Source organism: Ictidomys tridecemlineatus, chromosome 7 (genome assembly GCF_052094955.1).
Source record: "Ictidomys tridecemlineatus isolate mIctTri1 chromosome 7, mIctTri1.hap1, whole genome shotgun sequence".
In the NCBI taxonomy this organism is placed as follows: Eukaryota; Metazoa; Chordata; class Mammalia; order Rodentia; family Sciuridae; genus Ictidomys; species Ictidomys tridecemlineatus.
The window spans coordinates 14,510,942-14,583,030 of NC_135483.1; the positions used below are offsets into that span (position 1 = coordinate 14,510,942).

Below are 72,089 nucleotides of genomic sequence, written 5' to 3' on the forward strand. Positions count from 1 at the left end.
ATCATGCTGAGCTTACTGTTTATCTTTCTCTATACATAAAAATGTTACTATATATTTGTGCAAATGTGTCTATATACTTACACTATATATTATACTATTTCCATATTATAATCTATATAAAAATTACTTTACCCAACATCATGTTTCTAAGATTATTATGTTGATATGCTTATCTTCATTAAATAATTTAAATGTGGCATTGAATACATGGAAACTAATCTGACCATTCTCCTAAAAATAGACAATTGAATCCTTTCTAATTCTTGCTACTTCAAACATTACTTCTATGAAGATTCTTGTAAAAACTACTCTAGGGTCAAAATAATAGAATTACTGAGCTATAGATTTGACTTTACACAGAGGTTAACTTAACGAGATTTTACCAAATTCTTCCCAAATTGACAGGAGCAATTACACTCCCACAGCAGCTGGAGCTTCCAAGCCATTCACATCCCAGCTAACATGTGGTTCTGCCAGAGGTTTTTATTTTGCCTGTCTGTTGAATATAAAGTGCATCTCATTATGGGCTTTATTTTTACTTCTCTGGTAAGTAATGAGGTTGGGCATCTTTTTTTTCTAGCAAAGGAGAAACACAGAGGACTCTTGTCCCAAAGGATATGATTCTTCCTATCAATTGGTGGGGAGGGGCTTTGAAACAGGTGACTCAAATGCTAGATTCTATGTGCTCTCTGCCTGGTATTGTAATTCACTTGTTAATTTGGGAGGTAGTCATTTCCGAGATCTTCTGGAACCATCCTCAAAGTCTAGATTACTACCTTCCTATGGTGGGCTTCTACTCAGGGACAGATTACTCTGCATGGGATGAGGAAGAAAGGCATTCTTGTTTCCCTTGAGATTAAACAGGGGGAGCATTTAGGGAGGATTAGAGAGAGAAGAAGAGAAAGAAACATGTCCATTTAAAAAATAAGTTTCAGTGACAGGGCAGCAAGGGTTATATTCAAAGCATAAAATGGACCATTGTTACATTTCCACAATGTCAATTTCTACATTCCATTTCTATTGGAAAATGTGCAACAACATCTCTAAACTGCTTGCTGCTGAAAGGGGGAAAAGTTGGAGGAAGTAACCCAAAGTTCTGTTCTCTATCAGGTGGGGTGTGGACAGTTAAGGGCATTCAGCATCAGAACAGCCTGGAGGTCCACAGTGGCAGATGGAAGGTGATTGGACAAGGTATACATAGGGCAGGGATCATTCTGGGACAAGAATAAAGACAGAAAAACATTACTTTTTTGTAAATAATTTGCACAAAAACTATTAGTATTTCAACCAATCTCTGAATACTATGAGGACAGTAACTTATAATCTTATCAGGGAAAAATAGATTAAGTTCATTAATGTAGGAGATTAGGAAGTTTTGTAGGCCTATGAAATGAGACTCAAATTAACTCAGAACAAATTTGCAATTCTTATGATCATTATTATTGGGCACTCTTACACAAGAACCCTTCCTTTATAGCATCCATCTTTACTTACTTTTGGTAGGGCTGACATAAGTGTACATCTTAAGTTGCATTTTTAGAAAACATTGTTTTTACTTTTAAATGTCCATGGAGGACTGTGCTTTTAGGCTATACTCTCCTGCCAAGCATTTAAGACCAAGTTCGTCAAAACTGACTTTGTTCCTGTCTACTCTTATGAGTCAACTGAGATTCCTCAGAGATCTCTCTTGGGGACATGTGTGAAGCCTCCTGGCTCCTTTAGCTCTCCTCTACCAGTGGTGCCACTTGCCAGGATGGGTTGGGGTCTGGTTGAACATATGTGGCTTCTCTTGGAAGCAATTGTGACATTTCCATTTCCAATGACGCTCCTCTTTGCAGAATGTGCACTGATTGACCTCCTGTTCTCTAGGGTCCTCTCGATCTCCCTGCTCAGCAGATCGAATGACTCTGAGGTTGGATGTCTTTTCATTTGTTTATTGGCTACAGGAATTTGTTTTTCCTATGTATTACCTATTCATATTTTTTTTTCAGTTTTGGTTGACTTTTTCTTATAGCTAGGAGCTATAATTTTTATGAGCTATCAGTTTTATGAATTACTGAAGTCCTCTCCAGGTCTACTGCTTGTCATTTTTTATGTCTTTTTCTGAAAATATGTGTAAAATTTGAAGAGAGTAATACATCCAATTTTTCTTTCATAATTTGAGTTAAGGGGAGACCTTGCTTAAAATATTCTTTGAATCCCAAGGTCATAATATGTCATGTTCCTTGTGACTAAAACACTCAGGGTCACTCCAGGGGAACTGGGCTACACAAAATAACCACACAAAAGACAGAGATACCTTTTTCTTTGGGGGTCCTGTGACAGCTCCTCTAACCTTAAGGGTCCACAGAAAAAGAAAGTGAGAGAACACGTGCTGAACCCTTTTATTGAAAAGAAGCCATTCAAATGAAGCAAGGGGGTTGAGTCTAGGTCCATGATGTCTTCTGTCAGCAGGTTGACTGACATCTGGGAAGGCCACACTCAAAGACAGAGCAAGAGAAGGGGACACACAAAGGGCATTTCCATGGAACACTCTATCCTAAACAGGGCAAAGGTGTAATATCAAAAAGGAATAGGTGAGCATAGCTCAATCCATGGGGCGACATGCCTACATCTGAAGACACATCCTCAAACTTCTGGGACCAAGGCAATGTCCAGGTCATTATGAGATGTTGTGATGGTCAGAGCCTCTCCGCTCAGGAAGGAGAGTGCAAAATCATTCAGACTGGCTGCCCACAATAATATTTTCTTAAAATTTTTTCAATTTTGCTTTATTTATTAAAAGATTCAATAAACCTAGAATTTATTTTTGTGTACTATATGAGGCAAATATATTATTTTTATATGTAAATAACAAGGTATTGAATCAACATTTTTGAATTCTCTTTCCCCATGATCTCTAACGCTTTATCTTTTATATTTCTATAAATTTGTGGGATTTTTTTCCTGCATTTTTATTATATTTTATCGATGAAGTCTATTAATTTAATTTTTCAAAAAATATTTCACTTGCTTAATAATTATTTGTTTTAACACAACTTGATATCTCATAAAGAAGCTTATACTGTAGAACTTTGTAATTCAGTAAAGTAGAGATTGCCCTTTGCCCAAATTTTGAACAGAAACTTTCAATATGAATGCCATGGGGAAAAATTTACCAAAAGTATTTTCTTAAGTTTTTGATTATTAATGTTTCTGAACAGCTATCTAGCTGGATCTCCAATCTTAGTCCCCAGTGTCTAGTGTCCTTTGTTTTTATTCATTTATCTTTTTCTCTAACACTTCTGGAAAGCTTTATCATTTTGTCCTCTACATTTCCGACCTAATTTTTGTACTTTAAAATTGACTGTCTCTGACTCTGTGATTGATCTTAGCTTCATCTCATTTGAGTGTCCTGTGTCCCTTCTTCACATCCTCTGTCTATCCCCCTAGATTTCCCAACCAGCCTCTTCTCGCATAAGGGCATTCTGCACCCATCTCCTGGATCTTTCTCTCTGCATTCTATATAAAGGATTTCTAATGGATCCTAAAATTTAATTCTGAGCCCAGCAGTAGATAATTTTCAGGTGTATCCTCTGTCCTCATCTTCAGGGTTTTGTTCTCATCTTCTTTTCTGGTATTTTCTGCAGGCTTTTCATGGACTGTGCTCCATACTCATTCAAAAATATTGAGGGTTCGGAGCTATTGCATGCCACTGCCACCAGGTGAGGCATATGCACTGCCAAGCTCTGGCTGGATGCTTTCTCATATCCTCACCACTGCATGGGTCCTCCTTCCCTGCTTCTGTGCAAGCTATGGCAGATAGTCATCTAACGGAGCATATGTGCATTCCTCCTGCTTCTGTCACTTGTTTCTTCTTTGGATTGTTTTCACCTTAAGTACATGGGACTTATTAAAATCTGTCCTCTGCAGCATACTGTACTCACTAGACTTATGTTCAGTGAGGCCGGTAACCATGTCTTGTAGACCTGGATATCTGCATATGACATATCAAAAGAGTAGTCTATGCTCTCCATCTTCCATTCCCTTTAACATAAAATTACTGTAGTCCAATTTCAATGACACACAAAATACCAAAGATTGATTCCTAATAATTTTCCTTGGAAGCTCTATTTGTGGTAAAGTATTCAATGAATCATTGAGATTAATTATAATTTAGCATCCTTTGTATTTTTCCCTAAGAAATGTATAGTGGGAGATTAAAGCAGGGGATGAAGCTCAGTGGCAGAGCATATGCCTAGCGTGTGCAAGGCCCAGAGTTCAATTCCCAGTACTTCAAAAACATAGGAGTACAGTTATAAAAGAAAGCAAGCAAAGTAGATGTCTGTCATCACTCTACCACAAAAAATGACAGACATGAAAAACGTAAGGGTAACATGGAAGGGACATGTTTTTATGTAAAGAATAAATTATAGCCTTCTCTATATTTAAAAATGTGTAGCTGGCCTGACCAGTTTGTGTCTTCTAGCTGCATGAGCATATCTCCAACTATTATAGCAAAGTAAAGTTGAACAGTTTGAGCATGTTTCTAAGTTGTAGACATGTCCCTCTTGTAGGATTTGCAATCTATCTCCATTTGCCCTGCATTCAAAAAAAATGTTCTCCAGCTGTGTGCGGTGGTGCATTCCTATAATCCCAGCAGTTCAGGAGGCTGAGACAGGAGGATCCAGAGTTCAAACTCAGCCTCAACAAAAGTGAGGGGCTAAGCAACTCAGTGATACCCTGTCTCTAAATAAAGTACAAAATAAGGTTGGGGATGTTGCTTAGTGGTCCGGTGCCTCTGAGTTCCATCCTTGGTACTCCTCACATATCAAAAAAACAATTGTTTTTTTCTACATGACCCCATAAGCTCCTGAAAGTACACACTGTATCTTATTCCTCCTAATAAATTATATCACTGTAAGACTGTTATATAAATTATATCACTATAAGACTGTACTCTAGAGAATAAGAATTTATTGGATATAGAAATTAATAAATATTGACTTTAAAAATGGGGGTGTTCAAATATTTGTTGAATGAATATAAGAATAAAAGGTCATTATTCCAGATAAAGTATTTGCATCACTACTTATCACCATCTTTAGGCCATGGTCTCCCTCTACTTCCAGATTCAATCAGTAATCACATGCAATATATTTTACTTGTCTATCTGTCCCCTATTGCAACTAAATATTTAAAAAATAACTTTGAAAGATCAAATTGTTCTAATTGTAGTAAACTATTAGAACAAACTTGAAAATATAAAACAAAATTGTGGCCTTTCCCAAAATGAATGATTATGTAACCATAATATATCAGAATCTGTGAATAAGACAAAAAGATCTATAAAGTGAGAGTATATATTATTAAATTCCTTTAACAAAAAATAAAATGATAAAATAAATTAAATGTATAACTCAAAAAGTTAAGGACATAAGATGACATCTGTGAAGATAGTATCAAAAGATAATAAGCTAGAAAACAAAGACAAGAAGAATTAATTTTAAAAATAAAAAAATGGTGTTGAGAAAAATTAACAAAATAAAAAAATACTACTATCTGACCTATTTCAAGTAAAAAGGGAAAACCTATTTCAAATGCATAATATTGAAAATGGCAAAAAAGCCCTCAAAGAGAAAAATATAATATTTCAAGAAAGCACTTTGTCCAATATAACATAAATATATTTGAAAGCTTCAATTAAATGGTCAATATTTTTGGAAAAAAATGTAGCTTGGGAGGAGGGATGGGGAAATGTAGTTAAAAATACCGAGTAGTCGATGTGTAGATTGAGCACGTCCACAGATCTGGTGCACCACAGGCAGCCTAGAGTTAGTATTGTGTTGTATGCAGAACTGTAACAGTGAGCAGAATATAACTGCTCTTGTCACAGAGGGAAAAGAGAAACTGGGTGAGAAGTTTGTATTAGGTAGTGTCCTCCAGAGAAACAGAACCAGAAGATGAACCAATTTATAATTGCAACAAGGTCACAGAGGCTGCAAAGTTTCTCTTTGATACCTGCAGGAGAGGATCCAGGAGTGTGGCTTAGTCCAAGAAACCAGAAGCTTGAGAATAAGGGAGGCTGATTGTGCAGCCCCGAGTAGGATCCCAGAGGCCCAACAGGCCTTGTAGTGCCTCTAGAGCAAGCCCAACTGATTAACAGCCAAAGAACCTGGAGCCCGATGTCCAAGGGCCTCACAGGGAGAGAAGGAGCCTCACTCCTGAAGGAAGAAGCAGAGAGAGAGAGAGAGAGAGAGAGAGAGAGAGAGAGAGAGAGAGGATCCCCTTTCTTCCACTTTTCTGTTCCATTCGGGGCCCCAGCTGATTGGGTGGTGGGTACCCATGTTCCCCTCCTTAGTTTGCTGATCCACACACCAAACACTCTCATAGATACACCTAGAAGTAAGAATTTACTAATTTTCTAGGCATTGCTCAGTCCAGGCAAGTTGACACCCAAAATTAACCATCTTGATGATGGATATGTAACATTTTACTATATGTATATAACCCAAGATATCATGCTGTATACATTAAATATACAAAAACACTTATTTAAAAGACCATAAATTACCAAAATTGTCTTTACCCAGTAAAGACAGAAAGAATAAATAGACAAATTACTACACACACACACACACACAATGAAAAGTACATAGAAACTCCTGTACAAAAAAAGAAAAAAAGTAAATAAGCACTATTTCAAGGCCCCTTACATTATTCAAAAGCATAAAAATAACACTTGTATAGAAGAAAACAAGTATAACTTTCATGCCAAGATCTAAAAAAGATAATGTTGAACAAAGAAACTAAAGACCAATCTGACTTACAAATGCAAGTATAAAATTTTCAAAAAAAAATTGTAAAAACCAGAATTGAACAGAATTTAAACAAAAAAAAAACATTTTGGTCATGTGAGGTTTATTCCAAGAATACTACAGTGGTTCCACATTTAGAAATTGATTGATGTCATCCATCATATTTGTAGAGCCATGAGGAAAACAGTGTAACATCTTCATTGATCAGAAAATCTTCTGTGAACCGGGTGTGGTGATGCACAACTATAATCCCAGGGACACAGAAGGCTGAGGTGGGAGTATCACAAGTTCAAAGCCAGCCTCAGCAACTTAGTGAGGCCCTAAGAAATTTAGTGAGAACTTGTCTCAAAATTGAAACGTCTGGGAATGTGGCTCAGGGCTTAACTGCTCCTGGATTCAGTTCCCCACTACCAAAATGATAAAAGGAATTGCCACAAACTCAATGGCTTCAAAACCCATAAATTTATCATCCAACAGTTCTGGGTAACAGAAGCAGCTTGAAATGAGAAGCCTAGGCTAAAATGAAGGTGTGGGCAAAGCTTTGCTCTTTCTGGAGACCCTGGGGAAGGTCAGTTCTCTTGCTTTGTTTCCAACTTGTATGGTCTACACACATTCTTCAACTTGTAGTGCTTCCTCCATCTGCAAACCCAGCAAAGTCGGGCAGTCCTTGCCACAGTGCCGTCTCTGGTTCCTTCTCCTTCTGCCTCCCTCTTCTGCTTACACAAACCTTTAAGCCCATTAGACAATCCAGAAGAGTTTCTGCAATTTAAGGTCAGCTGGTGGGCAACTGTAATTCCATCTATAACCGTAATTCCATTTTCCATGTAAACCCCAAATTCACAGATTTCAGGGCTTAGGATTCTGCCTATTGCAAACTCTTAAAGGAGAGAGATCGAAATTTACATGTCAGGAATATGAGACCAAAGGAGTTAAAATGGGCTGCCTAACAATCACGCAGCTCATGTGGACATGGATTAGAATCATCCCTGTCTACCAGATCAGGGTTCTCCTCACAAACCAGATTCAGCAGCACATGCTATAAACTCTAGCCCTCTTCCCAATAAAATAATACATCAGCCAGGCATGGTAGCACACTCCTGTGATCCCAGTGGCTCAGATGACTGAGGCAGGAGAATCGCAAGTTCAAAGCCAGCCTCAGCAACAGCGAGGCACTCACCAACTCAGCAAGACCCTGTCTCTAAATAAAATAAAAAATAGGGCTGGGGATGTGGCTCAGTGGTCATGTGCCTCTGAGTTCAATTTACAGTATCCCTCTCCCCCGGAAAAAAAAATACATCACTCCATGTGTAGAATGTAGACTATTTAAAATGCTTAATACACATTATAGAAATCCAATGTGCATTTTCCTTTGAAATTAAAAACACAGCACCTGATTAGTATTTTTAGCATAACTTGGTGGTAATGGAGATGCCAGCAAACACCAGGGACAAGAATGAGATTTGAATAATATTTCTGCCAGTGGAACTTAAAAATCTTAGCACTGATATAAGAAGCAAGTTCTTCTTTTATTAAACATACATTGAACTTGCACTCGTCTAACGGGACTTCCTGTCACAGCGCTGAAACCCAGTGTTTGATCTTTAGACTGAAATTTAAGCTGACACACAGCAGTCACGTGTACCCACACCCCCGTTTCTTTCAGTTAATAAATGTCTGGGCTCCTCTCTCTCGGAAAGGTTGGCGTTCTTCACTTTGGTAATGTCACGAGAGACACCTGTCCCCATTCAGGGAGGCAGCAGGGAAGGGGAGCTCTTAGAACCACAGAAATGAGAGAGCAGAGGAACCAAAGAGGTCAGCACATCCATCAGCGTGACACTCGGGCTGCCTTCTGCAGGGACCTTGTCAGGGATTTGCTCTCCTCTGTTTTGACTCCAGAAAAAAAGGTACTGTCAACCTCATGTAGAGGGTTACTCCACAGTTCTACCTGTTAGGTGCTCTTTCACTCAATTAATTTCTTTCTTTTTTTTCTTTCTTTCTTTCTCATAACCCGATGCTCAAGGGCATGATATTTTAGTTTCATTTCATACATTGACTTGGGAGCTTGCCCAGATCATTTCAATCTGCGGAGAGAACCAAATAACTTCTGTATTCTCTAAAGAGGTCTTTGACTTCTTTGGAGAAAAGACAAATCCCGCAGAGGACGGAAACTGAAAGATTGTCTCCATGGCTGAGTTTGGGGACTGAGATTAAGAAGGAACCAATTGATCCCTGGAGAGCATCACTCTTGCTCTGGCAGTGACTGAGGTTCCATATCCACAGATCCCTAAAAACTTGCTCAGGCTCTCTGGACCCTGGACATATCCAGGGAAGAAAACCATTTGAGACGGGAGCGATGAAAAAGGTCTCTATTGGATTTGGGGGAAGAATCAATTCAACACAATTCTGCTGCAAAGTACAAAGTGCTTAATCAAGAAGTTTGAATGGTTTATTTACTTTTTCTCTCTGGAGTAGACGTGTGCTTTCATAGCAGAAAAGAGACTTGGTAGTCCAAAAAACTTTGGTTTGAAAATCACTCTAGTACAAGCTGGGGAGGTTTATGAAGCTATAGTAAGCACCATTAGTCTCAATTCCTTCCTTTAAAAGGGTGGCAGGCAATGGTGGCCTATTTGTGGGTTGATTTTGAGGAAGAGAAAATACACAGACATTGGGATCACACAGCATGAAATCATCCAAAGAATAGGATTTCAATATGTAATTGAAACCATTCAATTCCTGGCTCACCTTCTGCTTCACGTCTTTTCTTTTTCTCTTCATCAGAGGGAACAGGACAGACAGAGCTGCTGCGGTTAAGAAGGCAATACCCTTTGGACAACTGTGGAGCCCATCTAACTCTCTGAACCTCAGAACCTGTGGACTCTCCAAACCTCGGCTTGTCCCTTCTCCAGCAGCAAGTCCCTTCACCACTTCCCACGCTCACCTCCACACCTCTCATTACCACCTCAAGCGTGAAGACTCAAGATTACAGCTTTTCTGCATGGAGTTCAAATCCCTCCACAAGCTGGTCTGTGTTGATGTCTCTCACTCAGAGGTACTGGACTATTTACTTTTTCATTTATTCAACAAGTATCTATAGGTTGCCTAGTAAGTGCAAATCGCTGCATTAGTGCTAAGTAATTAAACTTGAACATTTTGACAGGAAAAGATGGTAAAGTTGCAATTTTATAGTTTTAAATTTTCTTTGTACTTAGCTTGTTTTGTAAAATACATATGGACTAATTATGTAATTCTTTTCAAAAACCCTACTGGGGCTATATTATCTTTATTGTATTAATTAAGACATAAAGACTCTGAAAAATTAAGCAAATCCCCCCAAAATAAAACAGTGTAGAAAAACGCCAAGTAGAATCTGAATTACAAAATTTAAAAATCTGCAGTTTTTCATTTTATTTCTCTTTGGCCTTAAGATATAGAAAATTTTTTTTTATCTATATCATCTATCATGAATTTTGACGAATACTTTTGTATTGTCAGAAATACTTTCATGTAAATGACAATTAATAAAACATTTAAGGATGCCTGTTTATGCCCTCTATGCCCCAATAAAAGAATTTCCTGCCTTGGCCAGAAACCACTGAATGGCTTGGTTGAACAATGTCGTTCCTGTGTCTATAATTACTTTCTGGCCTGGAGTTCTTATCCTTGGGAGGTTCGGAAGCATTATTTATACATGACATTTTGAGGTTGGTAACTCTCTTCAAAACTTTGCCTTCCTTCCAATGTAAAGGAACAGAAAATCTCTTTCCATCCATTTTTTATCTCAAAAACTCACAGACATGTAATCAATTTTGACCCATTTGGGAACCTTGGCATACGCTGGGAAAACATGGTCTCTGTGACCTTGGTAAAAATTGCCCCAGTTTTCCAACCAGAATCAAGGGAAATCTTAATGACATGTGTCTCTTGTCAAAATCTTCTCATTCATAAGATTGGCCAGGCTGGACAAAGACATAATTGTTACATGGAGATTGTTTGGTTTTGGTCGTCTTTTTCTAGTTGGGTTCCAGGGTACAGTGAAAATGTTATTCTCTTACCAAGCAAGGACATAAATGATAAGAATGTGATAAGGATAAGAATGTGACCTAAGGTATTTTAAGGTGATTGTCCTTTCTCCTCCAGAATTCTCTTCTGTTTTGTGATCTCATTGCTAGCAGTGGGTAAAAAAAAAAAAAGCTAACCATCATCACCCAAACTATGGAACTTCCCAAGTTCAGGTTCCTCTGTCTCCCTAACACTCTGGGTTAGCTTTTCTCCAACACTTGGTCGTTCAGGTTGTGTTCTTTGGGAGTTATGAAGTTTTCTGTCACACTCTCTGATAGATCTCTTTAGTGTCAGCTTGGATATAGACACTTAGTGGGCTGCCATGGTTTTCTTCACAGAAGCTAGATGTTGGAAATGGCTGCTCACATTTTCCTCTAGAAGTACCGTCTATGAGGATACCATGCTTTAGATGGAACTCAGGCTCCCACACCCTCTGCATCCACCTGGAACCACATGAGGAGGCAAGGCCATATGCATAGATGGTGGAGCACTGAGCAATTCCTGTTGGCAAAGCAGTGTGTCACTTTGCTGGTTGTCACAGAGCTACCTATCCTCTGGATCTAGGTCACACCTAGGGTGCAGACTTTTGCTGACAACTTTGATTTTGTTGTCAGGACTCCTGTGATGGTTTGGCTGTGATTTCAGTCTTTAATCCTATGTCTTCCACGGATCTCACACAGTTTCCAGTAGAGGATATAGCCTTTTATATGCATCATGATTATTTTTACTTATTTATATGTCATTTTTGGCATTTTGAGTCTGGAGCAAAAATGGGAAGCATGGCCTATTTCAGACTACCATCTTAAACAAGTGAATGAAACTATCAAAATTTTAGTTATCCCACCATTTGCATTCCCCGCTTAACAAATTGCACCACTGAAACAACATGTGCCTTTGGGTCAACTCCAGACTGATCCTGTATCTTCTACCAAAGGAAGACAAAATGAAAGCACAGTCTCTCATTTTCACAGGGATTCTCCCCCTTGGAATAGTAGAGCAAGCTCACCATGCACTCGTAAACAACTCACATGACTTTGGTACAACAGAACACAAGGCACACACAAGTAACATGAGGCGTGAAGGGACAGCAGAAGCCTAGAATTTAGAGTCATCGATGCACCCTGTCCCCATGCCCTAAGGCTCAGGAAAGCTGCCAGGTGGATGGAGCCTCATCTGCCTGTCTCACACTACAGCTGAGGGACCCTGGAGACAGCCCGCCTGGGTTACATACCTTGTGGTCACATGGCCCACTGGGCTAACATTGAAGCTCACCCTGTACTGGGGGGAAATGGAACAAAACTTAGGCTGGTTCAGCCGGTTCCTCTCTTATCTCAGGGTGTCACATTCCCAGTAACTTCTAGTTATTCTTGAGAACTACAAGCAATAAAAGGGGGCAAAAATAGGTTAATCTAAGGCCAGCCAGAGAACTGTCCTGCACCATGTAAATCAAAAAATAAGTTTAAAGGAGAATATGTACTCACCACAGTAGGGAGTTAAAATAAAGCAGGAGATCACTGTCTAATGAGACTCATAGGAATCAGCCATCTTATTCAGAGTAGAATTTATTAGAATTTTCAAGGACACAGGTAATCACAAAGATGTAGAGAGAGGCCCAAGACCCCAAGGTAACAGGGGAGACATATGGTCACATTATTAACTCCTGGGCTTCTCCACTTACACTCTTGAGAGTTTCCCAGCTTAGCAGGCCTCTTTCAGGAAAGCTCCTTACAAATCCATGTATTTCAGATTATTTTTTTTGCTCAAAAAACAGCCCTAGACAACCAGGAATATTCTGCTAAAAGCACTCCTTGCATAAGGGTTCTGATGCCAGCTGAAATTATTTAGCTTGTCTGACAGGTCTAGCATTAGTATGTTAAAGGTGACACTGGTCACCTGCCTTCTTTCGTTCTTGGGAGCATTTCCTTTCCTACCCATCACTCTACCACTGTCCCCTGAAAAGGGATAGATGAATTGAGGACTTGTTGCCTAACTCTTTCCCCCAAAAAAAATAGTTAACATGAAATTAATTTTATCTTAAAGGGCCACTATAGCATTCAGTTTTAGTTTAATCGGGGAATTGAGTTGTCCTTGTCATTGTTGGCTTAATTCTTCCTTGGGATCCTCTGGGAAGTGGAAATTTTGATAAATAGCACAGAAATATAAACATTGTGAGAATTATTCTTTATCTAGGTAAATTATTTTTCTTATTCCTAAAATATGCTTTGTACATCTTCTACTTGTCTGGCCACTAAATGTGTGGCATACCTTGCCATTAAAAGTGTGACATCCCAATTGTGAGAATTTCACTCTGAGAAATTGAGATTTCAATGTTTACTAAATAGCACATCTGGTATTTAATAAATTCTGGCAATTTAATGAATAGAAATGGATAAGTCTCTAAGTTAGATGTTGTGAGTGGTTTCTGGTTTGTCTGTCAACTCCTATCCTTTGATAATGACTATCTGGACACTGTGTTGAAGATTCTGAAACTAGTTACAGATTTGACAATGACCAAAACAGTAGTGTGATTAATTAGTACACAACATCCCTTCTCATTCACATTGGCTTCATCATAAAGATAAATTATAACATTTAAATGGCAAGGATAAAATTATGTATATATATATATATATATATATATATATATATATATATCTTTTCTATTATGGGGACATGAGTTTCATTATTCTTTTGATGATATGGCTAATCACCCACAAAAATCCCAGAATCTGAAGTATGAATCCCTCTTTCTTCACTCTTTCTCCAGTGTCCAACCCCACTCCGTCTTAGAAGAGGACAATAATGTTTTCTTCCCTCTGGTTCCAAACTAAAGCTAGTGCCTCATGTAGTTTATGCCACTCAAAAAATGTCTATTGAAATAATAAAGGCAGGTGCAATAGTACACCTAAAATACTTCACGACTGTGAATGAAGCCCGGCTCTTTCTCACTTTTGCTCAGACAAAAGGAAAACCTCAACCTGCTCTTACTTTTCTGTTTATTCATTGAAATGCATATAAACTGCCTGTTAAGTGGTAGTTTTCCAATAGGCACTGAAGATCTAACGATTAATGTAAAATACTCCATTCTGGTCAGAATTCAGTAAGCATCTACACAGAAAAATAAGAAAGGGGTATGGATCTAATGCTAAGTGTCATTTCAGAGCTATGTTGAGGCTCCTGTGGAGGCCCAGGGGAGACCGAGCTAACTCTGAATGTCACGGCTAGGAGATCAGAAAGGGGGATGGAGGGATGGCTCAGGAACGAGGAGTATGAAGAAGTGCAATCAGGAGAATAAAGGGCAGGGAGTAGAGTCTGGACACAGATAAGAGAGTTTCTATAAAATCCAGAAAGATGAAAGGGGATTGAGTAGAGAGAGGATTCAGATAGAAGTGGCTTCAACTCCCTGGAGTGCTGAGTGTGGGTGAGTGGAGGAAACAGGAGAAGTTGGACAGGTAATCCCAGATCATTCTCTGGTGGGTTGGGAGGGGGAATGAACTGTGCATTTAAAGGTGCAAAATCATGATATTCATGATGACAATTACACCTTCAGGCAAAGGCTGAATAAAACTGAGGCCAACATACTCTGATGAAAGAGATATAAAGACTAGAGTGCCCCTCAGAAAGCTAACTTTTATTTTATTGTAGATAAGTTCATATGTCTTATGAATAAAATGTATAATAGAACTAATATGGATTAACTACTTAGCAAAATAGTATCTCTCATAATCCTTGCAGTATGTTCCAAGGTGAATGCTATTACCATCCCATTGGACACATGGGAAAACTGAGGTATGGAGAGACCATGTATCTTGCCCAAGGTGATAGGCCAGGCAAGCCAGGTGTTGATTAAGAGCATGTTCTCTTACATCAGCATGCCCTTGATGAATGACCTCCAAGGCTCACGTGGAGTGCATGCCCAGTGATCTTGCTCTCCGTCACTCCTGAAATCACCGGTCCTCAGCTACATTCAGAGAAGCCCCAAGTAAAATCCCACATGAACTAAGCACCATTTCTATGTCATCCTCTTGTTTATTTTTCTACCTAGCCCAACTCAAACATTCTGCCCTTGTCATATTTTACTTCCTGTAGGCATTTATGTGACAGGCATAGCCTTATTTTAGTGTCACTAACCAATTTGTACTTGGCTTTTTCAACCAGTTTAGGTCGCCAACAAAATGCTGTGTCAACATCCCCTGGAGTTATGTCCTGGGTTTTCACAGGTCTCATAAGCAAACTGTCCTGAGTACCTGTCTCACACAGGAACGGCCTCTGGCAGAATCCCACCTGGAGAAGTCACTGGTGGTGTGTTGATTTGCTAGAGCTGCCATAACAAAACTCTGCACTTTGGGTGGTTTAAACAATGGAAATTTATTCTCCCACAGTTCTGGAGTCTGGAGGTCCAAGATCAAGGTGTTGGTAGGTTTGATCTCCTCTGAGCTCTCTTCAGCTTGCAGATGGCTACATCTTCACATGGTCTCCACCCCCAACCCCATGCACATCTACCCTTAGTATCTCTGTGTGTCCAAGTTTCCTCTTCTTGCAGAGACAGTTGTCATTGTCCCTAAAGAACTACTTACTGTATGGCCTTCATTATAAAAGAAAAACCTCCTCAAAGCCTTATCTCCAAATAGGATAACATTCTAAGCTACTAGAGGGTTAGGGCTTCCACAAATGTATTTGAGGGGCAGGGACACAATTCAATCCCATAAAAATATGGACATCATCTTTTTAGGGCTCATAACACCTTTTCTGTGTTCTACATGAGTATCTGGAATTGTGTCTTTACACAGATTTGGCACATGAAATGCCCTTGCATGTAGAATCTTTCCTTATCAATGCTGAAAGCAGTAACAGAGAAATTGAGGTCAATGTTATTGTGAAAGTGTTTGTAGATTCAAATTTTAGCTCTACTGCTTTCTGGTCACTATCCTTAGACAAGTCACTAATGTTTCTATGCCTCCATGGCCTCATCGGATGATCTCTACCTCATACATTTTTTTTTCTTTTAGGATCAAATCTTACATTGCCTATAAAATATTTAACACAGTCCCTGGTTTATCATAAGAATTTCATAGACATTAGACATTATCATTATTAGAACTGATAGCTGAAATTCACATACCTATGTATTATGTTGATGACTAAATTGTACCAACTAAATAGCACACAAGATTTTGCAAAGATAGAGTGTACCAAATGTGGTAATTGTGGTTTCTGATATTGTTTGCAAACCTGCACATGAACTGGCTGCCACCCTCATGGTGGCAGATTCTGAGGGTTGCTTCTCTTAATATCTATTCTGCTTTAGACCCTCCTCTATCACTGGTGGTGAAGGAGCTAAATATTTAATCTTTTTGGTCAGTTGAGAAAGAAATAGAAGTCTTTGGGGAAGAGCTCTTTCTAAATAAAAGACAAAATTACTTGGTGGCAAGATTTGGTTTCTACTGCCATGCTCCAGCAGAAAGTACGGGGGCTGCTTAGGGAGGTGACTTATCCTCAGATGGAGGCAGGAGATGTACAAGATTAGCACTGGGCTTCTCACCACAAAGTAAGAGTTCTCAAAACAACAACAGCATGAGCAACAATGAAAATGTGTCATAAGGGACACAGGAGCCAACAGAAAGAGTCCCAGTAACCAAAGCTGAAACTAGTTCAGCGATCAAAGAAGTAATGTAGAAATGAATTATATTCCAAGTAAATGTTTGTAAATCTATTCAGGTATAAACAAAGGACTACCTGTATGTCTTATGGAGGAGGAGACATAAACACCTTGGGCAGAATTCCATGCAGTACTGTGTGTGCCTTCGTAGGTAGCCTTTCACTTCCTTACTGCTTACAGATTATTATTCATGATGATGATGATGGTGCAGGGCTGAATGGTCACTGTCTGAACTTGAGAGTTCTCAAACTGAGTCTGCTCCGCCCCCACCAGAGCAGGATTGCAGAGATACTACCTTCTATTGATCTCTATCCATTGATGATCAGGGACCATCCTACTTCACTCTCCAGAACAGTGAGAGCAGTTGTTCTACAAGGAAATTAAGGCAAAGACCAAGAAAAAGTGGAAGCAGGCTTGGGTCTCACCCCTGCTGAATACTACAGCCTGCCAGCCCTCAACATGGCTGAGAATAGGGTCACACAAGATAAGCCAGCTGTCCTAGGATGCTGGTTCTATTCTTCCACTGAGGTCTCTCCAGCCCTGGTCCCCTCATTGGAGGTCACACAGTCCCCTCCCTTGTGCATTGTCTAAGCTTTCTTTCTCCTCTATGAAGCCTGGGGAAATGAATCCCTTCCCCTCTATTCTGTAAGCAAAGCCTTGCCTCATAATGGAAGATTTCTCCTCTCTTCACACATTCCAGTTTTATTGTAAATGCCCCCAAATATTTGTATTGAACACTAAGTTTTAATATCTTGGATCTCAAAACCATCTTAATGCTGCCACATCATTTTTTGGAGACTCTTAATGAAAAGCCTTCTTAAAGAGAACCAAAAAATGACAGACTAGAAGCAAAACATAGTTAAGGTTCCAAAAATATCCCATTTCAAGGGCTGGGCTTAGCAGTAAAGTGCTCACCTAGCATGTGCAAGGCCCTGGGTTTGATCCTCAGCACCACATATAAATAAATAAAATAAAAGTATTGTGTCCAACTACAACTAAAAAAATAAATATATTTTTTAAAAAATCCCACTTCAATCTCTTCCCTTGAAACATCCCTGTATGCTGGTGATCAGAATGCTGCTCAAAGTCCCTTATGGCTTGCATGGGTGACAGGGAAGTCAGGCAAAGAGAGCCTACTGCCAAGTTTACATGAAGCTGGCAGGATAGGGAGCTCTGCACAGCATGAAGGATTTTGGAAAGAGCACCCAGGGGCAAGGCAGAGGGCAGAGAAATGCACCTTTATGGCAACCGAAGCTTGATCATTTTTGTTCATTGCTCAGGCATCAAATGACAGAGAAAATGGTCTGGACTCTCTTCTGCAGTTTTGGAAAATGCCAGAGGCATACAGCAGAGCAAGGGTGTGGTAGAAACAGTGCTGCAGAAGGACATAGAAAACAGATGAAGCAAACCTGGTCCAAACACTCTGATAACTGCAGGGGAGAGAGAGCCAGATCGAAACCATGGGAGGGGCAATGGAGATGGAGTATAGTATCATTAACCTGAAACTGCAAATGTGCAGGACTCAGCAAGGGCCTATCTGTGCCAGACATGGGGCTTCAAGCTCCATCTGGGTCATTTCATTTAATCCTTAGCACTTCAGCCAGTGAGGTTGATATTATTTCCTGTATTTTATAGATAAGGACACTAGGTCTGAGGTTGACCACAGTCCTTGGGGTAGTCCTGGGCTACATCTGTTTTCCTCATATAGTTCTTGCAATATCTTCTCTCTGAAAGGACCACTGTCTTCCTTTTATCCTCCCTGTAAGCATCATTTTCTCACCAAGATATGTCTATTCCTTCACCCAGGATATCCTAAGACTCCCTTGGTTAACAAAATGCTGCCCATGTGGACCCTCAATTCTAAGCATCACCTTTAGGAGGGCATGGAATTTCCACCTGGGTCTCTTTGAAGACTTTTTTATGTAGATGCCTTCTCTCAGATCCCAGCACCATGCTTATGATAAACACGAGCCACAGGAAGAGGTCATGCATCCATGTTCAGCTTGACAACCCAGTTGAGCTCCCAGCTGACAGCTAGCACCAACCTCCAGCCACATCAAGAGAGTCATGGCATGACACTCCCCCAGCCAGAGTCACATGAAAGACCACAAGTGAGAATCTTCAGCCAACCCCAATCAACACAGAGGCTTATAAAGGATCCTAACAACACTGCTCTAAGCCACCAAGGTTTGAAGTAGTTTATCCACAGTAATGGATATTAACAGCAACTATTAATGAGTATCCTGCTGTGGGCAATGCATGGCATTGTCAACCTAGGTAAGAGGTGGCATAGTTAACCTAGGTAAGAGGGGTTGAAAATTTTAAGTATTTAATAAAAAATGTTTGTTAAAAGAATAACAAACATCAGATAAATGAATAGATTTAATGGATGTGAGAGTCAACGGCCCTTAGTTGGTTATATGGTTGGGGAGATCATCTTGCTCTTTGTCCAGTAGTATTCTTTTGCAGAAGACGAGCTTGCTAGTGGACACATTGACCAGGTCAAGACATGGCACCATTGCCTATTCTTAACCTAATCTTTGGCCACCATGGTGGAAAAAAACAAAAAGGTGAAAGAAAAAAAACCTGACTATAGGATAAAACCTATTATGAGTTTTTAATGAACTGTAGGGTGGACACTTTTTAAAAGAATGATCTGATTTTTTTTTCTAAAATAGAAATTATGTTTAGCTTTTATGATGGCTCAGGTCTTCTTCAAGCACTTTTCTCATAAATTTTAACATTAGCGTCCTTGGTGCTGCTTAACTGCAGATAATGTGTTTTTTTAAACCGTCTTCTTCTCCTAGAGCTCATTAAGACCACTCTCTGCCCTAATGATGTCTAGGCCTCAAGTTAGACTTATTAGTGCACAGGGAGCAATAGCTGCCTGAATTCCAGTCTGCTTGCTGGCTGAGGCCGGCTGCTGGGGGGCATTTGATTTCTGTGGCATGGCTGCAGCCCATTCATCCACATTTCCCAAAGCCTCTGAGTCCAACCACAAATCATCATGGGGGACAGCACTGGTCTGTGATGCTCCCCAGTTTGGTTTTAACTGAAGGAGTTATTGTTGATGCTTTTTGAGTCTTTATAGTAGGCCAGAAATCCCCTCTGTTCAGGCACCAGATCTGTAGATTTATTTACCTTTGTATTTGTGGTGCTTGTTACAGCGGCTGGAACACAGTCCATTGTTCAATGAAGATTCATCTGCCTTGGTCTCACCTCTCTTCCCTTCTTTCTGTATCATCTATTTCTGTTTGATCAGTATTTGACAATTTTTAGATTTAGCCTCCTTAATCATTCTCAGAGAGAAGAGCTTTACTCTCTTATTACCCAAGTCTAGTCCTCAACCCCCTCCTGAATGGATTCTTGGGAAGTTTTCTGATAGCTTCCTCCTCCACCCATTCCCACATTGATTTCAAAATGGTAGTGAACTTTGCTCCATTCAAGCTTAAGACACTTCAGTGACTTCTATTTGCCCATCTCTTACCATAGGAAAAATAAATAAATAAATAAATAAACTCTGCAGTATGTGCTCAGGCATTTTTGATCTGGTCCCCCAATATTTTCTAGCTTTGTTACTCACTCAACATTATTACATAAACATGACCCCATCAAGCCAGACTCCTCAAGCCCAAAATATTTCATGCACTTTCCCTAACCATATATTATTGTTTGATTTTTTTTCTGAGTCTAGAATATTCATTCTGCTATCTTTGCTTGTCAAAATTGGCTCTTTTTTTATGACTCAGTAAAAATGCCTCAAACATTCCCAAACTATTTTGTACATTTTTCTTGTTATTCCCTCCTGAGTTTCCCTGATGATGACATCCTGTTTGTTCCATGGATTGGGGGCAGAAAGGCAGCAGAGGGTGTGAAAAGCCAAGATCTGGAGGCTGCCTGCTGGGTTTGAACCCAAGCTCAGCTACTCTTTGCTTTATGAAATTGAATGAGTTACTTTATGGCTTTCTTCATTTCCTCAACTGTAAACTGGAATAGGGATGATGTCAAATTTTACATTATAATGATCATTAAGTGACTTTCTTCTCTGACACATTGAAACTGCTCTCAAAGTATTTCTTCAATTTAAAAAAATACTAGCAGGTGTGACAATAGAAGAGCCATGTCCTCCTGAGTCACTGATCTGAAGTTCTCAAGGCACAGGCCAGTAGTATCAGTCTCATCCTGAAAGGTCTTAGAAATACACATTCTTGAATTTCAGCTCCACCCTACTGAGTCAGAGACTGTGAGCCTGGGCCCCACTTTGCAGAAACTCTCAGGGAGATATCAACATGTGATGGAGCTAGGGTCCTCCCTACAGATGATCGTTAGGATGCCCTTTCAGTTTCCAGCCCTTGTGGGTGGATTACTGTCCTGTTCAGTCCTCGAGATCTGGAGCATCCCACTTGAAAACAGTGTAAAACATGGGGAGGGTAGGAAAAAATTAAGTCAGGAAGAAGCAAAGGAGACAACAGCATTACAGGTGGGGGAAATACCCAAGAGTGTTCTCTTCTAGATCTTCCTTTTCTCATAAAAGCAGGATCCTCACATAGGTTATTGCTCTAAAATTATTAATGGGAATTTTTGATATATATTTCTATGTTAATATGAAATATCAAGTTAACAGAAAAAAAATTAACATAACTTTTCTTCTATTTTTAAAAATACATTTTGTAACTTAGAAATTGTCTCTCTAGAGTGAAACAAAAGGAAGAATTTATGGAAAAAAAATGCAACCAATTTAATGTTTATCTCCCAACATAACTACATATGTAAAACTAAAATCAGGCACAAGGATTTTGTTTAAGACCAAGCAGAAAAGTCCTTCTTTTTAAGTCTGAGGTCATGTAGCAATACCATCCCATTGCCAAAAAGGGACTCGTGAAATAGTTCAGACATAGGAGCAGCTACAGAGTGACAAAATAGATATCTGTACACCCAGCATCCAGACTAAGATCCTACACACACCTATACATACCTCCAGTGGTTTCAAAAATTATGTGCATTTAAAATGCAGCCTGGCTTTTAAAAAAATGTAAGAATAATAAAAAGAACACAGCACAGGGCTTAACGCAATAAAAGTCCACTCCCTTCTGTTCCCCTTTTCTATAATACATAAACAAGCTCTCCTGCAGTAGAACTTCCAGACAGAAAGATGTGTCTGTGGGTTAAGATCTGGAATAGTTAAAGTGGTTACAAGTGAATAAAACAATTACTGCTAATGTGCTCTTCAAATGAAGCAAAGTATTCTTACAGGAGGCTTATTTCACCCCTTTATAAATACAGATCGTACTAAAAATGCTGAAGAAAGCTCTCAGGGATAATTCCGCTATTCAAGTTGAGTGCAGCAGATTCTGAGAGTGGAAAAATGAATGATATTTAGCTCTGTTGAATGTGAAGGTGTTTGTAAGCATGAGAGGAAAATTTGTCCACATGAGCCTATAGAGAAATTAGCCAACATAAAATCAACCAAATCTGCTTTCTTTGTGCTTTTCTCTTGATTTCCCTAGAACTCTTGGTTGACAAGATAAATAAAAAGGACATAAAAGAAAATAACAATAACATTTACTCTTGTTGGTTACAGCTTATAGGTGAGTCATGCTAACCACTTACTGCAGTCTGGTGTGTGTGCCTCCCAAAACCAGTGTGCTAAAGCCTAGGTCTTGAGGGCAATACTGTTGGGGCAGGTGGTGCAATCTTCAGTGGGAAATCCTTAGGTCATTGGGGTATGACCTTCAAGTGGATTGTGGGACCCCCATTCTCTCTCGTTCTGCTCCATTTTGAGATGTGACTGTTTGTTCCTACATGTGCATTCATCATAACATGCCACCACCTACCAACCTCACCAGAGGCCAAACTAACACCAGGTCTTGTCCATTGAAACTACAAAATTGTGAACTAAATAATTTTTTTATCTTTATAAGCTATCTGTCTCATGGATTTCATTGTAGTGATGAAAAGTTGACTAATCCATTACTTCGTGAATGTCACCTTAATCTTTCTGATGATCTTAGGTGACAGGTATTGTGATTGCAATTTTCCAGCTATGGAAGTTTATAATAAGAGAAGTTGAATGACTTGTCCAGGATCATTGTTAGAGAATGGTTTGTGCTGGTGTTTAACCCCATGTTTTAATCACTGCTTTATTCTTTGTGTCACTCAGGGATCATGGTCAAGGACTGGGGACCCCTTGGCATCTAGAGAGCACTTCATCAGTAGGTTGCACATTTAGTCCAATCTCATCATTTATAAATGTTAAGGAAACTAAGGCTAAAGTGGGAAAGACACTGCTTCAAGGTCACAGAACTGAGGCTATCGAGTAGGATTTCTGAATCTCAGTTCCCTCAGTGTCATTTCTTCTTTCTCACTTCCAAAATGGAATGGGCCTTCACTTGTTCCCAACCCTCTTTGACCACCCTTTTCCAGATCCCATCCACGCACCACAGACTATACCAGTTGAAATCAACCCTGGATATCCCATAGAGTCATGGGGGGAGATTATTTTAAATACCCAACTTACTGTGCGTTCAAGAGATATTTATATATTTTGGTGTGGAGTAGGACCAAGACTCCATACTGCCTCCATGTGAATATAAGAGTCTCAAAATTAACATTTCTATCCCCTCCACCCAAAGAAACCTAAGCAACCTGCACACAGAACTTTAGCATCTCAGTCAATGGCACCACCAAGCTGATCAGAAACCTAGCATTCATTATTGATTCCTCCCTTTCCCTTTCATCTACATTTAATCAGTTTGGCTCAGAGGTTAGGCAAATGTTTGTTCGAGGAAGAAACACTCCTGTTGCTGTGGACCTCTCAAAGTGGGATCTCTTTAGGAAGGGTAAATATTTTTAAATTATATATGCTCTCGGGATACACACACATCTTACTAGACGAGTTCGTCTGTCATTCCTACATGTCTTCAGAAGTCCAGCATGTGCTCTGAGAGGAGTGAGCTCTAGGGTCTCTGCTCTGTGTGACTCCATCATGAAGGAAGGTGTGGCCAATTTCATCCTACACTTCCATCCTTCCTGCCCTTCTAGTCATTGGCTTCTACACAGGTAATCTGTGTATACGTATATTATGTATACCAAAATTAAAAGGTTTATTTTTATATGTAGTAAATATAAAAATCATTAATGAAATATTTTATACTTTTTGCATACCAAGTCTTCAAAACTCAGTGTGTATTTTGAACATGTAGCACATTTCAGTTTGGGTGCTAAATTTTCAATAGTTTAAGTAAAATGTAGTCCAACCAAAGTACTAGAATTACATTGAGTGGAAAATGTTTTATTCAAATTAAATTAAATTTAAAATTTATTTCCTCAGTTCCACTACCCACAATTCAAGTGCTTCATAGCCATGAGTGGCTAGCAGCCTCTGTCTGAGACAGCTTGTCTCTAGAGGCAAAGGGTATGGCTTTTACATTTTCAGTGGTATTTACGGGACCTTGTAAAGAATCCAGCCCTTATTAACTGTTATTGAATGCTTTTTAGCTAATAATTTTAGTGGCTTAAGGCCACTAAAAAAAAGAAAAATATAAAGTATGGAGTAAGAACAAAAAAAATGTTTAACATAGCTCAACGACCTCATCTTTGAATGGTCATAACAAGTTCTTAGGCATTTCCCAAAGTAGACAAATAATTCAAAATCAAGCAAACTTGAAAAATGCTGTGTGCAAGCCCATCTCACTGGAGATTCATTAGACAGATCAGTGTTCTTTTTTTCACACATGAATCAAATGTAGAAAGTAACGCTTGTTTGATACTATGCTCTCATTTTTGGTCTATAACTAATGATGTCTCTCTCTCTCTCTCTCTCTCTCTCTCTCTCTCTCTCTCTCTCTCTCTCTCTCTCTCTCTCTCTTCTCTCTCTCTCTGCAATTAAAGTAATTTGCATTACCCAATAGAACAACCAGAGTTTTTATAGTAACTTACACATTTTGCCTAAATTGATCTTCATGTAAATTCCATGCTCATAGGTTTCTTGCTTTCTCTTGATTCTTTTTTTGGATTGGTACAACATAACAGATAATTTATTGTACACACACACATCATGGGGCAGTGAGTTATCATGCTCTATGTAATTTTGAAACATGCTGGATGCTGAGTTAGATTAAAAAATTGATAATATTTCTCCTTATTCGATCTTTATTCAAACCACTATCACTTATTAACAGATTAGTTTATTATTTTTTAAAATACATTTTGCCTGACTTCAAATTTTTCTCCTTTTTATTTCGACTTCCACAGTCTCCGTGTTCATTTTCAAAATTATAAGCTTCATCATGTAATTACCTTGCTTAATACCTCTTAGAGATTCCCTGATGACTAATGGATAAGTCCTTAAATCTTTACAAAGATTATGGTAGATTGTTTTTTTAATGCCTCTAATTTCTTATCCCAGCAAGACAGGGGTATATTGCAAGGTGACTTTGTCATCCCCTTTCTACTTGATGAGTCTCTTTCTCCATCCTCCTGAGTCTGGGCTGGCCTTATAACTTACTTTAATCAATAGAATGTGGCAGAAATAAAAATGCAGTGTCTAAGGTTAGGCTTAAGAGGTTCTTCTGATTTTGTTTTCTTGGAATATTTCTCTAAGATCGTCATAAGAAGCCGCTGATTTCAGGTACGAGGCCATCAGGAGAAAAACCAAGTTCTTCGAGTCAAAAGGCAGCACCGATAGCTAGACAGATAGGAAAAGTCATCTCACATCCTCCAGCCTGGAAAAATCAGCACAGAGTTCTTTCAGATGACCAACCGAACTGTCAGAAATAAGTAAAATAAGAACAAAGTTCAAAATGGACACCCAGCTGCTATCAGAGTTAAACATTTGCCAACGTAGATAATTTGTTTTCTTTTGTTTTTAACACTTTCATTGAAATATAATTTACATGCCTTATAATATGCTCATTTAAGGTACATACTACAAAGATTTTTATAGACTATTCACATATTCTAAAGCTATCATCATAGCTGATTGTAGAAAATCTTCGTATCAAAACTAATTGCCCTTTAACTATCGTATCACATCCCCCATCCTGGTCTTTGTTCAACGTCAGCCTACTTCTTATCACTACAGGTTTGCTTATTCAGAACATTGCACATAAATGAGTTGTATGTGGTCTTTTGTAAGTGGCATCTGTTTAAGTGAGCTTTGTGTTGCTGTGACCAAAAAACCCGACTTGAACAATTAAAGGAGGAAAAGTTCATCTGGAGCTTCTGGTTTCAGAGGTCTCAGTCCATAGAGGGTCAACTCCATTGCTCTGGGCCTTTGATGAGGCAGCACACCATGGCTGACAGTAGAGCAGAGGACCATGGCTCATCTCAAAGCAGTGGGGAAATAGAGGGAGTAGAGAACAAGTCACAGGGAAAATGAACCTTTCCAAAGCACAAGCCCAGTGACCCTCTGCCTTTAGTCACACCCCCTCTGACTATAGTTATCATACAATCCACTCAAATTGGGTTGGCCTGATTTGGCTATAGTTCTCAAGATTCAATCACTTCACCTCTGAACATCCCTGCATTAACACAGGAGCCTTTGGGGACAACTCATATCCAAACCAAAGCAGCATCTTTTATTTAGCATAATGCATTCAAGGTTCATCCATCCGCAACACGCGGCGTCAGTACTTCATTACTCTTTATGGCCAAACAATATTCCATTGCATGGACACGCCACATTTTGCTTATCCATTCAATTGATAGACACTTGGGTTGATTTCACCTTTTGGTTATTATAAATATTGCTGTCATCAACATTTGTGTTCAAATTTATATGCAGATAAATGTTTTCATTTCTCCTGACTACATAGCTAGAAGTGGGAGTTAAATAAAAAGATCTAAGCTTAATCATTTCAGGAAACGGGTAGATTGTTGTCTAAACTTCCTGCACCATTTTACATTCCCACCAGATGTCTGTGAAGATTCCAAATTCTCCACATTTTGTCAACACTGTTCTTTACTGATCTTTTGATTGTAGCCATTCTTGTGGGTATGAAGTAGCATCTGATTTTGGTTCTGATTTGCATTTACTTGATGACAAACCATGCCAAACATCTATTCATATTCTTATTGACCACTTCATCTCCCTTCTACAAATGTCTATTTAGATGATTTTCGATTTTTATTTGGGTTATTTATCTTTTTATTATTGCACTGGAAGATGTTTTAATATATTCTAAATATAAATTATTTACCAGATATATAATTTACAAGCACCCCTCTCATCTATTAATTAGGTTTTCACTTTTCCTTCTTCCTTTTTCTTCTGTTTCTTTCTTTCTCCTTTTTTTTCTGGGGTTCAGATCCCCACATGCTAGGCAAGTCCTCTATCACTGGGTTTCAAGAAAGCTCTCATTTTGATAGTATGCTTTGAAGCACACATTTTTTTTTAATCTGATGAAGCTCAATTTAGCTATTTTTTTTTCCTTTTGCACCTTGCATTTTTGTGTCATCTCTCAAAATTGATTGCAACATCTGAAGTTGTAAAAAATTACAACATTTGTGGTTTTTACATCTTATATTTAGGTATCTGATTCATTTTGAGTTAATTTTCTGTATATTGTAAAGTAAAATTTCAACTTCATATTTTGCCCGGGGCTATGCAGTTGTCCTGAAGCCTTTTAATTGGGAATATCATTCTTTCCCATTGAGTGATCTTGCCGTCTTTGTCAAATATAAATTGACCACAGACACATATACACATGAGTCTTATTGGAGTTATAAGAAAAAGTGTACAGGGAGTCATCTCAGTTTTATGGAGAAGGATATTTAATTGAAGTCTTTTCTTAGAGTACAATGATGGGCATATTTCTTAAACCTCACTGTTTCCCAGAAACAGATCTCAGGTAAAGTTCAACATTGTCGGTCCTCCTTTTGTTCAAGATGAATGGATATAATAGTTGTTGAACAACTTAGAGACAATCATAAATCTCCTGAGTGAGATGAAGAAGGTTTTAATAACTAGTCATGCTAGGGCTCTTGGTGGTGGTGTTTCTGTAAAATAAATTGAGCCACTTCATGAGAGGTGACAGCAAAGGTCAGTTGTTTTAGAATCCTGGAGTGCAGATGTCTTAAACAAGTATGCTGAAATAAAAAGAGAGAGACAGAGAGAGAGAGAGAAAAAAAATATTAAGTTAAAAAGTCAAATTAAAGCAAATACCCCAAAGTCTCATCTTGAGGGTCAGCAATCTAGTGAATTTCAAGAGGTTGGCGAATAAAAGCCTTTTATTGTAAGCAGCACTGCTGTAGAGTTGTCTGCTAGCCCTCTGGGTTACAGATTTGGATCTCTATTAATCTATTCCAGTGGAAAATATTCAGCCTTTTTGCCTAAGAAGTTTATTGAATTTGAATTTAGAAGTACATGCTGTCTGGTCAATAGATTTGAATAATTAGTTCTTTTTTCTAGGTGAGATAGATACTGGTAAAGTGATAGGCTGATCTACTTAGGGTCAATTTTCAACATAGGTACAGTAGAAACACCACCAGTATCCTTCCTATGGTCTCACTGGAGAGACTGGGATTGCCCAGAGGATTTTAATAAGGGGGATCAGGTGATGGGTGGAATGTCCAGCAGACAATAAGACTGGATACTGTTTGGGATAATCTAAAAATGGCAATGAAATGAGTATGCTCTGACCTAACCATTATAATAAGGAAGAGAGAAAAGAGGGGAAAAAAGGCTATTATGTGTGAATGACAGCCAAGGGTCTGTAGAAAGTGAAAAGAAGAATAATCATGAGCAAGTAGAGAAAATAACAAAGCAGGAATTAGATGGGAGTCTTGGTCCAGCATCTTCACAGTAGCTGCCTATTGTCTGCAGTCAGCTGCTTGTTACCAAGGTCTGGGGTCAGCATTTCTTTTCAAAGATCAGCTGTGTCACAGCCTCTAAGAATCTTAAGTTTTCCATGCTGTAGTCCTCCAATGGAGTAGACCTCCAATTGTATGGAATTCTGAATTTCCCCAAGCATTGACTCTCTGGAATTTTACTACAGCATTTATTGTAAGAATACCTGATAAGGTGTCTTCCAATGAAACCAAGGGCAGATTTTCTCTTAAATATCTTCCAATGATGAAATATTCTGGTAGAAAATCATAAAGAAGAGATTTAGGACAATGTTGTGGGGAAATTTTTAGCCTTAACTCATTGGTGACAGAGCTGGTATACAGCAGGTCATCCTGAGGGTGACAGAGACTGTCTCAGTGAGGAGTAAAACCAGATGTGTTCCAATCTTCCTTTGCAAAATCCCACCAGGGATTTATGCTCCCAGTGTTTAAACAGCATCATGACCTTGGTCAAGGGAGCTTGTTCAGCACAAATATCTCCTAGAACAATTTGTTTAGGAATCTCTCCTTACGGGGCCTCAGCCTTTTTAACAGCCTTCACTTTAGGTAGGGGGAATGCACCTCAAACTTCTGTAGCTTGTTCATTTTTATAAGGGTCCTGGCAGGGGAAAGAAATACCCTGCATCCTGAGAGCACACTAAAGTCAAGTACTACTCCCTAAACATGTCTGCTGTCTACATCTGATAAACTCTAGTAAAGGCAACAAGTCTTGCCCTTTGGGATGATTTTACTTTGGGTAGAGGATTATACTCTAAAGATCCATCTTCTTAAACTACTCATTGCAGATCCTGCTTAATAACCTTCAGTGTCACGTTTAAGGTATGGTCCCTAACACAGTGTCAGGCCAGGTTTCTCAATGAGGTCACTAATACATGAGAGTAAACTTACATAAAGTTCCCTAACTAAACTAAGACAGTTGAATTGTTGCCTTATGTTATTTTTTTTTTAGGAAAGTGCCAGGATTCGGTGTGTAGTAGGGAAATGCAGTGCTGTGAGAGGGAGAGGTGTGAGGAGCTCATTGGCTGGCTGAGTACTCGGGCAGTAGTAGTGTCCAAGAGGCTTCAGGAACCCTGAGAAAAGGCACGGAGCTCAGAACCAGATCAGCAGAAGCATCACCAGGTGTTGCAGCCCCACCTACTGCCCTAAGTCGAGGGGAGTGACCTGAACAAGCTGGTCAAGGTGGAGGGTCTGGTAAGCAAGAGGATTTTATTTATTTTTATGGTTCCCAAGAAAGCACAAGGTTTTTGATAGTTCTCAAGAAACTGAGTTAAAACCCTAAGACTATGTCCAGATCACTCCTAAAATCCAGGAAACACCCTTTAGGGATTCCTAAGGAAGGAACATAACAGAGAACTTTCTTTGGGTTATGGAAGACCTATTTCTGTTGGTGCTCCCAGATCAGAGGATGTTGCAGAGGACTTAAGTCCACACATAAAGAGTCACAGAAAACTGGGCACTGTTACCTGAAACACCTCGTTAAACCCAGAAGACCTCTCAGCTGCCATCTTGAAAGGAGTCTAGGATAAGTTTTGCAGCCTTTGACTTATCAGTAGAGAGCACTTTCCCTCCTCAAGGAAGTTATGCCTCAAGTAATGGACACTGTTCTGGAAATTTTATAATTTGCCTTTTGAAGCATATCTTTTTGCAACAGGACTGAAAGCAAATAAATGGAATATTTATAGGATTTTTCTTCTTTCAATGAACAAAAAATAGGAGGCTATCTACATATGGTATCAAAACTGAATCACAAGAGGCATTTATAAAGCTAGAAAATCTTGATAGAGGGCTTGGGAAAAAAATAGAAGGGGCTTCTGTGAACCTCTGAGACATGACTGCACAAATATATTGTTGTTCTCCTCCAGGCAAAGGCAAAACGTTTCTCCTGGTCTAGAGGCACACTCAGAAAAGACAAGGCAGAGATCACTTGTTCACAGTGAAGCAAAGTGGCTTTAGGCAGAATTGATGACAGGGTGACATGTGAGTCGGGAAATAAAATCCCCGTGTCTGCGAGGCTGGCAGTAACAATAGGTTTGCAGTGCCTGTGCCTGTGTCCTACTTGTGATTCTTCTCATGACAAATTACACTTTCAGACAGCACAACTCTAGTTAGTAACACAAATGACAGCAAGAGGGAAGAAAAGAGTGGCTTGGTTCTATCAAGGGTGTCACTCATTTAGGAATTGATAACGAAACCAGAGGACAAAAATCAAAATAAACACCCACGATGCTTAACAAGAAGAGAGCAGAGTTCAGACCTGGTACTGCTTGATCACATCACTGTGCAGGAAGCAGCAAAGCATGAGGCATCCCACAGTTGATTGATGGCTGGGCTCTGAGATGATGGGCAGTGCCAACCATATCTTGAAGGAACCTCCAAGAAAACTGGAAATAAATGAAGGTCACTCAAATGAGCACAAACAAATGCTACTTATTCAGAGTTTGCTAAACAAACAAACCACCCACCATTTCTTGTATTTGTCAGGGGTTTGAATACAGAGTGGAAGCTCAATAGTGGAAACTAGGAAGGCTGTGGTATGCCTACTTGAAGGCTCTTGGTATAGAGAAGTTAGAGGGAGGCTAACTAGCGGCAGAACATACCACTGAATTGGTGAGTATGTATTTATCCTCTATGGTCAGTCCAAAGTTAGAAGTGGGAATGAAAAATATAGAACCTGACAATTATTGATCACGTCCTGAGTGATTCTGGAATTATTGCTGAAGAGGCTGAGGTTGGGCTTCTCAGAGTGTTGTTGTAGAGGTTATAGTCAGAGTTGCTTTTTTATATATGAACTGGCCTTTACCTATTTGTGTTTAAGCCTATTTTCTGTTGTTATAACAAAATATCTGATTCTAGGTAATATATAAAGAAAAGAGGTTTATTTAGCACACAGTTTAGAGGTCCAAGATCATGGTGCCAGCACCTACTCAGGGCTGGTGAGAGATTCCACATATGTCATAACATGGTTGATAGCATCATGGTGGGAACATGTGTTAGAAGGAGAGATCACGTGGTAATAAAGGAAGCAAGAGAGGGACCCAGGACAGCTGAACTTGCTTTATAACAACCCATTTGTTTGGTAAGCTTTTTTGTTGCTATGACCAAAAGAACTGATAAGAATAATTCCAGAGGACGACAAGTTTATTTGTTACTCACAGTTTCAGAGGTCTTAATCCTTAGATGGCAGACTCCATTCCTCTAGGCCCAAGGTATGGCAGAACATCATGGAAGAAGTGTGTGGCAAAAGAAAGCAGCTGGGGACATGGCACCAGGGAGCAAAGAGAGAGTGAGTTTCCACTCACCACATACAAAATATATACCTCCAAATGTATATCCTCATGACTCATCTCTTCAGCCACACCCTAACAGCCTACAGTTACCAGGCTAATCCCTATTAAGAAACTAATGCATGGATTCTGTTAAGGCTCTCATAATCCAATCATTTCACTCTGAATTTTCTTGCATTATTGTCACACATGAGTTTCTAAAGGACACCTCACATCTAAACCATAACACCATTCTTTCAAGGTCCAATCCACTCCTAGAGACCTGCATTAATCCCTTCTTAGGTTCATGCCCCCATGGCCGGCCCACCTCCCACTAGGCCCCACTTATTAAAGTTCTACCACCTCAAACTTGTCCTACTGGGAAATAAAACTCTAGCACAAGAAACTCTGGGAGACTAACTGGAACTAGACCCAAACCATAGAAGATTGTATGTTTGGTCCCTCACCACTCACCGAGTTTTTTGAAGCAAAGACGTTGATACATTGTTAATGCCATCCACCATGTGGTTACTTCTCCAGTAAAGTAATGCATGACCTGATAAATTCATTGGACTTTATTAGGAGTCCAGACAGTAGCTTTTCCAAGGTGAGAGAGAACCATCACTAGGATGATAAATCCTTTAGACTCAGAACTAGACTGTGGCTTGAAGCTACGGGTGATTCTTCAAATTCTAGGGAAAAAAAAGAACAGCTACAAGACAACCTATAGTTCTAGAAAGGACCCAGGCTTAGGGTTAGGAATCAATGACTGCAAGAATGAGAAAGGAAAACAAATGAAAGGTAGTATATTAGTTTATAGGCAGATCTGGAAGAATAGAAAATCTGGTAACAGTTTCAACAGGAGAAGATCCTGTCAAATTTGGAGAGAAGTACCAAACTTCATTTTTCATAATGAAATATAAAGTTTGTCAACCAGACAAGACAGAGTTTGCATATCCACCAGTTGCATGCAGTTTACAAAGAGGTTCAAAATAGCTCCAACACAAATGAACGCAACCAGAAACCAATAGTGAAAAATGAAACATTTCATTCTTATAATGAAAAACGAAACATTTATCTTTTGCTTTCTGACTTGCCTTTCCAAAATTTTTACTGAATTTTCTTTTTTTTCTGGCAATACATTAATTTGTATAGATTTTCATAGACAGTCTGCCCTCCTTGTTAACAGGACAGCATTAGAAACAATGGTAAGACAATCAAACTCTTGCCTGGGATATCTGTAGGAGGAGGATGCTTATTTACTCAGACATGACCAGACACTTTCAAAAATAAGGATGATTTATGGAGCCAGTGCTAGAGTTCCCCACTGAAGCACAAAATTTCCTTCTGCACTCTCTCCCCACCTCTGATCAAAGACAATCTTAAAGAAAGATTATTCTTGATCACCCAACAGAGCTGGTCTCATGACATCTGCCCTGCCTCTTCACAGAGGTGCACCAAGAATGGCGATTTACATGTAGATCTTCTTCCATTTGCTCTGCTGGAAGTTTTCAGGAAGAATCTCAAAGTGCACTTTGCAAAGCCTCTTGAGGGTGAGAAGCCAAACCCAGAGCTCACCATCACATTCACCTGCAGAACCATTGACTGGCAGGACCTTCCTTCTTCTTGAGGTCCCCCAGGCAGCCTAAGATTCCTGGAAGTCACCTCCTGACTCCCCTGTGAGTCTGGGCACCCTGTGCAGCCAGGTGTCAGGCCAGTTTTTCCAAGAGGAGCTTGTAAGCACTGGCTCCATAAATCAGTCTTATTTTTGAACTTGTCTGCTCATATCTGACTAAATAAGCATCCTCCTCCTACAGATATCCCAGGCAAGACTTTGATTGTCTTACCATTGTTTCTAATGCTGTCCTGTTAACAAGGAGGACAGACTGTCTATGCAAATCTACGCAAATCAAAGCATTCCCACAAAAAAAAGAAAATTCAGTAAGAATTTTGGAAAGGCAAGTCAGAAAGAAAAAGATAAATGTCTCATTTCTCATTATAAGAAATGAGCACAGTCTATGGAATTGTTGCTACTGGACTACCTGCCCCATGACAGGCCAGTTGAGTTGAGAGACAAGGTGTTGAGGAACAAGTCTGTTCCAAAAGGCAGCTGGGAGAGAAGTTAGAGGGGCTCTTGTCACAAGGCCTTTCTTTTCTAGAAGATGATTTAAGAGTAGCTTATGGAGATACCTGATGGGCACCTTCTCACAGAAGCTGATCCAAATCACCTAGTCATGAGAGATTTTTCAATTCTATAAATCTCAAAAACAAAGATTATAATTTTCCTGGGCTATCTTGTCACTGACTAGTTACATATTACAAAAATAAGCAGGCTACAGGGTAGATGTGACCGCAGTCTTAACTATTGCCAAATTCTCTGTAATGAGCAATTATAAACTCCCAGTAATGAAAAAAATATCCTCAGTTCTGGGTTTCAGTTCCTAGTGTCAGGTGTCCATTCCAGAGTCTTAGGGGATTGGGGTCGATGTCGCCTATCTGACTACTTCCTGCTGAGAGGGGGCGCTGCAGGGGAAATGGAATGGAACCACCCGACCTGATAGGACTTGAATTCCAGCAACTGTTTAAGGTATATTTGTGTTTTTAAAAAAATGGAGGGCTGGGATGAGGAGAGACCAAATAAGTACTCTTCAAACAAATTTTCCCTAAAGGACAGGCTTGTAATTTAAGCCAGATAGCTAATCTGACATCAGCTCATACTATAAATGTTTCTGCTTCCTTTTATCTTTTTACTCAAAGTCCCTAGCTTAGTGTACAGGTTAAATACTTGCAAGTGGAGACACCACAGTTATTAAACATAGTATGAAATGCTGATTTCTTACCAATTTTTCCTTCCTCGAATTTGTTTCCCATTTTAGCAGAGGCTCCTGTTAAACCTTCAATGCTCTTTGCTAGTCATTTGATACTAACTGGCAGACCCCTTCATCCAATTTCCAAATTCAGCCAAATTGTTCAAGAACCAAAATTGAAATGGAAATATCATAGCCTATAAGCACTGTAAAAACAGTTCTTTAGATTTCTATCAAAGATATCAAATAACCTTTGTTGTTATTTTTTTCCTGTCTGGCATAAATAATAGAGAGCCCCATTTTAACAATGCTATATTTGGTATGGAGGAGATTGCATGAGAGTAGGAAGCAAAAGCTCAAAGTTACTCATCCTTTTTATGGAGAAGAAGTTCTCTGTTGCTGTGGTGCAGCTCCCATGCATAAGGACCAGTCCACCTCTCACTTATGGGTGGCCAGGTTCTTGTTCTTTCCAGGTTTTGAGTAGCACTCTATCCCAGAAGTGAATACATATAGAGCTTTGTCTGATGGAAATCTGGACCTAGAAAAAGGAAATTTCTACACACTATTAATTATTTGAACATTTTTTCAAGATTTAAAGTAAGGAGACAAAGTACATAATACATATGGCTGAAAAGGTCTCCTGAACAGAATTTTTAATGGGCTGAATTTTAGCCCATTTCAGAGTCATTTGCAGTTGAGACTTGTTCTTCCCATGTCTTATTCGCCCATACAGCAGGCCCTTTAGAGTCCAGCTCCTTATTTGACAGACCTTGTTCAGGGGTCTGGTTGTGTCTCCAGCATTCCTGGAAGAGCCATGTGTAGCTAATTAGTCAGTTGCCTACTGTCAGTTGCATCCAGGGCTCCTGAAGGGAAATGTGACTTCAAGTCCAAAGGCGCCCCTTCAGTAGTGCCTGCTCCAGTATTGACTGCTGATTCCTTACAGAATTTTAAACCAAAATGTTCCGTTTAAAGCATCTTTTTAAAACACTTCTTTCTTTACTCAGAAATGATAGTCACGCAGCAGGGTAATGACAGAATTAAAAACACACAATCATAAACTTGTCCTAAATACAGGGTGTCAGGTGTCAGGCAATCATGCATAAGAACGCTTCCTCGAAAACCTCCCAGTTTTATTGTCTTTTTGGTAAGATGGACAAAAGTGAATCCATTTTGATTTTAGCAACTTCTCCCCCTCTTTCTCTAAAAACATTGCCAGGATGGACCTGTCCCAGTTGTTGACCTCATTTGGTCCCAAGTTGTAAGGGAAATGATCGACTGCTAGCAGTCAGTGGACAAACCTTTTTCATCACATCTCAGCAACAAAGAGGTTTAAAAGGAAAGGTTCTTAAGCAAAGCTTACCTGGAATACAAATGCACTTAAAATTTGAAGTAGCTAGTGCCCACTTGGTGAAAACAAACAGATGGAAAGCAAATTGCAAATAGCAGGGTTTTTACCCACTCCAAATGGCATCAAATGTAAGCAGCAGAAGTGCCAGATTTTCCTGACCATTTTGTGTGTTTAAGGTCCAGATGCAATGCACCAACTTGTGTAAAAGGCAGCAATTACTGGTCACTTCACATGAATTAAACATTCACATCTTTAACAAATTTCAGCAAAATATTTAGGCGAAGCTCCAACACACAGCATATCAAGCCCTCAGATACAAACACATGTCAAATCACAGGTATGTAAGATGTCCAATATATGATAATAGCCTCCTTGTAAGGTATGAGATTTGATTTAAAGTCAAATGTTGTAGCTCAACATGAAAAGGACTTCCATATAACACAGAAATATTATAATATTAACCATTTTTTTCAAAAAGTTTTGATAATAATATACTCAGATGCTTTAATCTCTAGAAATGTTGAACATATCACGTTTCCATTAGTCACTTAGTAGGCATCATGGTTATCAGATCAATGGTCACATGGTGCTTGTGTTCAAGTGACCATTATTTTGCTTATTAAAGTCTCCAAATCTCAAGAGTATCGATGCTAGAAATTGTAGGTCCAGGATGTATGATTAGAAAAAAAAAATCTGTAAAGTGTTTCCTTAAACTTAAAGGTCAAAGTTCTCCACTTGAAAGGAAAGAAAATAAAGTATATTCCAAGGTTGCTAAGATATACATAAAACAAACCCAGATGCAGAAGAATCTGGAAATGAAGAAACTCGTAATGGTTTTGCTGTCACACCTCAAACTGCCAAAGTTAGGCCACAGCACACATGCAAAGGTGTTAAATGATAGGGTTCAGTATTGTATGCATTTTCAGGTGTCCACTGTGGTTCTGGAAACATATCTCCCATGGACGAGGTGGGGAAACTGCTGGATTTAATTCTTCTTCCATTTGATCTTGAAATAGTTGTCTCATGAGTACATTTGCTTCCCAGCTAGATGTCTGGAACTTCTTGCTCATTGCAATGATCAGTCTGAGTCTCATCAAATTTAGGCAATGCCATCAGGGCTCTGCACCCCAGAGGGTCTGCTTAGTTCTTTCTACGAGACTCTAAGACATCGTCTTTGTTGAAGGTGGAACACTCTGACCAGCAGCTGACTTCCAGGATTTCATAAAACAAACAAACAAACAAAAACCAACTCGACATCGTCTTTGTTGAAGGTGGAACACTCTGACCAGCAGCTGACTTCCAGGATTTCATAAAACAAACAAACAAACAAAAACCAACTCCAAAAAGTCTGTCTGTAGATGACAAATCTAAAAATGCCTTTTCAAAAGTGAATGATCTGAGTAGTTCATTTCAAGATTCACGCAGTTGACAAGCACATCTGATTGATTCTGTGACATACAAAACAAAATAAAATGAGCCCAAAAATTTTACACAAATTGTCTATAATCACAATGTTTCACAATATTTTCAAAGAGTGAATGGCATATCTAATTTATGAACATGGGTGTGTTTCATCATCATAATACAAAAATTTCCATATATAACTTATTTTAAAAATCAAGAGACATTAGATACCATCTGTGGCTAGCCCATCATTAGAATTTACCAAAAGCATGTCAAAATCATCCAGTAAAGAGATTCCATAAATCTGGTGTAACTTCTAAGCATCAGTAGATCAACAAAACTTCATAAGTTATGTGATTCCCCAAGAGTAAACCACCACCTAAAATATACTGGTTTAAATTAAAGAAGTAAAGTTGCAACCAAATTAATATTTAAAAGCATAACTGAAATCATTACTGACAACATCACTCTGTTATCTGGTGTTAGGAAAAGAGACAACAGGACTCTGACACATAGGGACGTATTGTGGGTAGTGAAAACAGTCACAATTTTATGGCTCCTTCATATGCAAAATACAACTTTTTTTAAAAAAAAAACTTACACTAATAAACTTTTACTCACACAAATTTAACCTAGGGAAATTTCAGATTTGACCATGGTTTCCATGCATCTTGTTGTTCATAACATTTCAAATAATCCAAACTTTTTCTAACACTTCTCTTCATAAAGGGCCCTCTCCAGGCTAGTTTTAGGTGCTGATAAAGTTAATCAGACACTGTACTTCACACAACCTTTGGCAGTCTGCCAGGACCACGAAGCCCCCAGCTCTGTGTGAATTTCTCACTCTTTACCTTGCCTACCCCCTCCCAGGTGAAGATGTTGCCTGTGGGCCTAACCCACAAACCAACATTTCCTGCCTCCACTTTGCTGTTGTCACAGCATGTGATGATGTTTGTCAGGTTCCAAAAACTCCCTCTCACCACCCCTCCCAGCACCCTCTTCCTTCCACAGCCACCTAGCCCAGTGCCTCTGCATTTAAAGGCTTTACTCACCCGTCCCTCCTGGACACATTGCTGGTTCAGGCTTTGAACATCTTTGAACATTTTTCTCTCCTCCAATCACAAAATTCCCTCAACAGAGCTTTTCCACATTAATGTCCAGATGACTCTTTTTCTTTAACAGTCATGATGCCGTGGTGCAGAAGGAACATCGACGGTGCCCTCAGCTCCTGCGCTCTTCCCTGGAGTGTTAACGCCACCTTATAGGAATCTTGGTGCCTGTTCCTGGCTGGGGAAATCGGGATCAGCTGTGGTGAGTCATGACTCCCCGTCTAGTGTCCCAGACATTTTCTGGTTGTAGCAGAGTTAAGGACTTGACTTTAGTTTTCTTTCATTTTTGTCTTTTCCTTCTGTTTTCTGTCTTTTTTTTTTTTTTTGGTTAAAAACTCAGGAAATCCTAGCTTGGGTTCTGGTCCGGAGGCCTCTGGCACTGACAGCTGTTCCTTTCATTATCATGAAGTGTCAGTCAACTGTTGCCCCTCATGCCCCTCAGCTGGGGGCTGCATGCTTTGCCATTATGGTGCGAATTCAACCAGGTTTATTCAGAAATGGCCACAGTTCACAGCTTAAACTTCTCACCTCTTTGGAGGAACTTAGGATCTTCCCAAATTGTCTCTTTCTGTGAAGGGCATCCTGCTTCAGCAAAATCTCATCCAAACAATGGATGCTGGGTTGCTTGTTTGTTTGTTTGGTTGGTTGGTTGATACAGATAAAAACAATACCTTTCCCATAGAAACTTTTCAGAGACTACTGCTCCCCTCAAAGATGGCCTTTCCTTCTTTGCCCAGGGCCTCGAAGACCTGTCTTGGCAAACCTCCCCCATCTTCTTCTGTTACTTTTCCCCTCCCCTTCAGCTCCAGAGTCCTTGGATCTTCCCCCTTTCAGCACCTCTACCGTCCCTACCCCTCAGTCCGCCTGCCAGACCTTTCCCTTCCCCTCTGGCATCGCGGTGCCCTATGCTCCCTTGAGCTTTAAGGTCCTCTGCTATGGTTGTGGGCTGCGGAGGAGTTAGGGACACCCAGAGCAGCAACCTGAGGCCCAGAAGGCTGACTGCAAACAGCCAGAGGCTTCATCCACTCAGGGGGACTTGGGACACCCTGGACCACCACTTCCTCTCTGCCTCTCCCTCCCCTAAAGGCTACTTTGCAGCATGCATAGATGTCCACAGCAGGGCAAAGGACAGTTTAAGGGTCCCCTACCCAAATATTGGTGAAGTGTTTCAGCAATTCAGTTGGGGACTTCAACTTGTCCCATCTACTAAAAATACCATCCTTGTAAAAACGCAAAGGTGAGGGAATGAGGAAAAAGGAAAGGAAATGAGGAAAGCCACCTCTTTTCTGTGAGCTAGTGAGCCTTGTATTTCTGTGATTATGCCAGAACCAGGGCTACAATTTTAAAATGAAGGATGAAAGCTGGGCACAGTGGTGCCCACCTGTGCTCTCAACACTCGGGAGGATAAGGCAGGAGGATCACTGGAGTCCAGAAGTTCAAGACCAACCTGGGCAACATAGCAAGAACCCATCTCAAAAAAAAATATGTAAGCTCTGTATGTCTGCCAGTGCACTAGTTATATATGTGTGTACACACACACACACACACACACACACACACACACACATTATATTTGTAATATTTTCTAACCTCCAGGTGACTATTACCTCATTTAATTATAAAATCCCTTTAAAAAGATCCTTTTGGGTTGGCTTAGGGATAAATAACAGATACAAATTAAATATTCCTGAATTTCAAGGAAATTTCTGAAATGATCAATGTGGAAAAGTATTCTTATAAAAACTTACCCAAATGTTTTCAAAATTCAACACATTAAATAAATAAATCTTTGTCCAATGAGAGTAATTAGATATTGTTGACTTCATGCCTCCAGTATGTCTTGTGAGCTGTCAGCATTGCCAAAACTCATTTTTATTCCATTTAAGCATTTTCTTCCTAAACTTACACAAATACAGAAAATCTCCCTGTTTAATAATCTAGATATATTCTTGCTATGTTCTTTCTATATGCTTGATATATTCATGGCATATTATGTCTTATGCATCTTAAGTGGCTTTCTCTGTAAAAATTATTCCCATCCATTTTCATAATTTAGATGCAATACCCACTCTTTTTTGAAAATAGAATTAATCTTTATGTATATGCATATTTTATCCAAAACTTTTTGAATTGACTTTAAGTGCCACATAAACAACCAAATTTTTCCTGTCGATGGCATTATTTTTGTAGTTAACTTTCATCAGACCTTCTACTTCTGAAAATTAGCAAAATTATGTCAGCCACAGCCGTTTTAAGTCTTTTGTCCTCTGCAGATGGTTTGCTGGATGATTGTGGTCTTTCTTTGGAATAGTGCTGTTGTTTTCATGCTCTATGTTCTGGACATAAGAAATCCCTTTCTCTTTTCTCTTTAGCAATCCATCACTCAAAATAACTCCATAGACTGTGCTCATTTTCTTGTAAACAGAAGTGAAACTTCTCCCTCTTCCTCCCTGACTCACTCTCTCTCAAAATTAAGAGAGACTTACTGAGAGTTATTATTTCCATGGCAAGACACTGATTTGCATAATTTGCATAGACAGTCTGTCCTCCTTGTTAACAGAACAGCATTAGAAACAATGGTAAGACAATCAAAGTCTTGCCTGGGATATCTGTAGGAGGAGGATGCTTATTTAGTCAGATATGAGCAGACACTTTCAAAAATAAGGCTGATTTATGGAGCCAGTGCTTACAAGCTCCTCTTGGAAAAACTGGCCTGAAACCTGGCTGCACAGGGTGCCCAGACTCACAGGGGAGTCAGGAGGTGACTTCCAGGAATCTTAGGCTGCCTGGGGGACCTCAAGAAAAAGGAAGGTCCTGCCAGTCAATGGTTCTGCAGGTGAATGTGATGGTGAGCTCTGGGTTTGGCTTCTCACCCTCAAGAGGCTTTGCAAAGTGCACTTTGAGATTCTTCCTGAAAACTTCCAGCAGAGCAAATGGAAGAAGATCTACATATAAATCGCCATTCTTGGTGCACCTCTGTGAAGAGCTAGGGCAGATGTCATGAGACCAGCTCTGTTGGGTGATCAAGAATAATCTTTCTTTAAGATTGTCTTTGATTAGAAGTGGGGAGAGACTGTAGAAGGAAATTTTGTGTTTCAGTGGGGAACTCTAGCACATCCTTATGGGTTATTGGATTCTGGTTGCGTTCATTTGTGTTGGAGCTATTATGAACCTCTTTGTAAACTTTTTAAACCTCTTTGTTGCTAAGATGTGATGAAAAAGGTTTGTCCACTGACTGCTAGCAGTCGATCATTTCCCTTACAACTTGGGACCAAATGAGGTCAACAACTGGGACAGGTCCATCCTGGCAATGTTTTTAGAGAAAGAGGGGGAGAAGTTGCTAAAATCAAAATGGATTCACTTTTGTCCATCTTACCAAAAAGACAATAAAACTGGGAGGTTTTCGAGGAAGCATTCTTATGCATAATTGCCTGACACCTGACACCCTGTATTTAGGACAAGTTTATGATTGTGTGTTTTTAATTCTGTCATTACCCTGCTGCGTGACTATCATTTCTGAGTAAAGAAAGAAGTGTTTTAAAAAGATGCTTTAAACGGAACATTTTGGTTTAAAATTCTGTAAGGAATCAGCAGTCAATACTGGAGCAGGCACTACTGAAGGGGCGCCTTTGGACTTGAAGTCACATTTCCCTTCAGGAGCCCTGGATGCAACTGACAGTAGGCAACTGACTAATTAGCTACACATGGCTCTTCCAGGAATGCTGGAGACACAACCAGACCCCTGAACAGGGTCTGTCAAATAAGGAGCTGGACTCTAAAGGGCCTGCTGTATGGGCGAATAAGACATGGGAAGAACAAGTCTCAACTGCAAATGACTCTGAAATGGGCTAAAATTCAGCCCATTAAAAATTCTGTTCAGGAGACCTTTTCAGCCATATGTATTATGTACTTTGTCTCCTTACTTTAAATCTTGAAAAAATGTTCAAATAATTAATAGTGTGTAGAAATTTCCTTTTTCTAGGTCCAGATTTCCATCAGACAAAGCTCTATATGTATTCACTTCTGGGATAGAGTGCTACTCAAAACCTGGAAAGAACAAGAACCTGGCCACCCATAAGTGAGAGGTGGACTGGTCCTTATGCATGGGAGCTGCACCACAGCAACAGAGAACTTCTTCTCCATAAAAAGGATGAGTAACTTTGAGCTTTTGCTTCCTACTCTCATGCAATCTCCTCCATACCAAATATAGCATTGTTAAAATGGGGCTCTCTATTATTTATGCCAGACAGGAAAAAAATAACAACAAAGGTTATTTGATATCTTTGATAGAAATCTAAAGAACTGTTTTTACAGTGCTTATAGGCTATGATATTTCCATTTCAATTTTGGTTCTTGAACAATTTGGCTGAATTTGGAAATTGGATGAAGGGGTCTGCCAGTTAGTATCAAATGACTAGCAAAGAGCATTGAAGGTTTAACAGGAGCCTCTGCTAAAATGGGAAACAAATTCGAGGAAGGAAAAATTGGTAAGAAATCAGCATTTCATACTATGTTTAATAACTGTGGTGTCTCCACTTGCAAGTATTTAACCTGTACACTAAGCTAGGGACTTTGAGTAAAAAGATAAAAGGAAGCAGAAACATTTATAGTATCAGCTGATGTCAGACTAGCTATCTGGCTTAAATTACAAGCCTGTCCTTTAGGGAAAATTTGTTTGAAGAGTACTTATTTGGTCTCTCCTCATCCCAGCCCTCCATTTTTTTAAAAACACAAATATACCTTAAACAGTTGCTGGAATTCAAGTCCTATCAGGTCGGGTGGTTCCATTCCATTTCCCCTGCAGCGCCCCCTCTCAGCAGGAAGTAGTCAGATAGGCGACATCGACCCCAATCCCCTAAGACTCTGGAATGGACACCTGACACTAGGAACTGAAACCCAGAACTGAGGATATTTTTTTCATTACTGGGAGTTTATAATTGCTCATTACAGAGAATTTGGCAATAGTTAAGACTGCGGTCACATCTACCCTGTAGCCTGCTTATTTTTGTAATATGTAACTAGTCAGTGACAAGATAGCCCAGGAAAATTATAATCTTTGTTTTTGAGATTTATAGAATTGAAAAATCTCTCATGACTAGGTGATTTGGATCAGCTTCTGTGAGAAGGTGCCCATCAGGTATCTCCATAAGCTACTCTTAAATCATCTTCTAGAAAAGAAAGGCCTTGTGACAAGAGCCCCTCTAACTTCTCTCCCAGCTGCCTTTTGGAACAGACTTGTTCCTCAACACCTTGTCTCTCAACTCAACTGGCCTGTCATGGGGCAGGTAGTCCAGTAGCAACAATTCCATAGACTGTGCTCATTTCTTATAATGAGAAATGAGACATTTATCTTTTTCTTTCTGACTTGCCTTTCCAAAATTCTTACTGAATTTTCTTTTTTTTGTGGGAATGCTTTGATTTGCGTAGATTTGCATAGACAGTCTGTCCTCCTTGTTAACAGGACAGCATTAGAAACAATGGTAAGACAATGGTAAGTCCCTATTTCTGACTAAAATACAAAATAAGGCTGGGGATAGGGCTCAGTGGTCTATGCCCCTGAATTCAATCCCTCGTACAAAAACAAACAAACTAACAAATAAATAAAATATATATATATATACACACACATATTCATAAATAATATATATTATATATTGTTATATATATTATTACATAATATATAATTATTATTCTAAATTGCATATATTATTATATATCAATATATAACTGTATATAATAATTACATATTATCATATAATATATTTTATAATATTAATATCACCTTGCAGAAATTACCAATCTTTACCTAATTTTCAGATCCTATGATTATTTTGAGTATTTGTCTATAACCCTGTAAGCTAACCTTTTAATTTCCTCTCTTCCGGTTTACTTAGAACAACTAAAATCTGACTGCCCAGATCCTCACTGAGGCTCTAGCTTGCCTTTGGATTGGCCCCTAGTTTCTGAGACATCAGTGCAAGCTGAAGCCCAGGGATTTGTTGTTATAAACGTATAAAAACCCATCATTGCATCAGGCTATGTGTGGGATTTGGGCCCTGTTTTCCTGTGGATCAGCCAGGTTTTGGACCATATCTGCTGAAATGCTTGGGTCATGCATGTCCTCATGGAAGACGTAGTCCAGGTTCTGTATAATACCCCCGAGAGCATCAAAAAACTCAAAGAGCAGTTCTATAAGACCAGAAGAGCCTATCTACTAGCCTTGGACTCTTGAAAATGCATATGCTTGGTTCAACTTCTACTTTTTTTTTCAATGCATCCTTTTATACCAACTTCTCTATTTTATTTTAGGCATCCCACTTTTAAGATGGCCGATCTAAAGGACACTTAATTGACATTTGCCAACATACCCAAGAAATGGTTCAACTGATCTTCTGGGGACATCACTGAGAAAACTGACCCTGAGGACTATTCCATTCAGTCACCGCCTACTTGAGGTTTTCTCATCACTGTGTCATTCAAGGACAGTCTCTCTAGCTTGCCTTGGATAAGAGAGGTACTGACAAGCTCAGTGGTGATCAAACTTAGCCATAACACAACATTAGGCTGGCTTGCCTAAAGCCCTAGGTCCTCAACTCTACATGGAACTTCTTCACTTTAATTTATTTGTTCCTCCTTGGACCCAGCATCCCACTTCATGTGCATAACTACAAGCCAATTTACTAGCTAGGTTTCTCTGGTAGTACAATTTGAACGCAATCTATCAAGTTTCAGATGACGTCCCCCAATACACATATATACATTAGCTCTTTTCTTTCTTTTTTCTGATGCTGGTGATTGTGCCCAGGCTTTATGCATAGCAGACAAGCTGAGCCACACCCTAGCCTCGCATCAGCCTTTTAGCGCTGCACAGGCACACCCCAGAACCTTTGCCTATAAAAGCGTTGCTTGCCTATTTCCTGCCTGCGATATTTCTGGCCTAGACTTGGAGTATATTCCCACTGCGGTAGTCTCCCTCAGTAACATTGTTCCTTGCTCAACTCCAGACTCACTTTTTAACTTTTGCTTTACAAGGCAAAAGATATCATTTGGGATTTGATTTGGAAAAGGTTAAAAAAAATTAAACTTGTAAGAAAATTTGATTGCTTAAATAGGATATTAAATTGCTAAGAAACAAAACTTGGTACCTATATAACCCAAATGACATTAAAGTATTTCTAAAATAGGCACGGTGGTAATATCATTGAAAAATTATTATCTAGTTCTTATAATCTAGGGCATAGTAAAGCCAACACAAAAGACAGGACATCATTCCAAAGCACAGAGTGTTCATTTCTATTCTGATTCTTTAGAAGAGAAAGAAAAATCTTTTACTAGCTCTGACTAAGAGGATATCACTAATCCAAAAAAAAAATTGTCATTTTAATAGAAAACCAAATTCTTTTCTTGCATTGGTACAATATTCAATATTAAATGTTTTCTTTTAAATCTTACAAATAATCCCATTAAAACTTAGCCAACTCTGACTACAAAAACTAGACTCCTCTTTCCCTTAAACTTGGACAACTTTACCTAGTCAAGTGTTTCCATTGACTTTCCTCTATGTCATTCTGGAACAGTCACTCATTGTACATTGGAACAGAATCACTCTTGTTTTCTTTAAAAAAAAATATAGAACTTATGTGCCCTCAAAACAGTGCTCCTTTCTGCCACTGTCTCTTTCTATTACGTGGAAAAATACAGGAGGGGTTAAAAAGCAAAGCTGTTTGATGGATGCCTGCTAAAATAGCAAGGTAGATCTTAATCAACCTAAACTGCCTCAGTGATATTTTTGCTAAAAGAGGGCCTAAGACCTTAACAGGAAAAAAGTGGGTTGGGGTGGAAAGTCGGGAGTTCAGTTTAGGATGTGTGAAGCTTGAGATGCTTCCAAGGACCTCACTGCCTCATCCTCCGTGGAGATGGTGAATAGGATGCAGGACACAGGAGCCTAGAGTCCAGGAGCCTTGTCTAGCTAAAGATGGAAATTTGGATGTTGATAACCTAGAGACAGACTTTAAGCCATGCACATAGAGGAAGTACCCCATGGTATGAATGGGACAGACAGGATGACCAATGACCAAAGTCTGAGGTTCAGGGATGCTAAAGGGACAGAACTAGAATTAAATGACAGTATGACAATGTCAGGCAGTGAATGCTATGAGAAGATGCAAGCAGTTTTGAGTGTATCAAACTGGCAGCTTCATTTACAGTCTTGAGTGGGTATAGAGACAAAGAGGGCTTCCTTGAAGAGGAGACCCTAGGCAAACACCCAAAAACTAAGGAAAACAGGTAAAAAGTAATAAAATAATAAAAATATAAAATAAAACAAAAAATCAACAACATAGATATCATGGATGAGGAATGAGGAACTTAATAAAATATCAATATAAAGAGTGGTCATATAGGCTTGGGCTGTAGCTCAGTGGCAGAACTCTTGCCTAGCACATGTGAGGCACTGGGTTCGATCCTCAGCACCACATAAAAATACCAAAAAAAAAAAAAAAAAGGTATTGTGTCCATCTACATCTAAGGAAAAAAATAGAGTGGTCATATAGCCAGGCACAGTGGCACATGCCTATAATCCCAGCAGCTGGGGAGGCTGAGGCAGGAAGATTGTGAATTCAAAGCCAGACTCAGCAAAAGCAAAGCTCTAAGCAACTCAGTGAGACCCTGTGTCTAAATAAAATGCAAAATAGGGCTGGGATGTGGCTCAGTGGTTGAGTGCCCCCGAGTTCAACTTCTGGTACCCCCCCCCACAAAAAAAAGTGGTCACGTATCAAGGATTCTTGATAAGTTAGCTTAACAGGGTTCTTTGCTAAAATAGGGCTGGATAGGCCAAAGTAAAAGTCTGGTCAAAAAAGTCCAAGAGAGCTTCAATGAAGTTTGGCCAAGGAGAGATGATTTTTGAGTTGATAATCATGAACTAACTTTCATATGCCATTATCTTGTAGAAGACCAGCATGACTGTGAATATATATCTCATTTGTAGTCATAAATATCCTTTCTCAATGTGGGGAAAATAAATATGTCTAATAGAGCCAAATCTATAGAGCCACTCTGTAACATAGGAAAATAAGAGGAAAAAAGTCTATAAATAGAAGCTTATACTTAGTATTTCAGAATTGTACCTTACTTAAATATGATCTAGGTATCTAATGAATATCTATTAATTAATTCAACTTAATATTAGACCAAGATGTTAATGCTACCCCCAAATCTTAGAAACTATCTTTAAACTAATATACTAGACTATTAAACATGATAAATTCCAAAATAAAGTTTTTCAAATAATAATTCAATTTGAATAAATATAAATGTACATTTTATATCCATAGAGTAACTGTAACAAAGGCTTAGTAAGCCAGCAAACCTGTATAAGCTAAATAATGACATGCTCAAAGAGATAAAAATGAGTGCTTGTATAATAATTAATACTGGTAACTCAGAAGACATGGCTTTTTATATTAAATCATCAATATAATTTTCCAAAATTTCCCTAAATTACATGAACATGAATTCTTAAAACATTTGAGTAATTATCTATAAGAATATAGTTTAGCATATTGACATCTATTTGCTTGTGGCGCACACCTGTAATCCCAGCGGCTCAGGAGGCTGAGGCAGGAGGATCACAAATTCAAAGCCAGCGTCAGCAATGGCGAGCAAAGCACTAGGCAACTCAGTGAGACCCTGTCTAAATAAAATACAAAATAGGGCTGGAGATGTGGCTCAGAGGTCGAGTGCCCTGAGTTCAATCCCTAGTACCAAAAAAGAAAAAAATAATAATTTCTTAATCCATGGAGACTTTAGGACTATTCCTTCTTTGTGGGTCTGATATTAGGGATTGAATCTAGGGTACTCTACCACTGGGCTATAACCGAGCTCTTCCATTTCTCAGTTTTGAGGCAGGGTTTCTCTAAGTTGCTGAGGCTGGCCTTGAAGTTGAGATTCTCCCAAATCACTGAAGAATATTCCATTTTCATAAGGTATTATTTAGGCTTAAGTCAATCAAAACAGAGCTCCCTTACACATTTTTATGATTTTTTTTTTTAGTAATGCTACCTGAGGTTAGGGAAATCTCCCACCGACAATAAATATATACGCGGACATGAAGAACTGAGAGCTTTACTTCTGAAATTTCAGCCACATGTCAGGCATAAAAACAAATACAATACTCACTTGCTCATTACGAGGGGCTCTTGTCGTAACAGTGGATACAAATTCTTCAAGTTTAAGGTAGGGGAAAATAGATAAGCAAACAGAAAGGAATAACCACCTCAATTTTCCGTCGTCTTTCCTCCAACACATCAATAAAACATCAATAAACTATTCAATTAATTTCCAAAGCTTACCAGATGCCCATGAAACAATCAAACAAGCAAGCAAAGTCCATCGCCAGGAATCGACAACGTATTCAAACAGAAGGAAAGCAGATCCTTAGCACGCTACCAGCCGACGGGGCCCAGCACTTGGGCTGCCAGGCAGGTATGGGGCACCAGGAGAGCTCGGCGCGCCTCTGTTACCTGGTGGAGGAGATGGAAGGCAAGGGCCCACTTCTGAGTCACGGCACCAAACTGTCAAAACAAAAACGACAAATTAGGAGAGAGGTGTTATTCTGGCCCTTGCAACAGGAAGTTTGCTCCTGAGCTGAAGATCCACCAGAGACTGAGCAGCTGAGACTGCAGGAGCCTTTTTATAGGTTCTAGGAGGGAAGCTGTAGGAGGGAAGGATGTGGCTTGAGGTCACATGTTTTTGTCTGTTTTGGTTTGATTTGTATGAAAAAAAAATTATGTGGTAAACAAACCCAGAGCAGTGTACTCTGAGCTAGTCGACTATGCGACATATTTTTATCTGTTTTGGTTTGATTTGTATGGAAAAAAAATATGTGGTAAACAAACTCAGAGCAGTGTACTCTGAGCTAGTCAACTATGCGACATACTTTTGTCTGTTTTGGTTTGATTTGTATGGAAAAAAAATATGTGGTAAACAAACCCAGAGCAGTGTACTCTGAGCTAGTCAACTATGCGACATACTTTTGTCTGTTTTGGTTTGATTTGTATGGAAAAAAAATATGTGGTAAACAAACTCAGAGCAGTGTACTCTGAGCTAGTCAACTATGCGACATACTTTTGTCTGTTTTGGTTTGATTTGTATGGAAAAAAAATATGTGGTAAACAAACCCAGAGCAGTGTACTCTGAGCTAGTCAACTATGCGACATACTTTTGTCTGTTTTGGCTTGATTTGTATGGAAAAAAAATATGTGGTAAACAAACCCAGAGCAGTGTACTCTGAGCTAGTCGACTATGCGACAAAAGAGCAGGTGACCACATTTGGCTTTGTCACAGGTAAACAAGGGTCTTGCAGGGGAATTTCAAGAAGTGGTAAGAACAAAAGGCAGGTTCAGGTTGGGGATGAGCCCTCTGCTCCTCCTTGAAGGCCACCCAGGTCATTTGTCCTTCTTCAGCCTGCCCGTTCCTCTGATGGAACACATATCCATTCCAGCTGCCCCTCCCACCCTCGCCTCCTCTAGTGTCTTCCAGCCTTTCTCTGTCCCCGTCTTTACTTTCACTAATAACAGCCCAGTTAGTACATCACCTTTTCCATACAAAACTGCCCCTTCTTAAATGTTCTCTTTGCTTCCTATCGTCTTTTTTTTGGGGGGGGGGTCATAATTCCATTTCTCTGGAGCAGCCAGAGGGAACTAAAATAAAAATCTGATTTTGTTACCCATCTGTTTAAAATTTTTCTCTCCCACCTTATTTCACTTCAAAGAAAATGCAATATACATTGTACTACGATTCAGCACTTTGCGCTCGGGGTCACGGCCTTTGGTACCTGGGATTGAACCCAAAAGCGCTTAACCACTGAGCCACATCCCCAGACATTTTTTGCATTTTATTTACAGGCAGGGTCTCGCTGAGTGGCTTAGGACCTCACTAAATTGCTGAGGCTGGTTTTGAACTCATGAGCTTTATATTTTTTTTTTATTAGCTGCTCAAGACAATACAATGATCTTGACATATCATACATTTGATTCAAATAGGGTATGAATTCTCATTTTTCCACGTGTACAGATTGCAGGATCACATTGGTTATGCATCCATGTGTATACATACAGCAATCCTAGTGTCAGTTGTATTCTGCTGTCCTCCCTATTCCCCCATCCCCCTCCCTCCCATCACTATTCTGTACCCATTCTACTGTGACACTTATCTCTCTCTGTCTCTCTCTTTTTTTTCTTCCCTTCCCCCTCACACCATCGTATATGTATTTTGTGAACCCATGAGGGTCTTCTTCCATCATCCTTGCAATTCTCCTTCTCCCTCCCTTTCCCTCCCTCCTCTTTTCCTTCTTTTGTAGTAATCTTCTTCTCATGCTCTTCCTTCCTACTCTGTTTTGAGTCACCTCCCTTATATCAGAGAAGACATTCGGCATTTGTTTTTTTAGGGATTGGCTAACTTCGTTTAGCATAATTTGCTCTAGTGCCATCCATTTCCCTGCAAATGCCATGATTTTGTTATTTTTTAATGCTGAATAATATTCCATTGTGTATAAATCCCACATTTTTAATCCACTCATCTGTTGAAGGGCATCTGGGTTGGTTCCACAGTGTAGCTATTGTGAATTGTGCTGCTATGAACACTGATGTAGCTGTGTCCCTATAGTAAGCTCTTTTTAGGTATTTTGGGTATAGTCCGAGAAGGGGAATAGCTGGGTCAAATGCTGGTTCCATTCCCAGCTTTGCAAGGAATCTCCATACTGCCCTCCAAATTGGCTGCACCAGTTTGCAGTCCCACCAGCAATGTACAAGTGTACCCTTTTCCCCACATCCTCGCCAGCACTTGTTGTTGTTTGACTTCATAATGGCTGCCAATCTTACTGGAGTGAGATGGTATCTTAGGGTGGTTTTGATTTGCATTTTTCTGACTGCTAGAGATGGTGAGCATTTTTTCATGTACTTGTTGATTGATTGTATGTCCTCCTCTGTAAAGTGTCTGTTCAGGTCCTTGGCCCATTTGTTGATTGGGTTATTTGGTTTTTTGTTGTTTAACTTTTTGAGTTCTTTGTATACTCTGGATATTAGGGCTCTATCTGAAGTGTGAGGGGTAATGATTTGTTCCCAGGATGTAGGCTCCCTATTTACCTCTCTTATTGTTTCTCTTGCTGAGAAAAAACTTTTTAGTTTGAGTAAGTCCCATTTCCTACCTCAGCCTCCAGAGCTACTGGAATAGAGGTGTGTGCCGCCCCACCCAGTTACCGCCATTTTCTTTTTTTTTTTTTACCAGCCCTTAGCAGACTGTGTCCAGCTCTGCTGAACCATCAGCATCTCCCTCGTTCCGTGCCCTTCTCTAGGTCACTGCTTGTGTTTTCTCCTTCTGCCTCCAATGTCCTTCCTCCATCCAAGTCTGATGTATAGAGGACACCTACTGCGTTAGACCATTTTCTGTTGCTAATAACACAGTGGCAGCGACTAGGTAACTTTATAAGAAAAAGAGGTTTATTTTGGCTGGCAGTGCTGAAACTCAAAGGTCAAAGAGCTGCATCTGGCGAAGGACTTCTTGCCCACAGAGTCCAAGGCAGTGCAGAGGCTGGAGTGGGAAGACGAGGGAGTGTGTGTGTGTGTGTGTGTGTGTGTGTGTGTGTGTGTGTGTGTTCTGGCCTCTCTCACCAGCATTCAATCATGGAGGCTCCACCCTAATGACCTGATTCAATTCTGATTACATCCCAAAAGTCCCACCTCTAAACACCATAGGGGAATCAAGTTGCTACCCTCTAAATGCCTCAAAATGGGGCAATTCAATTTGACTTTAGGGATATACTCAAGTCTATATTCCCCCCAGCCCAGTCCAGCTCCCAGACTTCCTGCCTTCCTGAGGCCACATTGGCTAAAGTTTCTCTGTTCCTCACCTTTTTCTGTCATATCATTTACTACCCAGTTAGCAAGATTCCCTTTCTTCACTGTCTCTGCTGCTAAACCCCCGGGACCAGGTGGTTTTCATTGCTTTTTCATGGCACAAGGAAGATGGGCTGCAGTAGTGAGGGGGCCTCTGTTCCCAGAGGCAGTGTTCGGCACTCTATAAGCTTTTGGTAAACTCTGGTGAAATTAATAAATGGGTAGTTTACCATGTGTCTTTAAAATTACACTGTATGCGGGTTGACACAGCACATCTCACAATCCTGTCTTGGAAACAAGGCAAACTTACATAAAGCCATCAGAAAAACAAGATTCTATGAGGCAGAGAATAAAATAGTGACTTAATTTTTTAAAAATCGCCCTCTCCCATGGAGCCTAGTGAATATTGGAGTCTCCCAGCAACCCCCTTGTAGGTTGGGAACACATTGATTCTAGGATTGCCTTTCTCTACTCAGAAACAAGATGGAATTCCTCCCAGAGAAAAGCTCCTGAGGCAGCTTCTGAGCAATCTATGTGCTGAAATCAGCTCCACTCCTTTCTAGTTAACTGAACTGTTTTAGGGACAGTGAGATGAGTTCCCCAAAGTCAAATCCGCACACAATTTTCATGGCTCCTGTGCAGGAAGGGCACTCCGCGTGCCAAGAGTTGATGGGCACTCGCTCAGGCTTAGGCAGTGGCTTGCAGAATAGATTCCCTTTGCCTCCAGGATGTCCGTGCTTTCCTTAACATGAGTCTTGAGGTTCTTTTCCCCAAAGTTTGCTCATAACAATACTCACAATTATTCAGACCATAGTTCTATTTAAAAAAAAAAATATTTACCTTTCTTAATATTCATAAATTTGTTAGAGTGTGACATTTTTTTTCCCAAGGAAGCATACCCCAAACCTGCAGAGCAGTGCCACAGGTATATTGCTTCTTAAAGATACCACATTCCAGGAGAGAACACTTGGGAAGAATATGAAAGATTCTTTGAGAAAACTGCAGAGCTTAATTTGGGTTGCCTCAGTAAAAGGACTCAGACACAGGGATTAAGGCAGGTAGATTTGGAATGGCGTCTCAAGAAACATCAGTAGAACAGAGAAGGGAGACAGGTAAGAAGAAAAGAGAGTATCCTGTGGGCAGCTGGGTCTCCATCTCCACCTACCATGGATTCTCCTTCTTTTGAATGGTTCGAATTTCTCAAGGGAAGTTTATAGAAAAAAAGTTAGTGTGATACATTAATCTCCATGCCTGAAAAGTGAGGAATCTGTAATGTTTAATATGCCAACTCACTTTAGCTATTGTTTGGGAGATGCTCTGAGGATTTCCAACCTACCTGACATCAGGTCAAGCATGTTATCATGCTAGAGGGAGCCCTTAGATTAAAAAAAAAAAAGTCATCCTCCACCACCACCCATCTCCAAATGCAGCCACCTCCATCTTGGGACACTGTCAGAGAAGGCGTTTAGAATGTGCATAGATAACTTGATCCACAACATAAAGGATGATATAAGGAGTGAAATCAGAGATAAATTTCAGGAGGTGAAAGATCACTTCAATAAAAAGATAAAGATTGTGAAAGGAAATCAAGGAGAAATCCTCAAAATGAAAGAATTAATCAACCAAATTAGAAATTTAATGGAAAGTATCACCAACAGACTGGACCACTTGGAAGACAGAACCTCAAGCAATGAAGACTAAATATATAATCTTGAAAATGAAGTTGACTAAGCAGAAAAGATGATAAGAAACCATGAAAAGAACTTCCAAGAATTATGGGATAGTATCAAAAAAACAAATTTAAGATTTATTGGGATAGAGGAAGGCATGGAGATACAAACCAAAGGAATGCATAATATTTTCAATGAAATAATATCAGAACATTTCCCAAACCTGAAGAATAAAATGGAAAATCAAATACAATTGGCTTACAAGACACCAAATGTGCAAAATTACAACAGACACCAAGGTACATTATAAAGCAAATGTGTAGCAGACAGAATAAGGATAAAATTTTAAAGGCTGTGAGAGAAAAATATCAGATTACATGTTGGGGGAAACCAATATGAATCTCAGCTGATTTCTCAACTCAGATCCTCAAAGCTAGGAGGTCCTGGAATAACATATACCAAGTTCTGAAAGAAAATGGATACCAACCAAGAATCTTATATCCAGCAAAATAGTTTTAGATTTGAAGATAAAATAAAAACCTTCAAGATAAACAAGAGTTAAAAGTTTTCACAACTAGAAAAGCGGCACTATAGAACATTCTCAGCAAAATATTCCATGAGGATGAAATTAAAAAAAAAAAAAGTGAAGACCAGCAAAGGGAAGAACTACTCTAAAGCAAAGCCAATCAAAGGAGAAACCAAGTCAAGTCGAAAACCAAAACTAAACTGAAATGAACAGGAATACAAATCACATCTCAATATTAACTCTGAATGTTAATGGCCTAAACTCATCGATGAAAAGACATAGACTGGCAGATTGGATTTTAAAAAAAGAAGTTCCAACAATATGCTGCCCCAAAGAGACTCACATAATAAGCAAAGACATCCACAGAATGAAGGTGAAAGGATGGAAAAAATATATCACTCACATAGATCCTGTAAACCAGCAAAGGTTTCTATCGTCATATCAGATAAAGTGTACTGCAAGCCAAAGTTAGTCAGAAGGGAAAAAGGACATTTCATAGTGCTTAAGGGAATTATACATCAACAAGACATAACAATCATAAATATTTATGCCCCGAACAATGAAGCATCTACATACATCAAACAAACACTTCTGACTTTCAAGCATCAAATAGACCACAAGACAATAATACTGGGTGACTTTAACTCATCTCTCTCACTACTGTATAGATCTTCCAAACAAAAACTAAACAAAGAACCATAGAACAAAATAATACAATCAATAATTTGGACTTAACAGACATATATAGAATATTTTACCCACCAACAAGAGAATATACTTTCTTCTCAGGAACAAATGGATCCTTCTCTAAAATAGACCATATGTTATGCCACAAAGCAACTCTTAGCAAATATAAAAAAAAATAGAAAGCTAATACTTTGCATTCTATCAGATCATAAAGGAATAAAATTAGAAATCAATGATATAATAAAATATAAGCTACTCCAATACCTGAAGACTAAATAAAATGCTATTTAATGATGAATGGATAGCTGAAGAAATCAGGAATGAAATAAAAAAATAACACAGGTAATGAGAACACCAATACAACATAACAAAATCTCTGTAACACAATGAAGGCAGTGCAAAGAAGAAAATTTATTGCATTGAGCTCATTCATTAAAAGAATAAAAAGTCAACAAATAAATGAACTAACATTACATATCAAAATCCTAGAAAAAGAACAAATCAATTCCTAAAGTAGCAGAAGACAGGAAATAATTAAAATCAGATTTGTAATCAATGAAATTAAAACAAAAGAAACAATTCAGAAAATTGACAAAATGAAAAATTGATTCTTTGAAAAAATAAATAAAATTGATGTCACACTAATGAAGAGAAAGAGAAAGAAAAGTCAAATTACTAAAACCTTGATGAACAAGGATGTATCACCACAGACATGTCTGAAAACAGAAGATAATTAGAAACTACTTTGAAAATTTATACTCCAAAAAAATTGGAAAATCTCAAAGACATTGACAAAGTTTAGTGATATATACCTGCCCTAACTGAATCAGGAGGACATATACAATTTAAACAGATATATTTCAAGCAACGAAATATAAGATGTCATTAAAAAGTCCACCAATCAAGAAAAGCCCAGGACCAGATAGATTCTCAGCTTTCTACACAACCTTCAAAGAAAATTAATACCAATATTCCTCAAATTATTCCATGAAATAGAAAAGGAAGAAACCTTTCAAACTCATCCTACGAGGCTAGTATCTCACTGATAGCAAAACCAGATAAAGACACATCAAGGAAAGAAAACTTCAGACAAATATCCCTGATGATCATAGATGCCAAAATTCTCAATAAAATTCTGGACATACAAAAACATATTAAAAAGTTAGTGCACCACAATCAAGTGGGGTTCATCCCAGGGATGCAAGGTTGGTTCAACATAGGGAAATCAATCAACATAATTAATCACATCAATAGACTTAAAGACAAGAATCATATGTTATCTTCATAGATGCACAAAAAGCATTTGACAAAATGCAGTACGTCTTCATGTTCAAATCACTAGGATGAACTAGGGATAGTAGGAATACCTCAACATTGTAGAAAGCTATCTATGCTAACCACAAGGCCATCATCATTCTACATGGAGAATAATTAAAAGCATTCCTTCTAAAAACTGAAACAAGACAGGGATGCCCTCTTTCACCACTTAAAATACACATAGTCCTGGAATCTCTAGCCAGAGAAATTAGAAGAAAGAAATTAAAGGGATACAAATAGAAAAAAAGGATTTGAACTATCATTATTTGCTGATGACACGATTCTATATTTAGAAGATCCAAAAAATTCCACCAGAAAATTTCTAGAACTATAAACAATAAATGAATTCAGAAAAATAGCAGGATATAAAATCAACACCCATAAATCAAATGCATTTCTGTACATCAGTGATAAATCCTCTGAAAGAAAAATTAGGAAAACTACCTCATTCACAATAGCCTCAAAAAAAAAAAATGGAAAGATCTTCCATGCACTTGTATAGGCAAATTGTCATACTATCAAAAGCATTATACAGACTTAATGCAATTCCTCTTAAAATCCCAATGATATTTTTCATAGAACTAGAAAAAGCAACATGAAATTAATTTGGAAAAATAAGAGACCCAGAAGAGCCAAAGCAATCCTTAGCAAGAACAGTGAGGCAAAAGGCACGGACTTAAACTATACTATACTATACTACAGAGCCACAGTGACAAAAATGACATGGTATTGGCACCAAGACAGACCCATAAACCAATGGTATAGAATAGAAGACTAATCCACATAAATACAGTTTTCTCATACTAGATAAAGGTGCCAAAAATTGAGAAAAGACAGCCTCTTCAACAAAGAGTGCTGGGAAAACTAGAAATCCTCATGTAACAAAATGAAATTAAATCCCTATATATTCCACCTTACACAAAAGTCAACCCAAGTGGATCAAAGACTTAGACCTTTGAACAGAGACACTATCCCTAATAGAAAAAAGTAGGCCCAAATCTTCACCATGTCGGCTTAGGAAATGACTTCTTTAACAAGACCTCCAAAGCACAAGAAGTAAAATCAAGAATCAATAAATGGGATGGATTTAAACTAAAAAGATTCTTCTCAGCAAAGGAAACAACTAATAATGTGAAGAGAGAGCCTACAGAATGGGAAAAAATCTTTACCACATGCACATCAGATAGAGCATTAATCCCCCGGTTATGTGAAGAACTCTAAAAACGCAACACCAAAAAAAACAAATAACCCAATCAATAAATGAGTTAAAGATCTGGACACGCACTTCACAGAAGAAGAATTGCAGATAAATGAAAGAAATGTTCAAAATCTCAAGCCATTAGAGAAATGCAAATCAAAACTCTACTGAGATTCCATGTCATTCTAGTCAGAATGGCAATCATCAAGAATACAAACAATGTTGGTGAAGATGTGGGCGAAAAAGGCACTCTCATACACTGCTGGGCGAAAAAGGCACTCTCATACACTGCTGGTAGAACTGCAAATTGGTGCAGCCAATATGGAAAGCAGTATGGAGATTCCTTGGAAAACTAGGAATGGAACCACCATTTGACCCAGCTATCCCACAACTTGTTTTATACCCAAAGGACTCAAAATCAGCATACTATATATAATGCAGCCACATCAATGTTTATAGCAGCACAATTCAAAAGAGCCAAACTGTGGAACCAACCTAGATGCCCTTTAATGGATGAATGGATAAAGAAAATGTGGTATGTATACACAATGGAATACTACTCAGCCTTAAAGAGGAATGAAATTGTGGCATTTGCAGGTAAATGGATGGAGCTGGAGAATATTATCCTAAGTTAAATAAGCCAACCCCCCAAAACCAAAGGCCAAATGTTTTCTCTGATATGTAGATGATATTTCACAATAAAGGTGGGCAGTGGGGCTAGAGAAAAATAGAGGTACTTTGGATTAGGCAGAGAGGCGTGAAGGGACAAGGGTGGAATAGGAGTAGGAAGGATAGTAAATGAATCAGACATTATTATCCTATGTACACATATGATTACACAAGTGGTGTGATTCTACATCATGTACAATCAGAAAAAATGAGAAGTTATACTCAATTTTGTATGATGTGTCAAAATCCATTCTACTTCCTCGTCAACACTTATTGTTGTTTGTATTCTTGATAGCTGCCATTCTGACTGGAGTGAGAGGAAATCTTAGAGTACTTTTGATTTGCATTTCTCTAATTGCTAGAGATGATGAACATTTTTTTCATATATTTGTTGACTGATTGTATGTCATCCTCTACATTATTAGTGGGACTGCAAATTGGTGCAGCCAATATGGAAAGCAGTATGGATATTCCTTGGAAAACTGGGAATGGAATGACCATTTGAGCCAGCTATCCCTCTCCTCTGTCTATATCCAAAAGACTTAAAAACAGCATGCTACAGGGACATAGCTACATCAATGTTTATAGCAGCACAATTCACAATACTTAAACTTTGGATCTAACATAGATGTCCTTCGGTAGATGAATGGATAATGAAAATGTGGTATATATACACAATGGAATACTATTCAGCATTAAAAGAGAATAAAATCATGGCATTTGCAGGTAAATGGATGGGACTGGAGAATGTAATTCTAAGTGAAGTCAGCCAGTCCCCCCAAAAAACAAATGCAGAATGGTGGGGTTTTTTTTCTGATACAAGGATGCTGATTCATAATGGGGTTAGACGGGAGGAACATGGATGGATTAGATGAACTCTAGATAGAGTAAAGGGGAGGGAGAAGAAGGGAAGGGGCATGGGGGTAGGAAAGACGGTGGAATGAGATAGACATCATTACCCTAAGTACATGTTTTAAGACACAAATGGTGTGACTCTACTCTGTTTGCAACCAGAGATGGGAAAGTTTGTGCTCTACATGTGTACTATGAATTGTAATGCATTCTGCTGTCATACATAACAAATTAGAATTTTTAAAAACCCATTCTACTGTCATGTTCAATTAACTAACAACAACAAAAAAAACCCTATGGATTATTATAGCAAAGAGCAGTTCCCTGGACCAGTGACCAATGAGGAGAAATGGAGGTGAACCTGGGCAAGGCTGCCTGCCTGACACGTGGCGGAGTCGAGGTCTACGCTGTGTGAGGCATCCCTGGAACACAGACTCAATCTAGGACGTTGAATCTACAATCTGCCGTCTGAGCTGACAGGTGGAAAAGAAGTATGAATTTATTTAGCTTCTTCAGATTCCTGAAAAGTGCCATACAATAGCTGGGTCTCCAAGCTCTTCTCCCAGGATTTTGCACTCACCCCTTGTCTAGTTCGATGAGCTGGATCACTTCATGCAAACCATCCATGCTTATTCTCCCCTTTATACCTCATTAACTCCACCGTGAAATGCCCTGAAGCAGACCCTGAAGCTCAGAGACAGGTAATGCACTAAGAAAACACACAAGAAACCAGGAAGGGCAGATAGGAAGAAGGGGAGGCCAGGGGGCAGAAAGAAAGACTGTGTGGTCGCCCCTGAAGCCCCAGGATGGGACCCGTGTTGCAGGGAGCTCTAGGTACAAATGCCACCCTGAAGGTGGTGCTAAGACCAAGGTGAGGGGCTGATGTATTCCAGAAACCCCCGCAGACGCTGGAAATGGCTGCCGGGAAGTAGTCCAGGTGGGGCACCTCAAGTTCACTCTGCCTGTCATAGTTTCTCCGTTTGGGAGGTCACGGTGTCTCAGGGGAAACTCACAGAAGGAAAGTCAGGGCAATAAATTAATTTCCTGCCATGGCATCTGGTCCTACGTAAGGCTCACCGTGTCCATCTCTACCGTTCTTTCAGAACATCCCTGAGGGTTGGCTGATGTTTCCGTGTTAGCAGTGACCCAAGCCTTCCTCCCTGAGAAGTCGGGGTCCTAGCTACCATTTTTATCAAACCATGGCATGAGAGTACTAAGCAATAAGGGGGGTGGGGGGGTGTCCTAAGGGCAGAACACATTTCTGCCTGTTCCCATTGTGAAGCAGCGACTCCCTCTCATGACCCTAGTCACTCTGGTCTTTCACACATTTTTTCTGGGGCTGAACATCCCCAGAGTTCAGCCCAAGCTCCCACCTCCTCTATGAAGCCTTCCCTGGTTTTTGCAGACCACAGAGTTCCTCCTTGCCTAACTCAAAAAAACCTCCTGCCGGTGCCTCTCCTCTGTTTTGAATCGCATGTTGCATGGTGATTCCTCATTACAGGACTTCTGTTGACCGTGGACTAGAACTCTGGTTGACTTATTAGAGTGTGTGTCTTAGCTTTCCATTGGGAACTGAACGCATTCCATCTCATACTCACCTACCTCCAGTGCTGGGTGCAGACTGCTGTGCGCCCGCAGGTTGGTCAACGCGTGTGGCATCAGCGACTGAACACCTTACAGAGTAGCCTCTGTGCGCCCCGGACTAGATGCTGATTTTCTCATATAAGTCTGGCTTCCCTGAGTTCCCTCATGTATTTGGTTTTCAGTGACACTCATTATCATTCAGTCCACAATCATCTTTCAGACAATGAAGAAAAGACAGCTTTGAGAGGTTTAACCACTTCACGATTTAAAATCAGCTCAAATCCTTAAAAGCATATGTTTTTAGAGAATTCATTACAAATTACTTGCAAATGAAGGCCATGACTTTTTTCCCACGCAGAGAGATTTTTCTTTTTTGGCATTACTCAGACCTTGAAATTGACAAACCTGCTTTGTTTAGGGATACTGGAGGGCATAGGAAACACTGCCAATCATTACAGAAAGGGGCAATTCAATTTCCACTGAGCATCTTTTTGGTGCCAGAAATTGTCCTAGGTGCTTGATATGAACTGCTTGGTCCAGGAGATTTTTTTTCTCTCCTTTTTTTCTTCTTTTCTCTGAAGCTCATACGTCGGAGGATTTTGAAGCATGTTATAGTCTCTTGTGGGAACTTAAAAGAGAAAGGGGAAAAACTCAAAACACTTTGTTTTGCAATTAATTACTTCTTCTGGGAAGACTTTGCCTTATTATTATAGTATTTATCTGTCTTTATCATTTTTTATTGTTTCTGCTCTGTTGTATGCTTTATTTAGAACCAAAAGTCAAATACAAAAATAGTCCTAATCTTAACCATGTGACTCCAAGCACGCTATCTCTTCTCCACAAGCAGTACTGAGATGAAGTAGAATATTTATATTACTAATGATAAAGGTTAAGATATAATGACTGCTTGCTGTGAGCCGGGCACCCTGTACAGCTCTTTACACACATCATCTCATTTAATGCTTATAGAAATTTCTCACAATAGGTACTATCATTATCTCTGTTTAACAAATACAGAAATTAAGACTCAAAGAAGCCGAATGCTTTCCCAAAGATCATATAGCTAGACTGTAAGCTACACAGACTAGAGATCCCTGATTCCCTCCTTGGACATGGATGAGTGGGTTATATTCTGAGCCCTGGTCTTGCTGGCTTGGGTCTCAGTTTCCTCATTCATTGAAGGGCCACATTACTTCCCCCTGTCTTTCCGTTCATCCACTGGCCCATTTTAGAACACCTTATTTTTGTTGTTTCTTATTTTACTTAAAGGAGTTGTCAGTGGCTCTCAAAGAACCGAAAGTATTTCACATTCCTCTTTATATCCAAAATTCCTAAGCCACTATTGTAAATGCTTTAACTGTATTAGTTCATTTAATCCTCACCATGCCAAGAGGAAGATATTCTTTGTAGCTGAGTTTATTTCATACTTAAGGAGGTTACTTGACCTCAATCACAATCACATTAACGGTGCCAGATAGATTGGAACTTATGTAGTTTGGCTCCAGGGTGTATGCTCTTAATTACTGTGCTGTACGAGAAGGTAATTTAATTTCCTTCTTAAATACAGGTCTAATTTCAGAGAGAATTTTTCTGTACCTCTTTATCTCCTTTATCCCTTTACTCTTTGGCTCTTGTTTTTATTCTGTTTTCTGCATTTATTCTTTCTGTAAATGGAAATATAATTTTCATGGCATGGTACTTTAAAAATCCCAGATATTAAATCTAATAGAGGCAAGAATATTTGTTTATCATTGATTTTTGTTTTCCTTAGGAGTGGTATGGAAAGAGAAAAGATTTCTTCTAATTTTCAAATTTTACAACCTTGAATGTGAAGGGTAGCACAATATGTGAATGTGAAGGTACCCCCACAATATGCCAATTGAGTATGGTTACTTGAGCCAAAGACAATTGTGAAGGAGTAGATGCCAGCAAAAAGCTCTCTGCCCTCATCTTATTTGCCCAAGAGCAGGACAAATGTTCAAATATGCCTCTCCTCTCATCTCTTCCAGAGGGACAAACATCAATCGCAGAGACAAACTTAGACTCTTGTCAGCCTGAAACTGGCACCAGAATAGTCCCTATCACAAACTTTACTCAGTGACCCTTGGTTTCCCACATATTTGCCTGCCCATGATTTACCCTCCCCAGAGGTTCAAGGTCTGTTTCCTTTGTCTTGCATTTCTCTAAATATTTATCGTTCCTTGGCTAGGATGCTATGTAATCCAAATCCAACCAAACATTTGAGACATGTATCTCTGAATGTTGCCCTCTATATGAGGTATTCTTATGAATAAGCTTCTATTTGATCTCCTCTTGTGAATCTGTGTTTTGCTACAAAGGACCAGCTCAGGCCCTACAAGGAGAGAAGAAAAAAAAATACTTTGTTTCTTCCCCTACAAGTTCAAGGAGAAAATCCTCCATGGGTCCAGAAAAAAGGTAAGTAATATTAAAAGTACAAGAATATGAATGACTTCAGATTTTGACTCTTAGATTTAGAGAAAATAAGGTTTTTAATTAAATCAACACAAGTCTAAGATGAACAAGACAATTACAGTGAGCCTTAGGTCTCAGATATGCACTTGGTCTCAAAGGTCACAGAAACCAGATCTTATTTAAGGCAAAGGGATTTAAAAAGATGATTAACTAATTTCTCTAATTGTAAAAAATAGAATAAATAATAAAACTAAATAGAATATAATTTTTTAAATAACTGTCATTTTTTTTAAATAGAAGCAGTAAAATATCAAATAAAAAAAAAAAAGGTCAGTTAGGCATTCTAACAGTGCAAAATCCTGAGGCATAACTAAAGGATATTCAAAAGAATTTCCAACGATCAAAACATTATTACCCTTTGGTAATGATTTTTATCAAGAAAAAAAAAAGAGCAAAAGCTTAAAAGATAAACAAATCCACTTTCTTTTTTTTTTTTTTTTTTTTGGCGGTGCTGGGGATTGAAGTCAGGGCCTCACAAGTCTAGGCAAACACCTTTACCACTGAGCCACATCTCCAGCCCAACAAGTACACTTTTTAATGTGACTCTTGCTCTTTACTTAAAAATCTGCAGTAGGAGACATAAAAAGAACTTTCGCCAGCTGGAACCAAGTGAGTATCTCCCCACAAGCTCCGGACAGGTTACAGAAAATAGTTGCAGGCATAATCAAGGCCACAGACACTGCATCCTTCCCAGCCTGCCCATGAATGTTTTGAGATCCATCAGTGAGAGATGCCTTTGTACCCACAAGAAAATCTAATACAATAACACTCACATGTACGACATGTGACAGTAACACTATATAAGGTTAAGACAGAAGATGGTGATAAAGGCAGAGTTATAGACAGCAAATGAAAAATTGATAGGTGATAGATGATAGATAGATTATAAATGTGCATTTAAAAGTTTAGTCACAATGTTTCTTCCTGGTATTGAATTGTAGAAAAGTGATATTCCAAGGCTGTCCAGACCAAAGGAGAGCTGTGGATTTTAGTTTTCCATTTATGACAAGATGAGTATTGAAATAGAGAGTCCTAGGAACTTTCACAGTTTCCTGCCTGTTCAATCTAACAGTGAAAAAGTTTGCAGTTGTATTTTGTACCTTTTTTTAACCATTTTCCTATTAATTCATTTTTATGATATTTTATAAAAGAATAAGCCTCTGGTGGGTTAGAAATTTTAAAAATAAAGCAGTTCCTTTCCCCTAAATAGCATGAGAAGCTGTAATAAAATTATATGTGATCATGGGGATGCCATGGATTTTCCCCTCTCATTGGCTGCACAAATGCACAAATTTAATTGGGCTACATTTTGCACTTCCAGGGATTGTAATTGTCACCATCATTGTAGGAGAAAGCAGTGAGCTGAGAGAAAGCATTGCAGCTGTGAGCCAGAACAGCAAGTCTGGGCGTTCTGCAGTCACTGTGGACTCCCAAGCACACCAGGACTCCTGAGATCATTCAGTCCCTCTCCCTTGACTTCAAGGCTAGAGCTGCCTTTGAAACCCTAGAGCAAGAGAAATGTGGAGATACCTGTCAGGCTTTAGGAAATAAGTGGAATCTGTGACCTGCATCAGCCCCATTTTGCTTTGGTGGCACTTTTTATATGGCTACAGTTTATTATCCATGCAAGGCAAAGCTGCCTTCCAATGAGATGTGTGTGCACAGGTGCTCAAACATGCACAGGGCTAACTCCTTTCTGCAAAAAGACAAACAAGTGAGCTAAAAAAAATCTCAAATCTACTCCACCCATTTCTACTGCTTATCTCCAAACCACAGAAAGTACAAAGAGTTCAGTCTTAGGCTTGTTTATGTCACCTTTCTCTGAAAAGAGACAATTTTAATGTACATTTTTTTTGCCTTATCTATAGATTATTTTTTCAGAAAATTGATAAAATTTGACTAATCTTAGCAAGCATCTATCTCATACCCCATGAGCTCTCCCCATTTCTTGGTCCACTGAACTCATGGCCAGCGATAGGTCAATAGCACCTGTAACCTGGAAAATGCCAGGTGTCAGGACCAGCTCATTTTCAGATTGAGTTGCTAGTGGCAAATATAGCTTTTTATTTTCTCATCATTATATCCTTTAACAAGCATTTTTTTTAAAAAAAATATCATAATGTAGTTCATTGTGCTCCTAGGTGAATGTTCCCTCAGGGTCTCCTGTGTGTGGACCCTGTGTATGGGCTGGAATGTAGGTGCTGATATGAAGTTCTGAGGTTCAGATTACACTTACGTTGAAAAGGAACTCAAAATAGAAGAAATGGACTCATGTGTTCTCCAGGCGTTAGATCAAACATCTGAAGGAAAGTTTAAATTATCATTGACTAAATCCCATTTTCCTTTGATCTATAGTGCACATGTCATAAGAAGAAAGAGTTTAAGAATACTCGTACCCAGACTCACAGCTGATGTCATGTGCTCGCAGTTCAGGGCAGGAGGCTACCTACATTTCTGTTTCTTAGAAATGTTCTGCTAATTAAAAAAAGAAAAGAAAAGAAAAGAAAAAAGAATATGATGGAAAACAGTCCTAGAAACCTGTGATTGTATTTTAAAATATAAGGAAAATTAAATGAGCTAGTTATTTTTCAAATATGTTTAAAAGCAATGGAAAGAATCATGTGTTGAATATAACAGATGCATGAAAACAAACAAACAAAAAAAAAGACTCCAGAAGCAGCTGCAGGTAACTTAGGATAAAGAGAAAATCCCAGCAGCATCAGACATTAATTTATCGTGAACAGTGGTAGTTTGTATGAAGAGGGATCTCTCCAAAATATCAAAATGAAACACAACAAATTGTAGCCTATGTAGATACGTACGACATAACAAAATGAAAACATCCAAAGTACAACGTAAGCCTGGCACGGTGGTGCACACTTGTAACCCCAGCAACCCGGGGAGCCTGAGACAGGAAAATCGCAAGTTGCCGGCCTTAGCGACTTAACTTCAAAACAAAACAGGCCGAGGGATGTGGCTTACCAGTTAAGAACCACTGGGTTAAATCTTCAGTACCAAAACAACAACAAAAGGTGCAATACAATAGTATCAAATAAGTAATTAACAGCAAGAATATGTTAATTCAGGCTAGTGTTATAATTAAGGCAGTACTAACACAATAAACTCACCATGTACTTGAAATCTGTATTTAATAAATAAATATTTAAAACCATTGAAAGAGAAAAGGAAAATGACAACACAAATCCTAAATAAAACAATGCTAGGGTAACAAATTATATTACATTTCTGATAAAATTTTTGGGGGAAAAATATCCGTGAAACTTATACATTTGAATTTAATCAATTTATCAAGCACTAATAAATATATTAATTAATAAAAATTGGAATAAAATGAGAACTTCAGCAATTTGCTTGTGCTTGTGTGGTGTCTCTTATCTCTACTACAAAGATTAAAATCAATGTCTGACTTCCTTGGGAGATTCGGGCTCTGTAGAACTGGTGGATGGGTCATGTCTGGGTGTCAGTTACCCATGTAGTAAGTGCTCAGTAAATAATTTGAATGAATAAAAGAATTTTAAAAAAAAAGAAATTTCTGAGTTTCAGGACGAGATGAAGAGAGTTAGAACAGTAGAAGGTGTTGATGAAGACTTTACAATGAAAGCATTTAACTCTGACATTTACTGGACAATTTTTCAAAACACCTTAAAAAGCGGGGAAAGGAAGACAATCATGAAATATTACTTTTTGAGAGACAGTAAGTGTCAGGCATTATGCTCAGAAACCTCTGTGTGGGAGCAGGTAAGTGGGTGGGTATACAAATGAGATCAGAAGACATGAAAATAACAATGTTTGTTAAGATATGATTTGAAAGTCAGAAAATAAGAGATATATAAATCCTAAAACAAATTAAGCACTTTTTTTGTAGGATCCATGGAAAACCCAGGTATTGCAATTGAATTCTTATGCACCTATAATAGTTAGAATGTGAAGGAATGAATGACATTCCAGGCAGCAAAAACGGAGTACCTAGGACTCTTGTATTAGCAAAGAGATCTTCCTTGCAGTCTCGGACTCACACCCTCATGGACTCACACCCCCACCGTAAATGCACAAAACCACATGCATTGATAAAAAGGGACAGCCTCAGTAAGGTTGAAAGCTTTAAAGGACCTGTACTATTCTATGCAAAAATCCACTTCAGTGGCATTATTTGAGTCATGCCCCGTCCACACTCCATCCCATCTTCCACCTCTAGATTAGTTTTCTTAAAATATAAATTTTTTTATGCATCCAATGGTCCAGATCTTCCACGTTCACCAAACCCCTCCCCTGCCATGGCTCAGAAAAAGGCCTTTCTCCAAAATCATGTGCATGGTCTTTTCCATTTGTGATGTATCACCACCTTTTAAAATACTCCTCTCTGAGGGTTGTTTGTTTTGTTTTGGTTTTGTTTTGTTTTTTGGTACCAGGGATTGAACCCAGGGGCACTTAACCACTGAGCTATATCCCCAGCCCTTTTGGTTTTTATTTTTTATTTTTCAATTTTGAGACAGGTTCTCACTAATTTGCTCAGACCTTTGCTAAGTTGCTGACTTACAATCCTCCTGCCTCAGCCCCCAGAGCTGCATGCCATCTTTGAGTTTTTATTGTTTTCTTATGGTAGCAAGAATATTTAATAGGAGATCTACCCTTTTAACAAACTTAGTCCCTCCTCATCTGCAGGGAATGTGTTTCAAGAAGTTCCTTGGATGCCTAAAAGCACAGATTATTTGATACCTCATATAAGTGGAACTAGATTGTCCTATGACTGGCCTATTACACTTAGCAGAGTGTCCTTCAATCTCATTCATATTGTCACATTTAATTTTTATATCCATTTTCTTTCTCCATAATTGCCTTCTTATTGATTTCTAATACCCATGTTTCTCATCCTGCATTTTTTTCTATTCATTTGCCTTCCTGTGAAGCTTCTCTAGATCTTTTTCAGTTTGGGCTACTTCTTCATCATTGAGCATATAATCTTATATGCTGCCCCCTACTGACACCTTCGCTTGCTTGTGACATTTCTCGTAGGCTTTGCTTCTAGTGCAGCTGAATAATCTGTGCTTCTGCAACGTTTCCAATTAGACTGAACCTGTGACTCTCACCACATTTGTATTTCTCATCGAATTCAGCAAGGTGGCTTACATGTAGCCACTCGGCAGTAAATATTCTTTAATTGATGGGATAGTCATAAATTCCTTAGAGGAATATTTCATTTGACTTTCTATCCCCAAAGTCTAGGAAATACCTGATGTAAGGCGAATGCTCAATAAATATTGCTGTATGTGAGGAGAAACAGGTTTCACGTGCATGGAGAAATACATTTTTCTTGTTCCTGGAAATGTGGCAAAGTTGCATCGAAGAGGAGCAGGTGAGAGGGGAGCCATTATTGGGGCAATCTTTGGAAAATACAACTCATCCTTTCATTTTTCAACCCCAACAGTTCTGCTCCTGCCTCAGTGCTTTGTGCTGGCCCTCCCCTCTGCCTAGAACGCTGTTCTCCTGATAGCAGCCTGTGCTGCTCTCTGATAACTTTCAAGCCTTTGATCTCTCTTTTACTTAAAGACTGCTAATATGTCAGTTCCTCGCCGATCACTCTAGTTTACCTTACACCTGAACACCTCTCCTTGTGACCAGGTGCTCACAATTGCCCACGACTCACCCATCTAACTTTGGCTTGATCAAACTTCAGCCAGGGCCCTGAACTTTGGCTTCCACTCAAGTTTTAATGAACACAAAACCACTAAAATGTGGAGCATCCCCCCTCAACAGCTTATTTTGATAACAAGCCAGCCACAAAGAAAAACATCTCTACTGAGGAAGCCTCTTCTGCCACCTGCTCCCCCCACTCTCTTCCCCCCTCCCCTGCAAACTTCCAGCTAGTTCTGCCTTCCCTTCTCCATGAACGATAACCCCTTTCCTGTTTGATTTTGAGATGCTTCAGATTTCTGAGATCAAAGCACCCTTCTTATTGCAATTGTCTTTTAAAACAAGTTCCCCTTTATCTAAGTCTGTATGTATTTTGATTTGACACCTAGAACACTTAATTCATTTTACTACATACCATTTTTGTATTACTAATAGCTTTCTAGCATACAGTGTATCTTATTTATTTAATACTACCTATTCGTTATGTTGACTGTTCTCTCTCTCTCTCTCTCTCTCTCTCTCTCTCTCTCTCTCTCTCTCTCTCTCTCTCTCTCTCTCTCTCTCTCTCTCTCTCTCTCAATATGAACTGCATGGCAGCAGGACACTTTTCTCTTTTGAATTTTCTCTACTGAATTCCCATCACCGACTCCAAACACGGCAGGTGCTCCAACAGCTTTGTCAGTATAATGGATAAGCTGACTGGGGCCTGCAGTGGGGTGGAAGCTGGTCCCACCTAATGCATCAAGACATAGAGGGATGTTTGCTCCCCATTATGGCAGGATCTCACACCCTTTCCTTGTTAACTACGCCTCTGACATTTCCTTGCGGTAGGCTCTTGTTTCAATCTTCTAATCCATAAAACTAGCACTCTGACTTGGTTTTTCTTAGTCCTAGCTTCTTTTCCTCTCTCCTCTTGAACTTCACTCAGAAACCAAAGCCAGGTTATTTCTGGGCAATTTTTCCCTGGGCTGTCCTCCCTTTGGATTTTCAATCATTTCCTCTTAACACGTTGCTGTTAATTTGAGCCAAACTCAGGTCCTACCTAATACCAGACACCAGCCAGTCCCTCCTTGCGGCCTGTTGTCCTCAGATTCCATGTTCTGTCACCTGGTCTAGACCTCCCTCTCTCCCCACCATAAGATCCTACCCCAGATTTCTCTGCATCCTTGGCAGGTACCATTCCTGTTTCTGTCACCTCCTCTTTTACGTCCTGCTGTTTACTGAACTAAGTCCCACATCCTAAGACAGAAGAAAAAGAAACCAATCTTCTCTTCCCAATCAGGCAGGGATATTGTTTAAAGGTAGAACTTTTGTCAAAAAGTTCTGATAACGCAATGATTTTATGTTCCAAACCTTTCTCCCATTTCCAGGACCTAGGTAGAGAGAGGGAAGGAGGAGGGGAAGAGTGAAATGTTTTATGATCATAATGAGTTTCGGGTCATGACCACATAATTCACCTTTTTATCACACACTGCTGATCCTCTAAATAAAATACTAGACCCCATTAAAATGAATGAGATACCAACGTCTCAGAATGTCACCCAAGCATTGCTAATTAGGGGTTATGTTCAAAAGCATCCAAGGTACACAAGCCTCTTGAGTTTGCAAGATTGATCCAGAAATCAGATGAAGGAAATTTATAAGATTTCTGACCCAACAGGGAAAGCATGAAAGTTAAACTCAAAACCATGGTGGGGAGGGGAGGGCAGCGAGGGAGGGGACTTCCCTTGCATTTAAAAATGAAATGTATTTGTTTCCAACTTTACTTTTAAATGTAGGCGGTCTCACACTATATTCGAATATCCTTGTTGACTTATTTTCCAATTGTTGGATCCTCAAATGAGGCAGATGGTCACAGAAAGAGGCCTCGAATCCAAATCAACAGCCTCATTCAGCATCTGAGTCTCATTTGTAAAGTGTAAATAATAATTTATGCGCCTATCCATGAGTTAATAATGTGGATTAAACAAGGAGTCAATTTTAAAATGCTTTTTAATTTTTTTAATTGTTGATGGACTTTTATTTTATTTATTTATTTATATGCAGTGCTGAGAGCTGAACCCAGTGCCTCACACATGTGAGGCAAATGCTCTACCACTGAGCCACAACCACAGCCCTTAATATATTTTTAATGTTAAAGTTATAACCAGTCATAAATCTATGTGTTAACTTGGAATATAGGAGAATACTGATATGAATGGAAACATTTTTAATAGAAACATTACTATATAAGATAATTAATATTTTAAAACATAGTTCTTACCCTAAATCAATATATAAATTTAATATATATTTAAATGTATTTGCTAAATGAATCTAAAATGCAAGTGGAATAGTAAATGAGAATAACTGAGATTTTGGGGGAAGGAAAGGGAAGAACAAGAGGGGGCCTGATGTGCTATCAGGATGTCAGACTATAAGGTACCAATCAGATGTGTGGGGGGAAAGGAGGGGCTTTGTTCTAAGATAGAAAATCCAATGTAAGACTTAAAAAAATGATTCTCAACTGGGCAGTGATTTTTGTCTGCCAGGGGTAGTCGACAATGTCCTTGAGAGGTTTGTGCTTGTCACAACTGGGCTGGGAGTGGAAGGCACGTGCCCCTGACTTCTAGCTGGCAGTACCCTAGGGTGTCGTTCAACCTCGCATAATGCATACGATGATCCTCGCAGGCAAGCATTATCCAGGTGGCATGTGAACAGGGACAAGCTGAAGAAGCACTGAGCTAAGTATCAAAACTGTGGAGTAGGACTGAGAGTGACAGAGAGTGGCAAGTTCAGGTGGATTCTCAGAGAGCACAAGAGCCCTTCACAAAATAGCATGTCCCACCAGCTTGATGGCATCCTTAATAAATGCCAATGACTAGTGGATTGCAAGGAATGATTGTGTGAATGATTTTATGCCCCAAACTAAATGTTTTAATAAAATAAACAAAAGAAAATAGAAAGTGAATAGTTATTTAAACTTGGGGTGGAGAAACTATTTCTAGAAGTGACATTTCCTCTATCCACCTTTTAAGATCCACTGTAAGTTCCAGTTCCTGTTCCTGAATCCCCATAAAGTGGTGGGTAGGTAGGAGGGTACACATACTCCCCTTGCCCAGCCAACACTCCAACACTCAGTGACAGGAGGCTGGCTCAGGTCTGCAGATAAACTCGAGACCTGGGTACACAGGGTTTTGTAAAAGCTGTTCGTTTCGCCTTTCAGCCCTGCTTTCCAAACCAGGACAGAGTGCTGCCAAGGCACACACTGCTTCCC

General features: G+C 39.2%; 1 long non-coding RNA gene across 3 annotated transcripts; it reads left to right on the forward strand.

The window, feature by feature from the left end:
• Positions 1-8,440: 8,440 nt before the first annotated feature.
• On the forward strand, positions 8,441-59,355 carry LOC110597801 (uncharacterized). 3 transcript variants are annotated; one of them, XR_013423817.1, is made up of 4 exons: positions 8,441-8,701; positions 9,576-9,846; positions 38,367-38,495; positions 42,276-59,355. It is a non-coding gene; the product is annotated as an uncharacterized LOC110597801 (long non-coding RNA). The 3 variants fall into 3 exon arrangements; XR_002483577.3 differs by having other exon boundaries at positions 8,442-8,701; positions 44,603-59,355; XR_013423818.1 differs by lacking the exon at positions 8,441-8,701 and adding an exon at positions 9,039-9,159 and having other exon boundaries at positions 44,603-59,355.
• The last annotated feature ends 12,734 nt before the right edge of the window (positions 59,356-72,089 follow it).